This window comes from Borostomias antarcticus, assembly GCF_949987555.1.
Source record: "Borostomias antarcticus genome assembly, chromosome: 3".
Lineage (NCBI taxonomy): Eukaryota > Metazoa > Chordata > Actinopteri > Stomiiformes > Stomiidae > Borostomias > Borostomias antarcticus.
This window is the reverse complement of record NC_140236.1, coordinates 13,500,543-13,559,521: the sequence shown is the minus strand read 5'-3', so window position 1 is coordinate 13,559,521 and position 58,979 is coordinate 13,500,543. Positions and strand designations below refer to the sequence as shown.

Genomic DNA, 58,979 nt, shown 5'->3' with positions numbered 1-58,979 from the left:
TTTATCATTATCCCAGAACTCAAGTTGGATTTTAAGTAAGAATGATTTGCATGCACCTGATGAGATCTTAGGGACGAGTAGACTCCTCATCTGCTCTCCTCTCTTCTGCTGTCCTCTCCTCTCCTCTGCTCCCCTCTCCTCTGCTGTCCTCTCCTCTGCTCCCCTCTCCTCTGCTGTCTTCTCCTCTCCTCTGCTGTCCTCTCCTCTGCTCCTGTCCTCTGCTGTCCTCTCCTCTCCTCTGCTCCCCCCTCCTCTGCTGTCTTCTCCTCTCCTCTGCTGTCTTCTCCTCTCCTCTGCTGTCCTCTCCTCTGCTCTCCTCTCCTCACCTCTGACGCAGTAGGCCTATGCTACAAGAGAGATGTAGATGACAGCTCCTCATCTCTGAGCCTGAAGAGGCAGCCAGTGTGGAGGTTAGCCCTCCCAGCATGCTATCTGATCCCGGGCCCTGGGCAGCAGCCCCCCGTGCCGGCGGGGTCACCCACGGTGGGCATAGAGACCTGCTTGTCCTCACGGAGCTGCCTCGGTCCGCCGCCTCTCCCCAGGCCCTAACTCTGTGCAGTCTGGTGCATGGCGCGGCTCCATGCCCCCCACCCCCCACACCAGCCCCCCCCCCCCTCCACCTCTCTCCCTGCCAGGCCTCGCTGCCCGCTAGGCTCACGCAGCAGGGCGAGAGAAATGGCGATGTGCCAGGCAGCCGAGTGGCCAAACATACTGCTCCGCTTTTGTTTCCTGTGTGAGACAAGTCTAGGTCTGTGTCAGCCGTGATGGGATGATGATAGGCTCAGGGGGGTTGTAGTGGGGGGGGGGGCTGGGTAGTATGACTTCAGCAGTGTGATATCAGCAGGGTCTGAATGGCTTATATCACTGATCATCAATCGGAGACGCCAAAGCCCTTACAAAGTTGTTCTCATGCAGGGCTACACACCAGACATATTTTATATGCACATGATTACTGTACATGATTACTCTGACAATACCAATAGTTTTTTTTTTGTGATGTACTGTAATTATTTTTATTCCCTTTCATTCCATACGTTTTCATGCATCTTATGATGCACACGCTTGGACTCATCATCAGTGTTGTATCCTGAAGTCACAGGGGTCTTGCAACAGATACCCTCGTCCAGGTGACCTGACTGAGGCTGATCAGACCTCGGCCTGTGTCCAAGTGGCTAAATGCTGACCCCACTGGTGGTCACCCCTTTTCAGCCAGAGCCTTCAGGACGCGCTCTCTGCCGCTTCCACAACGGTGTTGAAGACTCTCCTCCTGTGATCGCCTAGGGTTCCAGAAGCCTTGCTGAGGGAATGACCTGCGAACCCCCTACTGCCCACCTCCACTGGCATGCACCCGGTCCTCCGCCCATCTGTCCTCATTCTCTGTCTCGCAGACCAGCTCATTGGCCTTGTGGTTAGAGTTGGGAGGTTGTGGCTTCAATCCCCAACCGAATCATACCGAAAACTATAAAAAATGGTACCCAATGCCTCCCTGCTTGGCACTCAGCATCAAGGGGGTTAAGTCCCTGCAACATACTAGTGTCATGTCCAGGGGGTGTACTTGTACATCAAGCTGCCTCACTCTAAGGAATCAGGAGATAGGGTCCTGTCCTATGGGCCACTAAGTTTGAGAACCATTGGTTCTCAAGGCTACTTACTAACAGTACTTACTCCTTCTCACAGGCGGCGTAAGGTCATGTTTGTCCTGTTTGCACACGGTGAAGGTATGGTGCGCTGCACAGGCTGCTTACAGCCACTCTGGGTTCGTTTCTGGATTCCTGGTCGCCTACGGTGGGTCAGAGCTATGCTGAGACGGCTGTTTGTCTCCCACGACGGTGGCCTCTCCTGGGTCTTGGGTGATGTTTCTGGAAAAGAAAGCTTTATCTTTTCTCCACACCGGGCACTAGGCCTAATGGCAATGACCTTTCCTCTTTCTGAGGACGTAAGCCTGAATGAGCCTGAGCCTGAATGCTTGTCCTCTTTGGGATGTCCTGCACCACGTCTGTCATAAAAAGGAAATGCGAAAATATCTTCACTGGGTTTGATGTTTTGTCAGTTATATTTTGAAGGTACTAGATTAGGAGGTGGAATGTTTTGTTTTGGGGGCTACCTGATACTAGTAAAGCACATTAATGTATGAAAACAGTCCAGACAGACATAATGGCAACATTACGGTAGAGACGGTACCATGTAACATGACGGTATTTATCTTTTTTGTATCTTTCCTTACAACCACGTTGAGATAATGTCACATGAGTTGTGTGGCATGTGAATTAATACGGGAGAGACAAACATTGCATTCATACTCCAGTTCCCTCGTTTACAGCAGCGCAACAATCAAGCCCACACCACTGATGTCATTGCAACCAATAAGCATGTGGAACATGTTGAGAATATTATGGAATGCATTGTGTTTCCTCTGAGATTTTGTTTTATTCGCTATGGTAATGAATGAATCCAAGGGGAGCGTGTGGGACTGTAATGAATAATGAATGAACGCAATGTTCTTGCACAACCTGAAGGTTAATAAAAAAAGGTTGGCGTGTTTCTTTAACTGTCTGGGTTGCTCGCTCGCCATCAGATTATGAGTCAGCAGTCCATGGCATTGTTGTTTTGAACACCAGCGTTCTCTTGTCAGGCTACTGTTGTCATGGCCGGCTTGACTATCTCTATCTCTACTGGAGATCTAAACATGAAAACTGAATGAAACCATTCAATATGTATGTGTGTGTGTGTGTGTGTGTGTGTGTGTGTGTGTGTGTGTGTGTGTGTGCGTGTGCGTGTGCGTGTGATCTTACTAGAGACTAGTTGAGGAGAGAAAGAATGAGCTTGGCTTGGCTTTTTTGTGGGAGGGGAGGGGGTGTATGGAGCTCATTCATAATTCATGAGCTGGGTGGGTAGAGTAAGTGGCGATGAGAGAAAGAAACTCTATTGCTGAAGTCTGTCCACTTTCCTTCAGCCCCCAACACTCCTGTGACTGGACTTACAAAGGAATTCATCTTTTCCCTGTCTAAACCAGGACATTCCATTGAAGAATCTCATTATTGGACATTATCAATGAACCGGAGAGTGATGGAGATAGGGAGGAGGGATCCCTGATTGGGGTTGCACTGGGAGGATTGGATGACGGTAATGCTTGGCAACGTCAGAATGAGATGGCTTGCCATTTCACGGCTGTTAAAGTTGTTACATTTGGGTCCTTTGCTAGACCAACGCTAGCTTTACTATACAGGGTTTGATGTGACTCAGTGCTAAAGTGTTATCAAAGTTATGATCGTAAGAGAACGTTTGATGAGATCTGATTCACTGCTTGAAAACAGCTTTTTGTCCATTGAAAAAGCAGAGGTTGAGTTAGCAAAGCTGATGTAGCCCTGTGGTGGAGCCCTGGTCTGGTGTTGGCGGATCTGTTGTGTGAAAACAATGGCCATGAAATATTATGCAAACTTTGACAGATCAGATGGAGGCTTAGGAGGGATGTATACAATGTTGCTGTTTGCAAACTGCATGCAATTTCTGGTATTCTGGTAAAAGTATATTATTTTACGGGTATAATTATTTTCTTTTTAAAACTATAAAGCTGTTTGCCCATCAGAAACGACCCAGTGTGTTTCTTGGAAAAGATATGAACAGATTTTTTTAAGTAACTGTTTTTCCGTTGTATCCTGTAGACAAGGGCATCTGACAGAGCACAAAACCATTCAATATGAAGATGGGGACTCTGATCAAAACCACTCTACTGCTGCTCTCGTGGCAGAGTCTGTTTGCCATTGAGATCCCACTTGAAGGTATGTCCAGAGAGCACTACTTCGTCCTTGTTACAGACTGTGGTGTGATAGTGTGCAAATCATCCTGTTGTGATGTCACTACTTCTCCCCCTGCAGTCAAACAGCCCCCCACCATCGTGAAGCAGTCGTTGAAGGATCACATTGTGGACCCCAAAGAGAACATGGTCATTGAGTGTGAGGCCAAAGGGAATCCTCAGCCCATGTGAGAGCTGACACGTCTTTCACACACACACATGCACACGCACACCCACACACACACACCCACACACACACACACACACACACACACACACACACACTACAGTCTCACGGCCACGTTTACGTATCCCAAGAACCCAATGATATGTCATTGTATTCAGTGTGCCTGGGAATCACGTGAACAATGAACTGTTGTTGAAGTAAATCCCTGTTAATACACAACCCTTTGAGAGTGTAATAGCATACCCACTTTACAAAGTATCCATTTTACATTTCTTGATCAAATGAACTATTTATTATTGTTGTCAAGCTTCTTTTTTTTGCTGGTTTGTCTGTGTTGCTGTAGATTCTCCTGGAGACGTAACGGTAAGTATTTCAACGTGGCACGGGACCCTCAGGCGTCGATGCGGAGGCGTTCAGGGACCCTGGACATCTACGCCCACAACAACCCCGAGGACTACGAGGGGGAGTACCAGTGCATCGCCTCCAATGAGTACGGCTCCGCCTACTCCAACAAGATCATCCTGCGTCTCTCTAGTGAGCTGCAACTCAAAAACACAAGTACTTTCATCAATAACGTAAAGACGTAGTTCGAATACAGCGTATATTGTATCAAACTCCATCATAGACGTAAGGATCATTGTGAAAGATGATCCAGAAGATAACTTCCAGCTGGGTCATGGTAAGGAGTAATACACAGTAGCTATGAGGAATATAGACATGTCTGTAACCCTGTGCCATTATGTGTCAGGGGCTCCACTGTGGCCCAGGGAGGTGCTGGAGCCTGTGACGGTCAGTGTGGGTCTCCCTCTGGTCCTCTCCTGCAACCCTCATCCCGGCCCTCCCAAACCCGAAACCTACTGGATGACCAGCTGTGAGTGCCCTCTCCGCCTACCAGCTCTCCTACAACGCTAAGGACTGATACATACTGTATTATCTCAGAAACAGTACAGTAGTCATCTGTCCACCATCTGGGGAGCTTGATGGAAAACTGAAAAAGGGGCACAGTCACGCTTGTTTAGGTTAATATTATTTGGATTAAATGCTTAAATTCTATGTAGGCCATTTTAGAATTGGTCACTGGACTGGTTTGACCTTTGAAGTTTTTTCATGATTTCTGCGATTCCATCTTCCGTGTAGGGAAAAGGCTACAATGATGATGATTTAAAAAGGCCTACACACAGAATTTAAGTATTTAATCTAAATGATATTAACTTAAACAAGTTACCCCCTCGGTGAGCTTCTTGTCTTTGAAATCGAGAGTTTAACATGTTTTTGAATGATTTTTCAAGGTGCCCACCCACATCCATTGTATAACCTAAAAGGTGGTAGAGCAATTATCAACTTTCTCAAAAGTGCTAGTTTTGTCAACTTTTTGATCTGAACCATTGTATATGATCATAAGTAACCTTAAAACAGGGCTAAACATGCATTTTCCCTTTACTACTCCTTTAAACAAGTGTGACTGTGTTCCTTTAAGGCCGTGTGCTACTACTTGTGAATGAATTACATAGCAAACATCTGTAAAAGCAAAGTAAGGCTGTGAATATAGAGAATCAGTACATAAGGTGACCCATAATTCTTACAGGTTCATACGCCCGGCCGTTCACCTGGCCTATCCAGACTCCATTTCCCACCATGCAGCCTGTGCGGCAGGACCGTAGGGTGTCCATGGGCGTGAACGGAGATCTCTACTTTTCTAATGTCCTCCACAACGATTCTGCTACCGACTACTGCTGCAACGCCCGCTTCCCCTACAAGAACGTCATCCAGCAGAAGATGCCTGTAATCGTCAAAGTCCTCACAAGTGAGTGTGTGTTTCTCAGATTCACACACAAACACATGGACCCACACCACCACGTTGTAGTTTGCAATAGAACAATACAGATCTTCCCCGGAGAGCAAATAAGATTTAAGCACAGTACAGTCAGAATCAGTTTTATTGCCAGGTAGTTTTTACACATACTACATAGTCAGTGCAAAGACAGGACAGTGCAAATGAACAGTGCAAAATACAATATACAAAATGGTTTGCGAGTATTCCTTCATGCAACTCAACAGATACTAATTTACCCTCAAAGTAGCTCAGCTGGCTTTTCCCAATCTGCCATTTTGTGAGCACTTTGCTAAAACTGCTCTTTGTTTTTAGTTGTCTAGATTGGCATACTTATGGACCCCTTAATTCAGACTCCAATCTGACTTCATTCAACCTACCTGGCCCCACTATTACATTGATCTGTCCAGGCACAAATGTTTTTACACACAACGCAACATGTTTTGCTCATAAATGTAGAGGAGCGCTGGACGTGCTACCTTCCTCTTGGATCACTGAAGCAGCCGTGTGTTCTGCTCTACTCTGTTCCCTCTCCAGCCCGTATGGTGGCGGAGGCTGCACCCACCCTGCTGTCACCTACTGGGAAATCCAGTACCATCATTGTCTTGCTGGGGGAGGAGCTGCTCTTAGAGTGCATCGCTGCAGGAGTGTGAGTCGGCTCAGCTTCACCAATCTAATGGCTACAGGAGTACCTTCGTCAGTGCGGACGTATGGCTAGTAGGGTTATGTAAGCTCGACAAGACGCACTGTAGGACAGCATACAGTACAGGTGACATGCTGTTTTATGCTGATCAGGCTGTTTCGATTGTTATGGGTAAGATGACCCTGAGGTTGTCTGGTGTTTTGATCACATAGTCCCACCCCACGCATCGCATGGACCAAAGATGGGGAGGAACTGTCGATGACAAACAAGAAGATGAAGAACTTTAACAAGATGATCCAGATCCCCAAGGCCTCATTTGAGGACCAGGGTGAATACGTCTGCACAGCCACCAACAAGATTGGATACTTGGAACATACAATAACTGTCCGAGTGAAAGGTCAGACTGATCCTCAACAAGTTTTTTCATCCATCAACAGCACATCTGTCTATCAATATTACTCAGTACCTCCATGGTTGTGCATTCAACAGCGGCTCCGTTCTGGTTGGAGAAGCCGACTGACCTAGTGTTGGCCCCTGAGGAGAATGGGCAGCTGGTGTGCCGAGCGGACGGTGTCCCCCGGCCAAGCACACGCTGGTTCATCAACGGAGAGCCCATTGAAAGTAAGCATCTACAGAAACTGAAGAGGGCAATCAGTGATGCATTTCATGGTCAGAATCTGTCTGGCTTTAAGAGTATTACTGTGAGGACTGTTTCTCTTTGACTTTTCTCCAGCTGCAACTCCCAACCCCAGCAGGCAACTGTCGGGGGATACACTGGTCTTCCGTGCCGTGAATGTTATGAACACTGCTGTCTACCAGTGCAACACATCCAACCAGTATGGCTACCTCCTGGCCAACGTCTTTGTCAACGTACTGCGTAAGACACAACACTTATTCAGGAGGCAAATTCATAAAGGCAGCAACAAAGTCTTCACAAAGTTTAACGCCTGCTTCTCTTCTGTGCCTGTGCATAGACGCCTCCCCTCGTATCACGGGTCCGAGGAATGAGCTGAGGCTGGTGGTGGAGGGAAGCCGAGCTCTGCTGCACTGTCGCTACTTTGGCTCCCCGGTACCCGACATGAGATGGTGAGAACAGGCTAGTCGCATCCTCTTCTAAAGACTCTTATAAAACCTGGCAACAGCCCCAACCGTGTGTTTTTTTACAGGTCGAAGTACGGCCAGGGGAATCTGGAAGGGGGTCGTTTTAAAACCCTCAGCAATGGGTCCCTGGAGATCAAACGCGCTCGTGTGGACGACCAGGGAACATATTTGTGTATCGTCAGCAACGTCGCAGGGAGAGACGAAATCCAGGTCCGGGTAGAGGTCAAAGGTGAATCCTCATAAAGAATATTTAGAATATACACACGAGACATAATATGTATTATGTGTTCATATTTATATTGCTGTCCACTCCTCTAAGAACCCACCAAGATCATTCAACGACCAGAAAACATGAGAGTTCTGCGCGGGAGTGACGTCCGTCTGGAGTGTAAGGCCAAAAGCGATGTCACCCTCCCCATCACCACCACCTGGATGAAGAACAAGCAGTTCCTCATACTAAGCTGGAGGTGAACACTTCTGAATGCTTACATTGTTTGTTGTATGTTTACACTGTTCTTTAAATCCTTCCTGGTACTATCTGTGTCACTTCCTGTTTGGGCTGCTCAGGACCACACTGGACGAATCGTCTCTGGTGATCACGGGTGTGAACCGAGCGGACGAGGGAAACTACACTTGCATCATAAAGACCGACATGGATCAGAACTCCGCCTCCGCTCGCCTCCTGGTCATGGGTAGGATGCTCAAAATCACAAAACACATGCATACAGTAGAACCCCAGAAATGCGAACCCATAGGGAATTATTTCATTTACACTCCAAATAAAACAATAAATACCCTCTATAACAATTGGAAAAACATTGAAATTGCCATCAAATAAGCAACTTTACTGGTGTTTTGTGCTAGCCATTTTTTCACATTAGAGTAAAATGTTAAATTTGACGCCTACTTCCGGTTTTGACACCCATTGGGTTGACTGGAGTTTTCGGATCTCTGAGGTTCTACTGTATCTAGAAACAAGTCCCGATCCATGTGTATCAGAAGGGTACTTACTTTTTCCTCACAGACCGCCCAGACCCGCCCACTAACCTGGAGTTATCCGACCCGTTTGAGCGCAGTGTGAGACTCACCTGGGTTCCTGGAGACAGCAACCACAGCCCCATCAAAGGTGACAGCCCTACCTGTTAACTTGCAACTACATCTGCATAGTTTTCCATGTACCCTGGCTGCTGCTTAGTGACTAATGTACTGTCTGTAAGTAATCAGTGCCTTCTTCTTGTCCTCTCTCAGAGTACCTAATCCAGTACGATGAGGACGACTGGTTGCCAGGGAAGTGGAGGAACCTCTCGACCTACCCTGGCCACGTCAACTCTGTCATCCTGCAGCTGTCGCCCTTCACCAATTACGAGTTCCGCGTCATCGCCACCAACGACATCGGCTCCAGCCGGCCCAGTCGCTCCTCCATGCGCTTCCAGAGCAGTGGGGCGCGTGCGTAGCGTTAATTTGTGTTGTTGCCGAGTGATGGTGGTTGATTGGACTTATGTTTTTAGACTAAAGGTCGGTAAGGGCATTTCATGCCTCCAGAATGACTGGTTTGTTTTCTGTGCTCAGCTCCGGACGCCATCCCAAAGAACATCAGAGGAGTGGGCACATGGAGAAACAACATGGAGATCAGCTGGGAGGTAAGAGTCTTGTGATGGAAGAGCAGGAACTTTATTGCGGTTTACACTTTATGAAATATCAAAGGATGTCCTTCACAACCTGATGTTACTGTGGGTTCTGGGGAACAGCCCTTGAGCAGTCGGGAGTGGAACGGGCCCTATCTAAGGTACCTGGTGTGGTGGCGGAGGAGAGACTCCAGGGAGGAGTGGAAGAACGCCACCACCAAGTGGCTGAGATACTACATCTACGACACAGACACCTTCACCCCCTACGAGATCAAGGTCCAGGCTTTTAACGACTTCGGCCTGGGCCCTGAGTCTCCTGTGGTCATCGGCTACTCAGGAGAGGACCGTAAGTAGCCAACGTCAAGCTGCCTAGTAGTGCACTATGCTACACAAACCAAGGGATTCACTCATTTCCGGGTCCTGATTGTCAGTCAGCCGTGTCATAGTGACCCAGAGTGTAAATAGTCCTCTGTGTTTCCCAGGGCCTCTGGCAGCTCCCCTCAACCTGCGCGTGTCCAAGATCGAGAGCAACCAGGTCAACGTGCACTGGGACCCAGTAGGCCGCAACTCCATCATGGGAGCACTCAAGGAGTACAAGGTCAGAACACTGCCCGTTGTCACAACTCGGGAAAGAGCCTCGTTAATGTCAACTCCTTCATACTAGACTAGCAGAGGAGTAAACCAGATAGCATTATGAATAGTCTCTCGTCATCCTAGGTGTACTTTTGGAGGGACAGTAGCCAGCTGCGGTGGCTGAGCGTCAGTAGGGCGATGAAGTCGAAAAGCTTCCCAGCTAGCGGCCCACGCAACTCTGGGGTCCTGCCTGGCCTCTTCCCCTACAGCAACTATAAGATATACATTGTGGTGGCCAACAACCGCTACGAAGGCCCGCCCAGCAACAGGATAGAGTTCTCAACACCAGAGGGAGGTAAGAATCAAACCCTGGAGTTTTTTACCTGATTAGAAATGCAGGGAAGAAACGCCTTGGTCTCCGGTGACACTTTTACTGAGGCAGTTAGTGTTAGTGGCGTGAGAGTGTTTATCTCCAGTCTTGTCTGTCTATATCTGTAGTACCATCAGCACCAAGGTCCTTCAGAATCCAGCAGAGACATCTAGACACCATCTATGTGGACTGGGATCTGCCAGCGGAGCCCAACGGCATCATCACTGGATACTCACTCAAGTACCAGACATGTAAGTAGTCTACATGAGCACTAAACACTCACATAACAGGCAGGTGGGCTGGCAAGTACACTCAAGTACAAGACAGGTAGGCTGTTGGATACACATTGGAGAGCAAAGAGGTGAAACTAAGAGGCAGTACCCGAGGAAACACAAGTTGCCTTTAGCTCACTGAAGTGTCTACTTCTCTTCACAGTGAATGCCACAAGAGGAGAGCAATTCAGTACTGAGGATTTCACTCCAAACGTGACCAGTTTTTCTGTCAGGCGGTACGACCGCTATACCCGCTACAGATTCTCGCTGGCGGCCCGCACTCAGGTGGGGATTGGGGAGTGGTACACTGAAGAGTCGCCCCATTACACTACTGAAGGTACAGTATGTTATAATATGTTAGCGCCTTTTATTTCGTCGCACCAAGCGCCTGACAACATGGCATGGTATGTACGAACAGACCGCACATGGGTCAAATCACATTCTGCCTGGCGCAGGCCCACAGAAGGGCAAGTTGCGCTTTCCTACTCATGCATATACATTCATGGGAGGGTCGAAGGAAAGGTGGGTGTGAACGTGCACAAAATGGGGAGATGTGCAAGGAGAGACTGATTAATATCCCGTCGTATATATGAAAACTGCGGGGTAAAGCGCATGTCTGTTTTGTGGTGAAATGTCTGTCTTTGAAAACCAGGTGTAATCCAGTTGCGCATAACCCACTTGCCTACACATAACCATATCCCCTGTTAATTATGAACATACAGTTTTATGAACTACATGCATGGGGGTGCAATTATTATTCAATATTTCTGATAATCCAATATTCGTGCAACACTGATATTTACGAGGTCGCATAGCCCACTAACCAAATTGGTCCCAGATAAATTTAATGGCTTGACGTATTAAAGGAGAATGCTCGTTTTTGACAACCTGGACTTTATTTACGATAAAGTAAATTACGATTATAATGTGGATTAAAACTGGAGCATTCACAATGCAGACATTCACTCATTACACTTACCCCCGGCACCAAAATAGGGCCCTGTGTATTCAGGGTATCATCTCTACAATCCAAAAGAGGGAGATTGTTTGTAGAGTGCATCTGGAGGATCATGTATGCTTGAATGTGCATGTGCGCGTGTGTGTGCCGTGTGTCTACGCACAGCTTACGCCCGAGACCAGGTGGACCCGTCGACTCAGGGCTGGCTGATCGGTGTGATGTGCGCCGTGGCCGTCATCGTGCTCATCTTCCTGGTGGTCTGCTTCATCAAGAGGAGTCGAGGAGGAAAATACCCAGGTACCTCACCGAGAACACCTCAGACTAGAACACCTTAGACTAGAACACTCCAGACTAGAACACCTCAGACTAGAACACCTTAGACTAGAACACTTCAGACTAGAACACCTCAGACTAGAACACCTCAGACTAGAACACCTTAGACTAGAACACTTCAGACTAGAACACATACAGGTGTCTTCTAACTGGTAAATACCCACGTACCTCACCAGGAACATTTCAGACTAGAACACCTCAGACTAGAACACCTCAGACTAGAACACCTCAGACTAGAACACTTCAGACTAGAACACCTCAGACTAGAACACATACAGGTGTCTGCTAACTGGTAAATACCCAGGTACCTCACCGGGAACACCTCAGACTAGAACACGTACCTCACTTCAGACTCAAACACGTACAGTACAGTGTCTTCTAACTGGTAAATACCCAGATACCTCACATAGAACACCTCAGACTAGAACACCTCAGACTAGAACACCCCAGACTAGAACACCCCAGACTAGAATACCTCAGACTAGAACACCTCAGACTAGAACACCTCAGACTAGAACACCCCAGACTAGAACACCTCAGACTAGAACACCCCAGACTAGAACACATACCATACAGGCCCAGTGTATTCTAATACTATATTATAAGTAATACATGATCAGAGCCATGTTACAAAACAAGAGTGTTTTTTCTTCTCAGTACGAGACAAAAAGGATGTTCCGATGGACACAGTGGATGACAAAGATCAGGAGGGATCGTTTGACTATCGGTAAGTGACTGAGCAGATGACTGGCTGAGCATGAACACAGAGAAAGAGACCTCAGATGGAGATAACAGTGGAGACCATGGAGGATTATGTACTGTAGCCTACTAGTATATATGCAAGATGTTAAGCCACAAGAATCTTAAAATCGCTCAGAGAGAGATGTGTTTAACATACTGTCCACAAGGGTTGTGCTGTGTCCAGCATACTGAATAATGGGAATGAGGCTCAACAGTGGAGAAGGTTAATCATATTTCTAACCACACTGTACCACACAGCATTATCCTTGTTTCAGTACAGTATAATGATAATGGTGAACTCTCTACCTTAAGTTGCTCTATACAGTATACCTTCATACAGTACATCTTGAGACCTGTAGTTTTATCACTAAAGTGATCACAAAGATACAAAGGGGCGAATTCACTAAAGCGGAATTGCGGCCGTTAATTGCACCATTACATTGCGCGTCAGTTGCTCCAGCTATGTGCTCCGTTTTAAAAACCTATTCACTAAAGACATTGCGCTAATAATATCCCAGCGCAAACACGCCCAGTCGGTGTTTGCGGCTGAGTGCAATTTGCTGCTGATATAGGAAATGACTATAAATACTGCGCATACAGCGCATACAACTCGTATGCATATCATTGGACGATGGCAGACAGAAAAAGAAAGATACGATTTTCAGACAGCGAACTTAATGGCCTCATGGACGAGGTTCAAAAACATGTCTCACAGCTTTCCCCAAAAAATATCACGACTGCAGCAAAAATCATATTTGGGGTTTAATTTCCCAATCAGTCAGTGCCATTTGTGTGTGTAAACGCGGAAGACTGCAAACGGAGGTGGAATGATTTGAAAAGACGAACAAAGGAAAAATTGTCATTTTATGTTATGCAAGTTGCAGCACGATGATCTGGCATACTTTTGGGGGAGTGTATAACATTGCCCCACCGGTACGATCTAGGCATCTAAACGGCTTTTCAGGATTCCAAATGTGCACTCAATCACACCGCGCGTCCTGATGTGAGCCCAGTTGTACGCCGCCTCTCCAACGTTGGAAGGATTACGCACGGGAGTCATCATCCATGGCTGAAGATGATACCTGCCGTGCCGTCACCTATGATACAAAAGCAAAATATTTTCAAGACCATTCAAATAAAAAAAATATTGTGTAGGCTATGTTTTTATTTATTTATACCTCGGCCCCCAGCCGTTCAATGAACAGCTATAGGGAATGCGCAGTTTCGCGTATAGACTATTATACGCACAGTTTCGCGCTATGTAGGCTATTATAAATAAGTATTATTCATTGGGGGAGCTTGGACTCGCTGGGGACGGGTGGAGAGACGCATAGTCTACAGAGCCTCCCCAGACGCGACTTCATCCTCCAGTTGGCTGAAGAGCTGCGCGCTCTGGCTTCCAAACAGCTACCGCGGTGGTTCTAGTGTTAAATCAAAAAGTGACCTTCTTCTAAATATTCTCTCACGAACAACATGCCTGGCATTGCGATGCCGAATTCGCCTCGCAACAATCACTGCTGCCATGATCAGCGGAAAGGCTGGCCATGACACACCCCTTGCGCTTAAATACCACCACGTCTCTGAAAACGCAATTAATTTCACTTTAACTGCGTGAAGCAATTGGCGCTGATCTTTGTGAATTGGGCGGATTTTGCAATAATGTTCAATTGCATAGAAAGGGGAACATTCTCCGCCCATATTACCTAATTTAAATATCCGCTAATAACACCGGCGCAGAGAAACGCTATGAGGAAGGCAACGCAGTTAACACCGTATTTCACCGTTTGCGAGGGCTTTGTGAATAGCAAAGATTATTTTTGACTTATTTGCACAGGCTTTGCGTCAGGAAAAGCTGCGCAATCCTTTAGTGAATTCGCCCCAAAGTGTACTATACAGAATAAGGAGCAACTTAATGTGAGGTGTTTCAGAATAATGCCCTCATTCCTGATAACTCCCTGATTTCCATGCTCATATATGTTTGAATTGATCTATCTTCTGGCTACTTTCATTTTTGTTTCCAAATGTTCACCCCTCTTCCTTTCGCATTGGACCAAACAAGGTCTCTGGAAAGGTATGAAATGACTAAACATTGACATATTGACACAATTGACATCACTTCCACTATATGGCTAAGCATGTTTTCAACTCATACTATTTATTTTCATATACCTGTACTCTGATTTCAACCTACAATCCGATTTTGTGTGTGAATGTTTCTCATTGACAAAATATGACCCATTCAGTAAAGCTATTACCGGTATAGTAATTACTGATTACTATTACAATTTCATAGCGCTGCCAGGACATTTCTGAAGTAAAATAGATGATGGTGTCAAGGTTGAGGGTGAAATATCAAACATTGTTGTATGTCATTGCTCTCACACCACTCATTTCAATGTTTCAGGATAGCTCGCGTCTCCACCCTTCCTTACTCCAGACGGTAGGTACCACAGCTCAATCAATACTATACCAAAGCGAAATTAATACATGACTTACAATCACATGGACAGTTGAGCGGCATTTCCCCAAACCTCACCGTCTCTCCGTGGTACATTGTATCTCTGGGAAGCGTGCCTCTCAACATATAGCCTCTGACGTTGTTATCCTCTCTCCCAGTGAGGAGGAGAGGCAGCGAGGCCAGCCGTCCATGGACTCCATGATGAAACGGACGGACAGCGACGACAGCCTAGTGGACTACGGCGAGGGCGGGGAGATCCAGTTCAACGAGGACGGCTCCTTCATTGGACAGTACACGGGAAGCAGGAAGGACGTCCGGGAGGAGGCGGACTACAGCGAGAGAATGGAGGTCCACTCTCCCATCTACTCGCTGGCATGACCTGCTTCACATCAAACAACAAAGCCCTAAAGTCCTGTACCTGCCTGACTCAGGCTATGTCTCAAACGGTAGGCAGCTGCCTGATGCCTTGCTGTCTAGCGAGTCAGTATCCTTTGGAGGCAGTGTATTTGTCTGAAGTTGCCTGGAAAGGAGTCTGGATTGAGACGGACTTCCAAGGAAGCAATGCGTAACGACGTCATGATGTCATGTCGCTAAATAACTGTCGGTCAATCATCACTAAAATATTCTGGAAAAAGTGTTTCCTGTGTAACAGAACTTATCAGTTGTCAAAACGAAAAGCCAACAAACTGGTTGCTATGCTGGCCAGCTAGCGTATTCCCAAATAAGTGCTTGTCTAATACGTTAGCCTAGTATATCACTACCTGTAGCCATCCAGTTACGTATGGTCATAGCTTCAGATGAAGGAACAAGTATGTTTTTTGTATCCTGGTCTTTTTAACAACTGTTAAGACAACAATATAGTAAGCTAGTTACTTTAGCTACGTAGCTAGTTTAAGATATTGGTCCCCAAATCATTTTGTTCCAACGTTTCTGTCAAACCACGCAGGTATCTATGTAGTAAACGTAGCCTAGGTAACGTTAGCCTACAGAAGAGGAAAACACGTCAGATCAGATATATAAATGAGTTACTTTGATAAACTGGCCACAGTATGGGAATCTGCATGGTTACTTTCTCACCTTATAACACATTCAAGTGACAAATTAACAGTCATGACAAAATTGTTCTTTTGGTCGGAGCAGTGGAGCGGGCGCATAGTATTGTGGGATATCTTGATCAACGAAGGATTCATCTATGCTGCCTTCAAAATCTGCACAGTCGGGGGCACCTCAGCAGGCATTCGATTGGGACATGACTTGATGCCTCCCAATGCTGCCTAAATAGGCAGCATAGCCGTTTGAGACAGCCTCAGACTGTCTGTGCAGACTGGGAAATCCCTGTGATGTCATCTGGCAGAACCTCACACCTTGCATCGGGAATCGGGATACCAAGGTGGGATACGTCCCTCATAGCCCTGTAAACAGATGTGTCCCAGACTCAGACATGCCGTGCCCACTAACCTGGGGACACAGGCGCCTCCAAGTAAGTCATCTGTCTGTTTGTCCCAGACTCATAAAATAGAATTACTGGAGACAGAGTTGTTACTTTTCCCCTTGCACCTTGCTCTGCATTGACATTGGGTCACTACTGTATACCTGCACTACAGCACTACAGTAATTACACAATATCACAGACTAGCAGATGTAACAATAATTCAGGAGATGGGACACTTGCCTGCATTATGAAAAGGAAGCTTTCTAAGTGTCTCTCTGTACTTCAGTCAGCCATTGTGTGTGTGTGTGTGTGTGTGTGTGTGTGTGTGTGTGTGTGTGTGTGTGTGTGTGTGTGTGTGTGTGTGTGTGTGTGTGCATGTGTGTGCGCACGGTGTGTGTTGGCCTATGAATTGTTGTGTTGTGGCTACTTCCACTAATGAAAATATTTTCACTGTACAGTAAATCAGGGGCGTTGAAGTTGAGATGTTTATCATGTTGATAAAATCGGTGTCTTTGTTTACCAATTACTGTTCAAATATTGATCTGGGAAGCACAGACCTTAGCTGATGTTGTTACTGGTATGACACGTTGGCAATAGTGAATGACATCAGGAAAATGTATAGTATAGTGTAAAGTTGGACTTCAAAGGTTGTGTCTTTCCTTTTTTAATATCGGCATTATCACAATACGTGACATCAAACAGGTTTGCAGGCGGCTTCCTGTCGATATGTCAAGAATACTGAGAATACTTCATATAATATTAGTGAAGGGTTTATTTTGTCTTATAAGCTAACTATGAAAACTCACATAATTTTTGTTTTTCCTTTCTGCTAATTGAAATAAAGGTGTCCTGTTATGCTAATTTTAAACAATTTAATATCAAAGCTTTTATTTTTATTTGTAAAAATAAGTCTTTGGGGTCCCCAAAACATGTCTTTGAGTATTTTTGCTGAAAATACCACTCAGAGTAAGCGTTCTAGCATGGCTCTATACCCCTCCGTTGATAACGAGATCAGATTGAGAGGATGGAGCACTTTTTCATATGCAAATGAGCTCAGCTAATCGGCAGGCTAGAGAACGAGGGCTGTTGATGGTGCTATGCAACCTCAAATATAGCTGGCTAGCCTGGACCATCCACACTCGATGCCACTGTGACAAATGTCATTTTCCTCTCTCCCTGACTAAACATGATAGCGTTAGTGCCCATGTTATTATCTCCACGGTTGCATGCTGTTACCTGTATACATTCATTAGACACCACCAGGCTATATGACACCATTCGACTACAAACAATAAAAGCTATAGATTCTGTAGGCCGAGGGGAATCCAATGATGTCCACTTCTTAACATTTGATCATTTTTAATGGCCGCTCGATGAACTATAAGTCTTCCAATTTCATTCCACTAACGTTACTCTAACATATGATCCGGGTTGAGGCAAAAGGGGAGTTTGTTCATGTTAGCTAGCTAGTGTTAGTACTATATGCAAACAAACACACAGCATAATTACTTACAGTTTCTGCATACTTTCCACGGACAGTTGGTATTGCTTGATCATTCAGAAAGAGTTAATCTGAAAATTGTACTGACCCAGGTTGGAAAAGCAATCGGGCAAAAAGTGGCTAGCACACACTGCCAGTGTTTTGTCAATTTCAGCGGGAATGTTGCCATCAAAAATACTATTTATCCACTCAGTTCTGCTGTCCTTTGAGCTTGCGAGACGATCTGTGCTGCTAAGTACATCCAAGAACAGCATTTTCCATGCAAAGACATTATGCTATAGCGGGGTCCCCCACTGTGACGTAAAGTGACACGGGAGATTTGAATGTCTTGCAGGGGCTGCCTTTTTTTCTAATGTTTTCATTTCGGCTGACCACAACAAAATGACTGGGTTGTTTCACTTCATACTTTGTGTGTTAGTAGGCCAGCAGAGACTAAAATGTACATGCAAAACAATGAAAAAGTTAGTTTTGGAAACGTGGACCCCTTTAAGGATCTTGCCTTACCAATAATCTAACCCCAGAAAATAAAGAGAGGTAATTATTGTGGCCATGATCATTTTCTTCATAGTGTTGAAAACATAGCTTGAGAGTGTCATATCATGTATACTGTAATATGGTAATAGTAAAGATCATAGTCAGGACCTATTTCTCCAGCTGTGTACTAATACTGCCTGTGAGTACTTTGGGAAAGAGTACAAGAGGTCAAACAAGGAGTCGGTTCAGAGAGCTGTAAAACAGCCATAAAAGCTCTAATATCTCTGTAAAACCAACATGTCCCTCACCACACACACAGTGACAAACACTATCCCTCGACCAGTATGTAACAAGTTTATTACCTTATTTATATGGATGCCATTACATAACCGTTGCAGCATGTGTGCCAAATGAATAAAGAGCTTGTTCAGATGGGAGTCTCTCAAACTGTGTACAGTAATTCTGCATGTATAACATCCAGGACTAAACTACTAAGGGTTAGTGAACTTTGATATGGCCTCTGAGCCAGTTCCAGACTAAACTACTGAAGGGGTGGCCATTGGTGTGGCCCTTGAACCAGTCCAGACTAGACTACTGAGGGTTAGTGAACATTGGTGTGGCCCCTGAACCAGTCCAGACTTTAACAGGGTTCCCGCGGATCCTTAAAAAGTCTCAAAGGCATTGAATTCATTAATCTTAAAACTAGAGGGGCAGACCTCCGCCCCTGCCCCCCCCCCCCCCCCCTAAACTGCTCTCCCCCTTCCACGTCCCCCCCTCCCCTCTACCTTTCCTCCCACCTCCCACCACCACCAATTTCCAAAACGTTGCTAGTTTTGTGAAGATTTTCCATTCACATTCATTAACAGCCAAGCAGAGCAGTAGTGGAGGGAGGAGTGGGCTGGTTCATAGTCTGCAGACAGTAGTTTACAAGATGTACATTTGAGATGGGAGTTATACAGCCAATGACGTTAAATCTATAGTCAATAAGCGAGATATAGTTTTCTATGAAGTCAATCATTTTAATGTGCAGACACTTTATTTTCATCCACCTGAAAGTGTCTGCAGTTTACTTTGAATGCTTGAAGTTTACATTATCGTTTAAATGCAAGTTGAGACACTAGTCTATATAACAGGTGTCACTGTGTTGCTTGGCAGTATTGCCTTTACGCTCACTTGCCCATGCTGGGTTCGATCTTGGCTCCTCTGACTTGCCAAGACAAGTGTTTATACTGAGGAGTGAGTTTAACTAATTACATTTGGGTTTGATGTTGCTTCCTCTCAGTCGCCAACACACGTCACCACTTCTCATAAACACGGCTTCAGTCAGCTATGCCACTGAAAAGGTTTGATGGTGTGGGTGGGCGGTATTTGTAATGAGTGAGTTGAATCAATTCAACTGGGTTACAGCTATAATAAACACATTTGAAAACAACAGGTGTTCTTGAGTTATTTCTTTCAATGTAGTCAAGAAGGCATGTAGTTGGCTGTGAATAGTCTGTGAAGGTGGGAGTTACATTTGTGTTTGAGAGTATATGAAGGCTCAGCCTGGTCTGCAGGGGGTGATTAATTCTCCTACCTTCTTCTTCTCCCCAAACAAATGCCTTTTTGGCAGCCTAAACATCGATGAAAACACATTTTTGCAGATACATCAGTCCCAGTGAAAAATGTGATATTTCATGGGTGCCGGGAAAAAAAACGCGAGCACCCCCTGGAAAATTTAAAATGGCGAGCCCCACCTTTCAGTTTGATGTAGTCGAACGAAATTCGGTGGGCATATGTAGTTCACCGAGACACACTAAAATGTCTCTTGGAGCTATACCCAACATCCAACAGGAAGTCAGCCATTTTGCTCTTAAAGCAATACATAGCGTTTTCTCGGGTTTTCTCGGAACTGCGCCCCCACAGGCTCTGCGAGTAAGTGCACTGTCGTACTGTCGTAATGTTATCAGATTGTCTTTTTCTTTTTCTGGCTTCCTTCGTGATGTTTCGCTTCGGTTTTCTCATGCGCACTTCGACTGAATGCTGCGTCCCGGGGGCGCAAGTTTTAAAAGGTAATAAATGTCAATGTATTATCTTTCTGAGTAGACTGTTTGGACGATTCAGCTTACTTTTAGTAAATCTAATTGGAGAATTATTACATTAGCATGTTTGTAAAGGCCCAAATATCACAATGTATTGCTTTAATGTGCTATTTTTTCCTTGTTTTTACTATTTTCATGCCTCGTACTTTAACAAACTCGATACTCGAACTCTTTAACGAATTTCATCCGATCAACTTCATATTCGGTCAGCTTCATCTTAAGACCTTTGTGATCAAAAGTTATAAAAAAAAAAAAGTTTTCACCAAACACCCTTGCCGTGGCGCCCCGTCCTCATTACTCCTACATACATTATCTGATTTGCACCTAATTGCTCACGCTTCATGAAGGTCGCATCCTAAACACATCTATGCATCGCATATTGAGTCAAACTTTTAGCGCCACCGACTGGTGAAATCACAGATGCCTTTTTTGCGGCCTAAACATCCATGAAAACGCTTGAAACTTGGCAGATGCGTCAGTCCCGGTAAAAAAAAAGAAGATATTTCATGGGTGCCGGAAATGGGCGAGGCAAAACGGCTCCGGAGCGCCCCCTGGAAAGTTTATAATGGCGAGCCCCACCTTCCAGTTTTTCGTAGGCAAACGAAAGTTGATAAACATAGCTAATTTATCCACACACACAAAAAAGTATCTTGGAGCCATACCCTAAGTCCAACAGTAAGTCCGCCATTTTGCTTGTTTTTGACATTTCCATCCCTCGTACTTTAAAGGAGAATGCTCGTTTTTGACAACCTGGACCTTATTTACAGCATATTATAAGACGTTTCACTCACCGAGATAACTTTGGTGTAATTCGGAGGCCTGTAGAAGAAATTTAAAATCCAGCGCGAGCCAAGTATATCCATGTAATGGCGGCGGACGGGGAACTGAGAATGCAGCTTCTAAATAATCTATTTTCTGCCGCGAAACGGTTGTTTTCATCAATCTGTCTTTATGAATCGCTAGTTGTGCTTACATAGAGCGTAGGCCTGTTGTGGTTTTTCACATGCCTCTGTAATATGATCTTTATAAACGTCTTTAGAAACGAAATAGCTTCCTCGCTTGCTCCAGCACGCATGCGCACAGCGTGCTGGAGCAACGCTTGCGCGCTGTGCGCATGCGTGCTGGAGCAAGTGGGGAATGGATTTTAAATTTCTTCTACAGGCCTCCGAATTACACCAAAGTTATCTCGGTGAGTGAAACATCTATAATATGCCGTAAATAAGGTCCAGGTTGTCAAAACCGAGCATTCTCCTTTAACGACCTCCTACAGATTTCATCCGATCGACTTCACACTCGGTCTGCTTCATCTGAAGACCTTTCTGATTAAAAGTTATCCAAAAAATTTTACGTTTACTAAACACCCTTGCCGTGGCGAATTTTGACGTTTCGCCATAAAACAGGAAGTCCTCATAACTTCTACATACGTTATCCGATTTAGACCAAATTGCTCACGCTTCATGAAGGTCGCGTCCTGAACACATCTGTAGGTCAGTATTGAGTCATACTTATAGCGCCGCCTACAGGTCAAGCAGGAAGTCATCATAACTCCTACATACATTGTCCGATTTACACAACATTTCTCGCGCTTCATCAAGGTACCGTCCTGAACACATCTATGCGTCGGTTTTGTGTCACGCTTAGAGCACCAGCATCTACAGCCAAATGGGCGTTCAATAGAATAGGTAGACTATAGATAGCTGGCCAAGCCTCTGGAAACTCAAATCCACAAAAGTCTTCTAACTATGGACTATTTTGTACATAATAAACAACATGTAAAAGTATTAGCAATTAGTTTCTATCAAAATTCGAAATATTTTCATTTAAGTTTTCCTGACATTGGGTTTGATTTGGCCGTTGTTTAATTCGTTTAATGTGACGTCATTATATCCGAGATCCAATCATTAAAAAATGCAGGTCAGTAAGTGCTACCTGCATAGATGGAAAAAACGACCAAACCTCGCTAAATATAAAACACCAGACTACAGACTACACTACTGAGGGTTAGTGAACATTGGTGTGGCCCCTGAACCAGTCCAGACTACACTACTGAGGGTTAGTGAACATTGGTGTGGCCCCTGAACCAGTCCAGACTACACTACTGAGGGTTAGTGAACATTGGTGTGGCCCCTGAACCAGTCCAGACTACACTACTGAGGGTTAGTGAACATTGGTGTGGCCCCTGAACCAGTCCAGACTAAACTACTGAGGGTTAGTGAACATTGGTGTGGCCCATGAGCCAGTCCCAGACTTTGCTTTGACCGTAGTGTACATTAAATCTTATCTTGCAATCAATACCATAATGTTTACGATCAGTTTACCGTGCAAGTGGTTACGCAATGACATGAATCTTGCCTAATGTTGTTGTTACTACATCATATGTACTGTAATATCAAACTTCCCATCAGACATAGTTGATAGATGGATGGATGAACATATGGACAATAATGTGCCAAACAGGGCCTGATGGTTACTGTTACAGCAGAATCACCACTGCACTGATGGGAAAAAACAAGACATTAATGCCATTAATGTTGTGGGCCCGGCTCGGTCTTTGGGTCCAGTCCGGGAGTCGAGTCGTAGGGGCAGTGAGGCACACGCTTCGAGGACGCGGACTCCACCCCTTGCCGGAGAGGCCGGCTCCGCCCGGCAGCAGCAGCAGCAATCACCAACCAACTCGTTGCAGCTGTTGCCTGTTAGCGGAGCCACTACAAGAGGACGCTGGAACCATCGCTCGGGGCTCAGACGTTTCTAGCCCTCATAGGGTAATCAGACGAGCCGGCTATCGCCCTGATCATTTTCGAAGTTTGCTTACGGACTAACCATTTGTTTTCCCCTGTGTTGTGTTCCCTCTTTTGTTCCCCCCGGAAGGTCCAGCGTCCTCGCGCCTCTCCGGCCCCCGCGTCCTCCCGGCCTCCGCGCCGCGGTTTCCCATCGCCTCCTGCCCGCGACTCTCCCCTCCCGGACTCCGCTCCCCGCACGCCTCCTGGACCTCCCTCGCTCCGCGGGCCTGCCGCCGCTCCGCCTCCTCTCACCACCAGAGACCGCCAGAGTTCCCGGACCCTTTCCACCTCTCGTAGGGCCTCGCAGCACATACACAAACACATTCCGGCTGATACCCATACCACACACACCGCACCCACACACCCCTCTTTGTTTCCCCATCTCATGTACATACCACACACACGCATCCATACATACCCCCCATTGGTTTGCACCTCCCCCATTTTGTTGTGGCACCAGTTCTCCCCATTTTTTTATTTATTAAACGGCCAAGTGCCAACCACTCCCCTCTGTCTGCCTGTTCTGTCCGGGGGTCTCACTACACGGGTCCAGGGTCCGCGTTCCGGCCCCTGACAATTAACATGTACATACATGCCACAACCATTGACAGGGGCTGTGTGTTTATAGAACACTTGGATCCAATCAATGGAATAATAAAACTGAAGATAACATTGTTTGCGGCTTACAGATTTTTACCTTGCACCAACCCCCCCACCAATAATCGTCTGCACTTATCTTACCATAAAGATACAACATGTCTCTCTCTCTCTGCTGTGTGTCAGGTGTAGTTCTAGTTCTGAGTATCTCCCAGCAGGTCGAGCCACTGTAGGTCACTGAGACAGGCTGGCCCTGTCTGAGGACGTCCAGCGCTGCTGCAGCCTTTGTCCCCCTCTTATCACAGCTCTCCGGTATATATGAGCTGACCAGGCACAGAGCCAGAGCCAGCCCGTCACCAAAGAACAAGTAAGACTACAACTCTGTTCTTTTACTGTGCAGTTATATTTGATTCATTTCAATTCTCAGACAATCAAGGCAGCTGTCAGACAACGTAGCTTATTTGCCAAGTTTCAAGAAGATCAGTGGAGCTCGGTGTATGTCAACGCCCAGGCCACCATAGAAGCAAACAGTGAAAGGTTTTATTTTCATCTGCTAACCATTCCGTGATTTTAACATAACAGGGTCCTGTTTGACAGTGAAGAAAGTGATACAAATTCACCATGGCCAGACTATCACTCTTGGCTGGTAAGTTTGATTATGAGAGTAAAATGTTATGTTGTTGGTGATGAATAGCTTAACAGTATTACAATCAGACAAATATATTATACCCATTGGTTTCTCTTCTAGGACTGTCCCTTTTGATGTGCATTCAGCTGGGTATGTCATGTTTCTCACATTCTCATTCTTGTACTGTAACATTCTGCTCCTCTATTTGTTCTGATGGGAAAGACTTGTCCTTTGTGTTTCACTCCTTGGTCACTATAGTGTCATCTACCAAGCTGGTCTGTTACTTCACCAACTGGTCCCAGTATAGACCCGGCACTGGGAGATTCCTGCCCTCTGACGTGGACCCCCACATGTGCACCCACCTGATCTACGCCTTCTCCATAATCAACCACGCTAATGAGCTGACCACCTATGAATGGAACGATGAGACCCTCTACAAGTCCTTCAACGGCCTGAAGACAAGGTACAGTAGGTCAAGCACACTGGGCTAATCCACTCCTAGTAGATTAGATAGAGCTGGTCCTTCCAGTGCAATGGTCTAAGATGAATGATAAATACTTTGTCCCTGTTATAAACCATAGGCATCTGTTGTGCAATCTCCCCTTTGGACAGAAACCCTGCACTGAAGACGCTGTTAGCTGTCGGAGGGTGGAACTTTGGATCCAGCCAGTGAGTTTGCCCACTGCGATTACATCAGGGTGATACTGGAAACGGTACAGCTCAAGTGTTAATTAATTAATGTTTATAACTAAAACATATGACTAAACATGACTACCCCCCCACCACCCAGGTTCACCATCATGGTCTCTACCCCAGCCAACAGACAGAGGTTCATCCAGTCCTCTATCAGTTTCCTGAGAACACATGGGTTTGACGGTCTGGATCTGGACTGGGAGTACCCCGGAGCTCGAGGGAGCCCCCCAGAGGACAAGCAGAGATTCACACTGCTGTGCAAGGTCAGTTGTGAAATCACAGTAGGTCTTTTAATCGGGACGGATCTCTACATCAGTAACAGAAATATGACATGCCTCACTAATAATACACAGTGCTCTACTCTCCCGTGTGGTTTCCGGTTGTAGGAGACACTTGAGGCGTTTGAGAAGGAGGCAGCTGACACCGGGAGACCGAGGCTGCTCTTCACAGCCGCAGTGGCTGCTGGGAAGGGGAACATTGACAACGGTTATGAGATTGCGGAGATTGCAAAGTGAGTTCATAGCTGTGTATGAGTTGCAGGTCCTGACTGACAAGGCTACTGTTGTATTCACAAGATTGTATTTGTTGACCTCTGTCTGTGTCTGTCTGTCTGTCTGTCTGTCTGCCTGTCTGTCTGTCTGTCTGTCTGTCTGTCTGTCTGTCTGTCTGTCTGTCTGTCTGTCTGTCTGCCTGTGTCTGTGTAACAGGTATCTGGACTTCATCAATGTGATGAGCTATGACTTCCATGGGGCTTGGGACCCGGTCACAGGCCACAACAGTCCCCTGTTCCGCAGCCCCTTAGATGAAGGAGAATTTGTCTACTTCAACATTGTGAGTAAAACAATCCACTTATATTAAGTGAGAGACTTTGCATTTATAATTTGGAGCTGAGAAATGCAAGGCAGTCCTTCTTTTCTGACATCATCACCAAAAACAGTAATAATGCACATGCCTTGTTTGCCAATGTCGCAAGGCTAACAAACCTTCCTGTGTCAGTAGCCTCTGGACATCTATCCACCCGGGCCTGCAATGAATTTGTCTCATTCTTCACTGACACAATTCTGAAAATTAGATAACAGTCCCTCCATATCAGGTACAGGATATGTGTACTTAAAATCAATACCATGACAGAATTTTATCTGATCAACCATAAAACCCTTAAAAACATTATACAATATCTGTAATCCTCCTCCTGTTGCCTTGATATTATGCCTACATGCCTTTTCAAAGATGTATCTAACTGCATGGCCTCTGATTTACTACAAATTGTAAACACATCTCTTCTTTCAGGTGTGTTCCCACAAACCCTGAAAACTGCAGTCGTCAAGCCACTCTTAAAAAATAATAATCTAGGCACCTCATAAATGAACAATTATAGGCCCATATAAAACCTCCCGTTTTTAAGTAAAATCATTGAAAAATATGTTTTTCAACAGCTGAACAACTTCCTGGCACTAAATAATTGTTTTGATGTCTTCCAGTCAGGATTTTGACCATACCACAGCACCGAGACTGCTCTTGTTAAGGTCTTCAGTGACATCGATTTAAACACAGACATTGGCAGAATTTCAGTCTTAGTGTTACTGGACCTCAGCGCTGCATCAACATGGTTGACCAAAACATATTACTAGGCCAACTGGAAAACTGCCTGGGAATTTCTGGCACAGTGCTAGACTGGTTTGAATCCTACTTGAAGGACAGGGACTACTTGTGTTTATAGGCACTTATAAATCTGAGTGGACAAACATGACCTGTGGAGTTCCCCAAGGCTCCATTCTGAGGCCTCTTCTGTTCAACATTTACATGCTCCCACTAGCTCAAATTATGGAAAACAACAAAATATGCTATGCATACGACACACATGTATATCACAATGTCACCAGGGGACTATAATCCCATAATAGCGCTGACTAAGTGCATTGAACAAATCAACGATTGGAACTTTGCCAGAACTTTCTTCAACTAAACAAAGATAAAACTGAAGTAATTGTTTTTGGAGCCAAAGAAGAACAATTAAAAGTCAGCGCTCAGCTTCAATCAGTAAGGCTAAAAACCACAAACAAAGCCATAAATCTTGGTGTAGTCATGGACTCAGACCTGAATTTCAAAAGTCACATTAAGACAATTATAAAGTCGGCCTACTATCACCTGAAGAATATATCAAGGATTAAAGGATTTATGTCTCAGCAAGATTTGGCAAAACTTGTCCATCCGTTTATCTTCAGTAGACTCAACTACTGTAACCGTATGTTTACAGGTCTCTCTAAAAAATCTATGCAAATCGATGCAAAAAACTGATTCAGAACGCTGCTGCTCAAGTCCTCACAAAGACTAAGAAAGTGAATCACATCACTCCAGTGCTGAGGTCTTTACACTGGCTTCCTGTCCGTCAAAGAATTTACTTTAAGATACTGCTGTTGGTTTATAAAGCACTGAATGGTTTAGGGCCAAAATATATTTCTGATCTGCCGCTACGTTATGAACCATCCAGACCTATCAGGTCATCTAACACAGGTCTGCTTTCTGTCCCCAAAGTTATAACAAAACATGGAGAAGCAGCGTTTAGTTTTTATGCTCCACATACAGTACAGTATCTGGAACAAACTTACAGAAAACTGCAGGTCTGCTGCCACTCTCTGTTTTTTTAAATGAAGGCCGAAGACTTTTCTTTTTGCCGCTGCTTTTTATTAAATCTAATAATTATTCATTCGTACACTGCACTGTAACTATATTCTTGTATATACAGTAAAGGGCATTTATTTCCCTTCATTTTGTTTTAAATGTTATAATGTTTTTGGGTTTTTTTGCATTTCGTTTAATATGTCCTTTTATAATTAGTTTCTTGCACTTTGTCTTGATGCTTTTAATGTTTCATGCAAAGCACTTTGAATGGCCTTGTTGCTAAAATGTGCTAACAAATAAACTTGCCTTGACTTGCCTATAACATAATACAGAGATTTCCCTGTGAAATACCGCAATGGTGAAATGCCACGGGATTGATAATTTCTAACTACTTCCAACTGTAGGCTACAAGTCAAATGTATCAGTGCCATAATACAGATTAGACCAATTTTCTTTTTCAAATGATTGTTTTTTTTCTTTAGCACTTTGCCATGAAGTACTGGAGAGACCAGGGCACCCCTCTTGAAAAGCTTATGATGGGCTTCGCCACTTATGGGCGGACCTTCCGCATAACCACTGCAGCCAATGGCCTTGGAGCCCCAGCGAGTGGCGCCGCCTCTGCCGGGCCCTACACACGGGAAGCCGGCTTCTGGTCCTATTACGAGGTCAGTTTGGGTTAAAATTTCAAAGTGAGAACCATTGTAGCCTACCCTTTCACATGCCAATAACAATTACCGTCACCGATGAGATTAGATTCAATGACAATAGATTAACAGAGGTCTCCAACCTTTTTGTGCATGGCTGGAAGCCAGTGCACCTAATATAGTGTTTGTCGGTTTTCACTTCCTCCCTCCTTAGGTGTGGAGAGGCACAAGAGGCAAGTGACAAAGTTAATAATATATAACTACAAATGGTGCTCAGAGAGTGGTGGTTTTTGTATAATTCTAGTCCAAAAAAATGAATGGTGATGAACGTCCGGCCCTGCCGTGTTTGGGCGGCTCGTGGACCCGCTGTGTATTTCGGATCCACTCCAGAATTGAATGGGTTGTTAGTTGACCCATGCTACACCCCTACACAGAGTTTCATGAAAATCAGTCTGGTAGCTTTAGCATAAACCTGGTCTAAAGAATTAATGGAGGTGAATGCCTGGCCTTGTTTGGGTGGCTCGTGGACCAGCTCCGTGATTTGATTCTGCCCTACAATTTAATGAGTTCTATGTTGGCCCATGCTACATCCAGAGTTTTATGAAAATCCCATGTTATGGTTTTACCTATTTTAAATACAAAAAAAATAGTGCACTGGTGAAATGGGAAGAGGTTTCCATGGTGCATTTATTTGTTGTCAGGGATTTTTGTAGCCTATGTAATCTTTGAACCTTTTGGAGTGCTACCGGGAGCTCACGATCTACCTGTTGGAGACCCATGATCAGAACAAGAAAATATTTGGATTTTTTTTTTTTTTTACTTTAAAACAGATTTCTGTTCACTCTGTCCCTCCCAAGCCACATCCACATTGATAACTATGTCACTATTTCATAACTTCACTGAGACTCTGTTTATATGTCCCTGTCCTCCACCAGGTCTGCACTTTCCTTCAAGGTACCAGCGTTCAGTGGATTGAGGATCAGAAGGTGCCCTATGTCACCAAAGGAAATGAATGGGTTGGATTTGACAACAGGGAAAGCTTTGAGACCAAGGTAACCAAGTGATCCAGTGACTGTATAAAAAAAAAAAACTTATGCTGATTTTACACCACTACTAGTGATGCATTAAACACTGCCTCTTTTTGTCGTTCCATAGGCTCGCTATCTGAAAGAAAACACTCTTGGAGGAGCCTTCATCTGGGCTCTGGACCTGGATGACTTTAATGGACAGTTCTGTGGACAGGGGAGGTACCCCCTCATCAGCCACCTGCGGTCCCTCCTGCTCGCTGGTAAGCAGATGTCCCACAGGAGCACACTTCTAGCAGGGTGTTAGCAGCAGAGCCGCTGCCCAGCTTTCACCGCAGGCTCACAACTCACCTCTTCAAGAAGCACTACCACAATCCTCCCTCTTAAGCCCCTATTGTATATTTAGTTTGCTACTCTTGCACTTTGGCTTCAGCACTAGACAGAGCTTTTAGTCACTTGTTTAGAAAGGAGATGCACTTGTGAGTTCTGGTGAGTAGTAGTACACTGACTTCCTACGTTAAAGGACAATGCTCGTTTTTGACAACCTGGACCTTATTTACGACATATTATAAGACATTTGACTCACCGAGATCACTTTGGTGTAGTTCGGGGGCATGTAGAAGAAATTTAGAATCCAGCGCGAGCCAGTATATCCATGTAATGGCGGTGAACGGGGCACCGAGAATGCAGTTTCTAAAAATCTATTTTCGGCCGCTAAACGGTTGGTTTCATCAATCTGATTTTATGAATCGACAGTTGTGATTCCCCAAAGCAAGGCCTTGTTCTGGTTATCAAATACGTGGTCTTTAGCCTCTGTAATATGATCTTTAAACGCCTTTCCCCACTTGCTCCAGCACGCATGCGCACAGCGCGCAGATCGGCTATTTTCTCCGTCTCCTCACCCTCCTTTCAAGGAGCTCTTCGTCCGTATACTCTGGCTCAAAACGATATGGGCGTCCGTCATATTCTAATTCATTTTCTAGATCCTCTAAATCTGACAAATATTCAGCCATATTGCACACAATATTCTAGGCACCAACAATCCGATCGTAGCGAGTGTAGCCTACAGACAGAGAATGGATTTTACATTTCTTCTACATGCCTCCGAACTACACCAAAGGGATCTCGGTGAGTCAAACGTCTTATAATATGTCGTAAATAAGGTCCAGGTTGTCAAAAACGAGCATTGTCCTTTAAATGCAATTATTATAAGTCACTTTGGATAAAAGCGTCTGCTAAATGACTGTAAAGTAATGTTAAAAACAAAGTAATGTATTACATAAAGATGTCATATCATTCCCTCTCTCTGCCTTTAACAGACTTGCCACCTCTCCCATCCACAACCACCCGCCCACCAGCCGTCACTACAACTGGAGGTGTGGCCACCACCGCCGCCCCCACCACCGCCGCCGCCACCACCACCTCCTCCAACCCCTCCAACCCCGTCCCCGGTACTGACTTCTGTCAGGGGAAGGGTGACGGTCTCTACAGCAACAATGAAAACCCCAATTACTTCTACCAGTGTTCCTTTGAACGCACCTTTAGTCAGAAGTGCCCCGCTGGCCTTGTTTTCAATGACAGATGCAAGTGCTGTGACTGGGTTTAAATATAGGGCTCCTGAACAATGTTTTTCATATTGACATTCAGCCTATAGCCTGACAAAATTAGTTAAAGGTATAATATGTAATATGTGGATTATTTCCCCCATCTAGTGTCTAAAGATATGAACTGCAACAACACAACGTATTGGTTGCCAAAATGCCAGAGATTGAGAATGCACTGTTTCAGTCATACTGTGATAAGATGTTCACTCTGAGAGGAACATACCGTTACACTAATCAGTAATCACAATCAAGTATTTCAGAGTGCCATGTAATAAGTTACGTGCTGTAGTGTGGAGATAAAGTTAGGTCTGGCTATGCAGATTCCAAGAAAGATAACGATAGCTAGTTAGCTATCTTACCGGTCTAGTAGAGAAGTAGCCATGTCACCATGGGACTTTATCCCATGAAACTCCATAAAGTCAGTCCAACGAGCAAAGGCTGGCCCGATATCTATCCGACTTTTGCTCCTTCTTCGGTCACTGAGCTTTTGACATTCGTATCGCAAGTTTCGCCGGGGCTCAGGCGGAGAAGCAGGACGATGAAACTCAAACCATTTTACCAAACGTTTAGCTGAAAAGAGTGAGCAGAAGTGGACGGAAAAGCTGCTGTTTTATAGTCTCATACACACTTGATGCTAACCAACATCTATAATGCTGCTAATTCATGGAAGTATAACGTTAGCTGGCTACTGCTAATCTCACAGTGGTGAAGCTAGAATAGTAGGCTACCTGGCAACCCAGCGCGCAGTACCAACGCTGTAATACTATTGGCTGGTATGATATCAACAGTGTCATTTTCGGGCCGTCTAAATTTCATATTGTAACAATTTCAGACAAAATATCATTTATTTTCTGGAGAAACAATACTTTTACTCTGCAGCCTTTGCAAAGCCCTATGGATGTATTATTTTTATTTTGATTTTAATCCACATATTACATATTATACCTTTAAATTAATGTTCAGTTTACCTCAGCTTTGAGATTTGTTCTTGTTTTTCTACAATTCTGATATGCCATGTGTGCTTTAATTCCAAATAAATAACTATATTTTTTTATAGTATGAGAAAAGTAAGCAAGTTTACTATGCAAATGCTATGCCATGTAGTCAGATCTAAAGCTACACATTTTACGGTGTTGAAGTTCCTTTCCTCCATTGGAATCTCTAAACTGCATTACCATTACAGTACTATATAACACGCACGCACGTACACACACACACACACACAGACATACAGTACATACAGTACAGTACATACATACATGCATACATACATAGTCTACAGACTTTTTGTTATGTTTGTGGGTTGCTGCCCCCCCCCCCCCTGCTGTCAACAGTGCTTGCTGAATCCCAAATCGCGCACTTAGGCGCGAGTGCTGCCTTGTGGCCTTACATGCGCGTTCCCGCTAAGTCCACGAGGGCTCAGGGTAGTCCCAAAACGAAATCGCTAAGTCCACAAGTGCGCCACTGCCGCCATTTTGCGCACTTTAACCGCACTTACCGAAAGTCCGCAATTTCACGGACTTAGGAGCAGAAAATACCCACAGCCCACCGCGTCTCATGTGACACAGTGGCCCAGTCCCAATGTCCACCCTTGCAGACTCGCAGACTTAAGGGCGCGCTCCCGCGAAGTCCGCGAGGGCTTAACTCGGCAAGTGCGCGAGGGCTCTCCGGCAGCCATTTTGAGCCCTTTATGGCCCCTTCCCGTAAGTCTGCATTTCTGCAGACTTAGCCCAAGGGAATTACCCACAGTTCATAGCGTCGTGACGTGAAACACGGGGTTACCTGAAGAACAGCCAATAAACAAGCACTGACAGATCAACCAACCGTAACGTTCACGTTACAGAACAAAATATGTTTTCATGTTTTCAGCTGGACTTGCTTATCTGCACAAGTAGCCTTATAATTAATTTGTTAATTATATTTAAGTAGGCCTATGGGTTATTAACCCCATGGGTTTGTATAATGTGATTTGTTTAAAAATATGTAGGCTATGGTTATAATTTACATCGATTCCTGTTGCTCTAAATCATATGATTGCCCAGTTAAAAGCAGTATGACATTAATTACCCATTTCGGTGCAGTGTTCTTTGAATTGAGATTTCCAACATGAATATGGAAAGAGTTGTGAGGTGCAGGAATGTGTATACATAATATATTATCATTCTTAAGTTAATACTTTTGGATTCATCACAAACAAGAATCACAGGCAGTAATGTAGGATCGATGCGATCCTACTAACAAATACTGGGTTGGGTTGATATTTGATCGCAGATGCGATCGCATATGACCACAAAATGAAATGATTTCAAGTTGAACAAATGTTTTGAGGGTAACACAGAGAGTTCTGATAATGTAAAGGGGATTTGACTCAGCCAAAATTAATTTACACGAAGGCCTACAAGAAAAACATGTACAATTTACAAATTGATTTAAAAAAAGCCCCACGCCCACAATAGTAAGAAATATGTTTTCACGTCAACGTAATGTGATGTCACAAGTGCTGTCCCATTCCTTGTTATACCAATTCGAGCCCTTGCAGCCTCTCACACTCGATCACTTCACCAGGTGACGTCAATAAGTCTGTGAGGGCTCAGGGCTTGAGGGTTTAGGGGGGACATTGGGATTGGGCCACTGTGCTTGAGTGGATTGATCACGGGCGAATGTGAAATAGCAGCCACAAACTCAGCGGGTTATCCGAGATGCGGTAGCAGCGGCCAAAGCTCCTGCTGGCGGGGAGTGAAGCTCTTCAACTCGCCGGTCACTGGCTCCCTGGAGGAATTTAGCCTGGCTGCAATAACGTTATCGCGAACGGAATGAATACCATCTACTAGCAAACAAAACATGTTCAGTTAGCCTATATTTAACCTGTTAAAACTAAAATGCCTGGATGAAAAAATAATTTCTCCAATGGATATATTTGACAAAAACAGCTTAATATGCAAGCCGGTTTTCATTGCTTAATCAAAGCGGGGAGAGCCGAGAGAGCCGGGAACGTGCGTCTACATTTCACATAAACGTGAACTTTTTCGTGGACGCGCGTCGGACAGAAAAGCTCAACTGCGCAAGTACAAAAGTCACCGGAAGGCCAGAAAAGCACAACTGCGCAAGTACAAAAGTCACCGGAAATAGTCAAATGACTACAAATTTGCCAAGATGGCGCGGTTCAATAGGGCTTCATTGTTGATAGCGGTCAGTGAATGGAGTGGCTGTATCCAGTTCTATTAATACATCCATGCCCTGCACCCTCTGGCCCTTCCAGCTGACGTCAATTAAGTGCTCAGGCCTCAGGCCACAAGTGCGAGGGGCCGCAAGGGTGGTTTGCGCACTCAGATTGGGATTCAGCTAATGTCATCATTGGCTACCCTTTTATCTCAACCTCAGTACAAGGAAATTGCTTTACTTGGCGACCTAAATTGGAACTGGTTGACTACCATGCCGGAGGATTTAAAAAGCTTTGTGTCTCAATAAAAATTGATGTGTTTGGTGTTGGTTTGGTAGGCCTAATTGAGTTGTTACTGTACAGTAAGTCTATAGGTCTAATTGGGTTGTTACTGGAGATTGTTTTTGCACCCGCCCATGATAGAAGTTTAAATAACAGTTGGGTGATTTGCACAATGTGACAGGTGTTGACTTCAATTGATGAGGGATTAATTGGAGGGGTGTGGGATTCACCACCTTATGAACATAGCTCATTCTGAACATAGCTGCTACCTGTATTCTCTATATAAACTGTGTGCACGTCGTTCTCTCTCATTAGTCACCTATGACCTGACTAGCTGTTTTGCTGAAGCGAGTTTGGCCCAGAGGTATATGTTCTAGTATTCTTACTGCTCAGGTGCGTTTGTTGGAGCTACAACCTTGTATTTTATCACTTACTGTCAGACCCCTTTGAGGCCGTGCATGCGTACCGTTTCCCACCGCTGATGTTTAGATTTCCTGATTCGCTCTGGTCGCATAGTGGAGTAGGCTGATGCGTTGACTGAACTGTGGTGTAAGGATAGATTTATGGTAGGCCTATTGTAAGCTTTATGGTAGGCCTATTGTAAGGTCTATCGTAGGCCTATTGTAGGATTTCCCTTTACGGCATCTGAGGTAATGTTTGTGTGTGGCTGTAAGCCAGCGCACCATAGATAGCGTTTGTCGGGTTGTCACTCCCTCCCACCTTCCCTCCGTTCCGTTGTTAACCTGCATTTCTATGTTGCCACCACAAAAGGAAGTGGTCCCAGCAAACCAAAATAAATACACTAAGACATTTCGCATTTCCAAGTTCCTTGGTAGTGTAGTGGATAAAGCATCCAACTCCCATGCGGGAGATCAGGGGTTCAAAACCCAGGTGGGGAAGATTTTGGGAAACAATATCCATACCCTCTGCTAGCCTGTGGGCTTATTCCTACGTTTACTTTCGGCCTTTCCATCCCTCTCCCTCCCTCCTTTCACTCTCCTTTCCCCTTTTATTTTTAAGGAAATGTACAGTCTGTTTTGCAGATGAATTAACGGTGTCAAACTGATTGCAGAAACTGGGTGACCAATTAAGTGACCAATTACAAGTCCCATTGATATACTAGACTTGTGCTTACTGTTATATTTCTCTGTGTATGCAACTCTGTGTTTTGTTTTCAAAGCATTTTAATAAATATGAGCACTGTGATTTGTCATTTGTGTTTGTCACTGGATGTTATAAAGTTATGTAAAAATGTGGTTACCTGGTGATGCTATGTCAGTTATTGAATTTATGCGCAGTAATTGAACATTTGAAATACTCCTGTTTTGAAATTATACCTACAGTATAGGTGTCTCAGTAATTACCCATTATATATTAGGCTATACTGCATGTATTTACCAGGTAAATGTTTAGTAATTGGGGGACTATGAAAGGGCAGGTTATCCATAAAAAGGGTCACACTTTACAATAATGGTCACAAAAAACATTAATTAACTGTTAACAAATGCTTATTTAGGGTTAATAGAGACATTAGTTAACTGTTACTTAATGCTTAATAATACATTAACTACTGTTTATTAATGTACCCTTATTGTAAAGTGTTACCAAACAATTTTCAGAGTAAGTTAATTTAACAATAGAATTCCATAAGCCTAGGGCCAATGGGCCTAGGATATAGACAATAAACTATCGGTGGAATGGTGGTGGAGCAATAGCAGGTCCCTGACGAGGCCCGCCAGCTCGTCCATCGGGGACCCGTTGTAGGTCCGCTAGCCTTGTATTAGGCTATATTCCGCCAGAGGTCTGCCAACTCATCCATCGGGGACCCGCTGTAAATCCGCTAGCCTTGTGTTATCTGGGTTTATCCCTTACCTTTGTCTAGGAACAGAAGTTGAACCAATTGTAGCAAAATAGCTAACGTTACAGGAATCATCAGTGTAACTGCTTTAGCCGCTGACCGCTACCATTAATGTGATGGAAGCTGCTGCTAGTTGTTGTGAGCTCATGAGCTAAATGGCTATCCCGCTCTTATTGTGCTGGATTAGCATTGGAAGCAAAGGAACCAGAGGAGGCTCGTCCATTGAGGTAGGGGAGGACAGTCCTACTCAGTTTCTGAAGAGAGGAGAGGGATTACAATATAAATATATGAATTTATTTATTTATAAATAATATTTAATATTATCTCAGTTTTGTTCATAAAGCAGGTTTTCCCTATGGATAAAAACCCATTATTGAAATTCTAAAGCTCCAACAGTGACATCTATAACATGCAGCTGGAGGACCCATAGATATCTATGGAAGGGAAGAATGCCTCCCTTGTGCGTGTCCCTTAGGGGGTATATCAATGTAATGCAATTTTTTCATGCTAATTTGTGTTTGGCCAAAACGCTGAAAAATTACCAAGGGAGGACAGTACTCCGAACAGGATTTAATGATTGACATTTTGTTAGTCCAATCACATGCCAGATTCCAGATTTACCACAGTGAAGGCCGATTGAGTCGGCGTTGATGTCTGTGTTTCTCTTCCCTGTGCCATTGGAGACGTTTTATGTGTGCATAGCTCCATAATATAATACATCCGAAAGTATTATGGGACATATTATACATCAAACTGTTCGTCTATTTGTCTTGATTCTAGCCATCTAAATATCTAAGATGAAATAAATACTTTTTGAGCTACAGCCGTCTGAACACGACCGTTCCACTGGCTGGCTATAGCTGGTAACGTTAGCTATGAGGTGCACGTCAGGCTACGGCATATGCAGGCGCACAGATTGGCTGGAGGCACACACTGTCGGCAACTCGTCCAAAACATTTCTAGAGACTGGGTCGCAACACCGGATCGGAGAAATGCACTGAACAGCCAGGCTCCTGCTTGCGTGAGAATTCATCACTTTGCGGTGCTTATTCCTCATCCAGTGATGGATGGGTGGATGGAAAACTTTCAACTGAATGTTCATATTGTTCTGATAATTGTAGGCTATAGCAACATAAGAGTGGCAGCTTTGACAGCAACCCAAATGAGCTAATCCCATAGCGGTACCATTGCTAACTAGCCATGAGCGAACTGTTGGATACTGTATTTGCTGTGCAACGTATTCCATTGTCCAGTTGTCAAATCTATTTGCCAACAAACTGTTTGAGAGCCAGCACACCTCAGTGTACCCTAATCAAATTTTTTTTTCATACATCACCTAACCTCTCCAGCACCTCACCAATATCAATTATGTTCTCTCTTTAGAGAAGAGTACAATCCATTGCGACAACTATTGCTTACAATGTTTTGTAATATTTTATCATGAATATGATAAATAAATGCTGCATGTAGTTAAAGAAAGTGTTATTCAGTTTTTCATATGCTAAAATTGACTATAAATCCACATTTTAAAGCTGCTATTTCAAATAATAACTGACTTAGGGAAAGTGCCACCTGGTGCCCATGGGCGGTTCGCCTCTCTTCCTCCTGTCCTCCTCAGTTTTTTGAGTCACCAGCCGCCACTGATTAGAACTGATGTGTCCAGGAGACAAGACCTATCTTAATTTATCAGACTTTATTTCATATCATTTCAATTCACAGCTATTTCAGTGGCATGACTAGTGGCATGACTAGTGGCATGACATGATCCTACCAGTCCTGAATAGAAACAAGCCAGCCACGCACATAAGCCAGGCTTGACCTGGCCTGGTTTTAGTTATTTAATCATAATCGTTTAGTTTACCGATATGTTCTGCTCCTTTAGGTCTGCCAGAACGCCATTTTTCTACTGATTCCCCTCAAGTTTGCCCCAATCAGCGTAGTTCTTTAGTTTTCATTAATTTGTTTGAGCCGTTGCCGTCTCCTCTTGTTGCGTGTCGCACCAGCTCTTGTGCGGCTGCTGTGTTGTGCCTGCCATTAACGTTGACTTGAACATAGGCTATCACACTGTTTTTAAAGGTTCTAATGTACTGTAGGCTACCTCTGATATACCAACTGGTCTGTGTTTGTTTGTTTGTTTGTTTGTTTGTTTGTTTGTTTGATTGGTTGGTTGATTGATTGGTTGATTGATTGATTGACAGTTTGATTGATTGTTTAACACTTCACATTTTGGTCTTTAATATAGGACTAGTTATATATCTTGAGCGGGGATGGGGGGGGGGGGGTAGTCTAGGGTCCTACCCACCCATCAATGTTTGCATGTCTGCACTGTGAGCAACCCTTTCTGCAGTTTGCTGCGTTTGAGTAAGTCAAGTAAATTGCACAAGTGATAGAGCCCCTTAGCCGTGAGTAGGCCTAGCCCCCCCTTGGCCCTTAGCTGAGTAAGGAATATAAAGTAATCTAGCAGTGTCAGCATTTGGACACATAGGCTAGCATATGCTGTTTGAAGTCTATTCTTGTATTTGTCATGTGTGGTGAAAGATTCCATCTAAAGCCATCATAAATTGTAATAAAATACATTATTGGCATCAGTCTTTCCCCCATTCCCTGTGCTGCTTTCTTTATTAGATAATCACAGCTTTTCCCAAATATGTCCAGCCATACCTTTTAAAGCAATACATTGAGATATTTGGACCTTTACAAACATGTCTGGTGCTAATTCTCCAATTAGATTTACTAAAAGTAAGCTGAATCGTCCAAACAGTCTACTCAGAAAGATAATACATTGATATTTATTACCTTTTGCATACACAACGTTCACTCCCCCTGGCTGAGGTTACAAAGCGCCATGAGCAAGCTCACTCTACTAGCTGGTACAGTATCTATAGATAATTTGCTTGTTTGGTTTGTATGGTGTAATTTTCTCTTTATTGACTCTGACTCTTTGGTTTTAAGGTCTGTTCCTGGCCCTGTGCCATGTCAGTGAGTTTACTTTTAATCTGCAAACTAAGAAGCTCTGAATAACCGTGCCATTGTTGGTTTGATTTCTTCTTTGAATATGAATATGTCATCTCCTTAGAATGAATATCAGTCATCTCCTTAGAATACCTTGGGCTATCTGTGGAGTTGACTACCCTGAATATCCCCAACTTTCTTTGTTGTGTATCTGTTAGAAACACAACTATTTTGGAGGAGCCTTCATCTGGGCTCTGGACTTGGATGACTTTTCTGTGGGCAGAAAAGCCACCTCAAGAGACTCCTTGATAATGGTAAGACACTATCTTAATTCAACTCTATAATTATCAATAGCAAATGAAACACAGCACATTATGCTAAATATGGCCTAGGAAGAATCTCTGAGCCATGAAAATACAGTAGAGCCTTAGAGATCCGAAAAGTGCAGTCAACAGAACAGGTGTCAAAACTGGAAGGGAAGTAGTCAAATTGAACTTTTTTTTTGTTTTTGTTTTATTTGATTGGTACAATAGACATTAACCCTATAAAATAGGGAGAGATGCACTGTACAAGGTTATAGCTAAACAGCTAATTTCCACCCGCAGTCCCTGGGCAAATAAATATACAGTCTTAAAAATAGTGGGGCAAGTAGTATAGGAGAGTTAAATACATAGAAGGAATACAAAAAGTTAGAAGCCTATAGCAGAGATTTCACTCATCCCTATACCCACATCCCAGCCTACCCAGACCCTTAAAAAAAATAAACTAAATATAACCCCCATACATATGTGCTACACACACACACACACACACACACACACACACACACACACACACACACAATGACTACAGGGGCATGCAGCTTTGCTGTGCGAGTATCCACTGCTTTGTGAGGCGAGAGAAGCTATGAAAGCTTGTTGTTGTGAGTTCTTTTGGAAGGCTGTTCCACTGTTTTATGGCCGTGAAGATGAAGGATGATTGACCAAAAGCAGTCTTACGTTGTGGGATCCTGCACGCCCTCTGAGTTGTTGACCTAGTGGCTCGTGTTATTAATTCAGAGCTGAGTGTTACAAACTTTCTCAGGGGGGGAGGAGCAGCATTATGGATTATTTTAAACATAAGACAGACATTTGAGTGCATGATCCGATTTTCAAAGTTTAGCATATAATATTTATAGAGGATATTACAGTGGTGATAGTATCGGGATTTCTTGTTATGGATTTTCAGGGCATTTTTATATAGCGACTCAAGAGGTCATGGTGTTGTTTTGCCTGCCTTAGACCAGCTTGACATACAATAAGAGAGGTGAGAGAGTATCATTGCATTTAGGTATGTGCTTGATGCATCAAGTGTCAGAGAGCTCCTTATGTGTCGATAGTTAGCCATGTTGAACTTCAGCGAGTTGGCTAGTTTTTAATATGCTTCTTAAAGTTCAAGGTCGGATCAAGAGTGACACCCAGGTATTTAAATTCATGTATGTTCTTGAAGATTTGTCCCAGAGGCGGATCTATGGGTGGGCCTGGCTGGGCAGAGGACCATCCAGATTGACAGCTGGCCCACCCAATCAGATTCATAAGAATAATATGAATGAAAGAATAATTAAATGAAAATGAATTAAATGAAAAAATAAATAATTTGATGCTTATTTGACCCACTTTTTAAAAAGCCACGTCTAGAGGTAACGTTAGAGGAAGCAAGTTCAGACCAGACCGTGCCGGAGAATCAGAAGGATGGTCGTGAGGAGGCCGTCGGCTCTGGGAAAAATGCAGGTGACACATTGTCATCGAGCCATGCTACCACTTGTGCTAGTGCCACTAGCATGCAGGCCGCAGCCATACTCTCCCGCCTACCGCCACAGACAGTCAAAGAGACCTGTGGGGCACCAACGGATCTACCAGCAATAGAAGAACCCGCCACTCAACCAAAGCTAGCATGATTCCCAGCCACTGTGATTACTAGGAAATCACACTCATTCAACAGCAGCTGGTATAAGAAGTTTAGTTGGATAGAATATAGCAAAGAATGGGATGCAGTGTTTTGCAAGGCGTGTAGACATTTTCCGGAGACTCACACAGAGTTTACTTTCATGAGAGATGTCTACAGGATCTGGAAACATCTCTCTCTCTCTCTCTCTCTATATATATATATATATTGTCAAAGGAGGTGAGGTTGAGTCGCAATCCCAGGGTCCCTCTCGGATGAAAGTGTCCATGAGGACCTGTGAGGTCAGCATGATTCAGCAGGCCCAGCCCCTAAGTTCACCCCCTCGGAATGAACCAGCAGGTCCCCCGCCGCGAGAAGGAGGAAGAGCCGTCTATCGGCGGCCCGAGGATGAGCAGGGCCTGAGGCCTACTCGGCGTGGACAGGAGAGGTGGCTGGTGGCCATGGTGGCCGAGAGCAGGACAGGGAAGCCGAGGAGGGACAGAGACATGACAGGGCCGAGGAGGGACAGAGACATGACAAGGCCGAGGAAGGACAGAGTGAGCAGGAGGAGTGTAGTTGAAACGGTAAGGAAATATAGCTGAAAGCTAAAAAAAGCTATAGCTAAATATGAATATGGGTGACGGCTATCTGCTGGCTAGCGCCAGCTAGCATTAGGTAGGTACAGCTAGCTAGCATTATCTAGCTACCCACCTCCCTGCCAAGCAAATCGGGTCGTAGCTAGCTACGTTTGAGCTAGCTAGCGGTAACACTGTTTGTCTAGGCCAGCCAGATAACGTCAGTACTAGTAGTGCTAACGTTAGCACATTAGCTTGGCAATTAGCACTACCCTACTAACACAGTACGTAAAAATGACGGGACACATTGGTGTAATTGTGGTAACTTTGCGACGTCACCAGCAGCGGACCTAGCTGACACCTAGCTGACACTTGCCTTTTCAGTCGCAAAATAACCAAAATAGCCGTCCTCAAGGACACTGTAAGGGAACGTAGCCGCCACTGCTGCTTAAATCCGTAACTACGATGTAATTAAATAACGTGACAATGTGGTTACATCACAGTCCCAATCTGACTTTATTGGAAATGTGTCACAGTGGGTCAGAACATTTGTAAATTACTTAGGTTTTAAAATACATTTTGAAGTCATACAGTTACAGAATTGTAATAATGAGGAGAAATCCTGCATGTCTGTTTTGTGTGTAATTTCTCATTTACAGTAAATATTAACACTAAAGATTTGCAGTCTAGGCCTAATAAAAATAATGATAAAAAATATGCCTATGAATAAACTCCTAATTTTGCAACCTAAATGTGAGCAATGAACGCTGAGCAGTGAACGTAGAATGCAAAGCATTGGGCTACTTTAGGTGACACAATTTAATAACTAGACAAACAAGTTACACACTCTGTGCCAGTAGGTGGCGGTATGCACATCCGCCACTAAACCCAGCGAAGAAGACACACTTGGAAACTTCCGCTCCGTTTGATACAGAAATTATTGAGAAAGACCAGACTGTGCAGTCTTTGTGTCGACAACACAGATCATGTAAGTATCTCAATTTCAATGTATACATACATACTATGTATTTTGGTATCGTCCCAGTAAAACACCAACGTTATGTGCAAGCTACCCTATTGTAATGATTATCTATATGCAGATGCTCTTTCCAATGTTGGCTAACTAGCTAGCCAGCTAACGTGATTAGCCTTTTTCTGTACATGGCTAGCTAAGTAGCCTACGTAAAATTACTCTCGCAATTATTGTTAAAACGTTCGCTTTTGTGTAATTGTAGCTTAAATTATAATGTTGGCTTGGCAACGTGAGAATATTTCAGTTGTGTACACTATAACTTTTATGAAGTGTTGTTGTGGGCCATTGTTTCCTAATTACAGGCTCGCGCGAGCTCCTGCACGTTCGTACTGTTTCATCGCTTGGAATAAAATGTGATAATTAGCTTACTCATTGATTTCGCATTAACCCACGACACCGTTAGTATGTGTTTGTTTTTAGGCATTCATTTTTCCGATTTTAACGTAAACAGAACACTAGAAGCCCCAACAACGGAGCTAGGCTAGCTAGCAGGATTTGTTATAGCAGCCATCTTGGCTTTTGGCACGTGGTCCTGTGGAGTGTGCATGTCAGCCAACGAGAGGGTCACCCACCCACTCTCTCTCTCTCTCTCCCTCTCTCCCCTCCCATGCTCTCAGTTGCCAACCTCCCAGTTCTTGTTTGAACTGAGCAAGAAGCAGGTGAGCGGGGCAGGAAGAGGCGCTAAGACGGGGACAGGCGTGGCCAGGGGCAGTCCTGGGACAGCACCACAGGCTCTGTGAGTCTTGTTCAGTTGAATGCCCTCATGAGTATTAACAGAAGAGCACCATATACATATGCACACACACTCTAACATGTCGCTCTCTCCTCAGCTCAGCCCAATGGTCTCTGATGGTTCTGTCTGGCCAGCCCTTAGGTGGAGAAACACCTGATCATCAATATAGGCAGGCACACGTAAGTACAAATGCACATACGTTTCCAAAGACGGGATAAACAAATGGGAATATTGATATTGAGTTAGCGGTAGACATGTGAGATTCATAAGACGCATCACTGACGCCAGGATGTGTTCCCCACTTTTATGCCTTTAAATCAGGGTTGGAGTATTCCAGGTGTGTGGCCATGGCCATGAACACCAGTAGAGGAGGGAACCAAGTGTCTCATTCTCTCTCCACAGTTGTGTGGTTGTAACCCCCCACTAGCTACATATTCATTCAATCTTTATTTAACCTCGTGAATCAATTGAGAGTAAGCTCTCATTTACAATGACGTATAATCACTCTATATTTGAACTTGTACTACAGGTGAGATAATCCTTTTTAATGGTCTCTCTCATTGCTGTGCAAGACTTGGGTGTTCTCCTGCTCTGAGTGCCCATTCTCCTATACCTCCCAGATCTACCTCCACAAGCACATCAAGAGGAGCCATGACAACCTCTGTCTCTGCTGAGGAACACACAGAGCATTATGAAGTAGCCAGTGCCTTGGCGAAGGTGTTTGAGCAGCAGTCATCAATATAATATAATATAATAAAGTGCATTCAACAGTCCCAAAAGAGTACTACTTGAGTTGACTAATCTGAGCTAATTTACCTCTACTATATGTTCCAGTGCCCAGGCAGCCGGTCGGCAGAACTCACACCAGACCAGCTATGCCAGGTGCCAGAGCCGGAAGGCCTGCTCTGCCAGTTATCAATGCAGGTATCCATGCATGTTTGTGTTGGTGAAATGTCTATGCATATTTGCACACTTACAGTTAACTCAGGACTGTCTGAAGACTCATGTACTCAGTTCACTAATTCGCTCATCTCACATCTCACTACTCGGCAGTAGATGTTCATCGCCCGGGTCCTTTGAGCCAAGGCGCTGTGAGCAGCATGCATCAGCGATTAGCACCCCGGCCAGGTCAGGGTCTGACATGTCTCATGTCGAGTTGATTCTTCCCCTTATGCCAGAATCACTACGCCGCCAGCACCATAGTTTCCTGCTCATCCCTTTATCCTCTGGTTTTCAGGTAGTTCTCTGATGCCATCGCCTGTGAGACCAACAGCTCCAGCAGTGTTGCCATCAAGCTCTGCAGATGCTGGTATGCTGAATTTTGTGAACTACTTCATGCTGCATGTAGGGATATACTTTGAGCTGAATATCCATTATGGGACCGTACAATTACTTATAGCCACATCTGTGTTTAATATCCAGACTTCCAGAGGATGATGTGTCAGCAGTTCTCCAGCGTCATGCAGAGTCTGAGGGAGATGGCACAGACAATGATGAGGCTGGAGCAGAGACTGGAGCAGAGACTGGAGCAGAGACTGTCCGGCGAGTCTGCAGACAGCTATCGGGGAGCAGTACTGGATGACCTGCACCCTGCTAAAACGGAGGAGGAGCTGCTGGTCTTGGAGGAGCAGCTGAAGGACAAGGATCATCAAAGGAAGATGGTGAGTAACTTCAAGGCAGAACTTTGTTCCTTATTTTTGCAGAGAAGTGTTAAGGAAATGTAAAAGTAAATGATTGTCTTTATGTTTTGCAGACACGATATCTGAGTTCCATTGGCGGCAAAGATCTGCCAGATGTGGTCCGGCGGGTGCTGTCAGCCATTGCCATACACAGAGTGTGGTGTGTCTACAGCGTCCATGGGAAGAGGGGGAAGAAGCCTCTGAAGAATATGACCCTCTACAATGTTATTTTACGTAAGGGATTGTTCATATTTTCGCAAAATAATACATTGTCTTTGCTTCATGCCATGTGCATTGAAACCATTCCCTTTTTGGTTAAAAGGTGCAGTTATGGCCTGTAAGCCAAGCACCACTGTGACGGAGGTGTCTGCCCAGCTGCAGGAGATGCTGAAACATGCCCCTGCTCGATGCAAAAAGGTATGTGATGTCAGGCAGTCTCGTATCCAGTGACATGGCACGCTTCCAATGAACGTATGCGACTTGCTTTTACAGCCATTTCATTATGTCCTTAGGCATCTGCTCCAGCCCAGCTGACCTCCCCAGCCCAGCCCCTGACCGCAGCTCCAGCCCTGACCACAGTGGAGTATTCAGATGAGGATGACCTCTTCTGCCCAGACCCTCGATTCAGATGTGGGTGACCCCCAGCCCGTCTCCCTAAACCTGCCTTTCCAGCCTGCCAGGATGGATGCCTTTTTTGTAAATAGTTTTTGTAAATTTTAACCTTTTTTTTGTGGGATACAACGGTCTGTTCCCGGTCTGGTTTCATTTTTGTTTTTAGAACTTTTGCAATTGTCAGATAATGGGTTGCTAGCCAGAGCTTGTACATGCTTTTTTTTGCTTTTCTGGCTATGCGTAATGTGACAGACCGTAAACCTCATCCTTGTAAATATGTATACTTTTAATTTGTAATGTACTTTGTGTAATAAAATGTTCTAAACTGTTCAGTCTTATATTGGTTTGTATCATAATGCTTGCTGCTATATCCCCATATAGCATTAATTCGTTTTTGTACTGGTAAATGCTAAATATAGCCAGTGGTACTGCAAATGCTAAATATAGCCAGTGGTCAGGGTTTAGTAAGTAAGTGACCATATTTGCACCGTGCGAAAAAGACGTGCAGACCAAGTCATATAAATACCTGTAAATCTAGTGTCAGCCAAGTGAGTTTATTACGGAAGTTCCTGCCCACGTTTTTTGCACGCGGCCGCACCGTATTTGCACCGTGCGAAAAAGACGTGCAGACCAAGTCATATAAATACCTGTAAATCTAGTGTCAGCCAGGTGAGTTTATAACGGAGGTTCCTGCCCACGTGATCACGTGCGTTCTTTGCACGCGGCCGCAACTTCGGAATGACGTGTCGTTCTTACGTAGCGGCTACTAAACGGCAGATCTCGCGTTTCCGTAAATGGCCGCGTAATTTCCGCACGCGGCGCGCACGAATCGTCACCTATAGCGGCCGTATGTCGAACGTTTGCGCAACCTGCGTGTGTTAGTAGGGTAGCGCTATTACTAACGTTATCTATTCTGGCCTAGCCTAGCAGTGTTGCTGCTGCTGGGCTACTTAACGTTATATCTTCGAAGAAAAAGAGGAGCAGGCTAAGGTTAGCTGTGTGTGACCATGGTCCAAAATTAACCCTAGCCATTTACTAGCCAATGGCTAGCTGCTAAAAATCTATTGGTAATGGATAATTTACCAGCCAGTTGACTGGTAAGCCTAGCTCCTTTCAAGACTGTTACTAAGGGGCTAGGTTAAAAAAGTCATTCTCAACACTGAAATATATCAAAAGCAGACTGAGGAGCAGCCTGTCTGCCAGCAAATTGGAAGCCTTCATGTTGATGGCCACTGAAAAAGACGTTCTTGTTGCTTTGGACACAGACACTGTCATTGACAAAGTGTCAGAGAAGAGTGAGCTACTGAGGAAACTTATAGTAAGTTGATATGAAATTGTTGTTATTATTATAAAATTATTCATAATAATGTAGCAGCTTTTTAGACTGAAGATAGTGTGATCATGTGACTCATTATTACCCCCCCTCCCCTGTCTCTCAAAGGATGCCCGGCCCTAACTTGTGTGGTTCATTGTCCATTGTTGATGAGGGTATTCAGAGGGCCATGCAGCCTTTTCCACTAAGTAAGTATACAATACATGCAACTATGTTTTTATATTTTCTAGAATCTGTCATTTAATCAATTATAATTTAAAAATGATCATTGATCATGTCTCATCTCTCTCACTCCCCCCCCCTCTCTCTCTCTGTCAGGATATTATTGTTGAGGGTATCCAGAGGGTCATGCAGCCTTTTCCAGTAAAGATAAAGGTATTATGATCATGTAATTACCAGTACTGTGATCAACTCAATCAATTATAATGTCTTAGTCTCACCTTTCTCTCTGTCTCCCCTTTTCTCCCTCTCTCGCTATCAAAGGTTGCCCTCATTTGTTTGAAAAGAAGCACTTTGCTTTTAACTGGAGTGGACTTCCCAGGCATCCTTTTTTATGTAAGTAGTGAGTTTACAATCTATGCAACTGCTTACATTTTCTAGAAGATATTGTTACTATCTGAATCTATAGTTTATCTCACTCATCGTGTCTCATCTCTCTTCCTCCCTCTTTCTCACTCAGGATGCCATTGTTGATGAGGGTATTCAGAGGTCCATGCAGCCTTTTTCCAGTAAGTAAGTATACAATTCATGCAACTCTGATCATCTGAATCTGTCATTTAATCATGTATGACTTATCATTGATCATGTCTCATCTCTCCCTCTCTCTCTCTCTCTCCCCCCCTCTCTCTCTCTATCTCTCTCTTTCTCTCTCTCTCTCAGGAGATGCCATTATTGTTGAGGGTATCCAGAGGGCCATGCAGCCTTTATTACTAAGTAAGTATCAAATACATGCAACTATCTCTCTACATTGTTCTCAATTGAAGATACTGGACCAGTACTGTGATCATTTAACTCCATCAATTATCATTCTCACCTTTCTCTCTTTGTCTCTCCTTCTCACTCTTTTAAAGGTTGCCTTGTTTGAGGAGGAGATCTTTTCAGCTCAGTGGAGTTCACAGGCAACTAGGGCTGCCCCCTGAAAGTCGACGCGTCGAAGCATCAGTCGGAGACCCTTAAGTCGACAGAGATTCTTTAAGTCGATTTCTGCTCCACTGTCAAGGACTAGGAGGTGGACTAAGATCAAGCACAGGCCAATCATTCGTTTTAGACCTAGGCTATTACCGTAGCTATTTGTTGGGCTGTAAAAGAAGAGTTAAGACTGATATAGCAGAGGGAAGAAGGCAGGGAGCCCCTCTCCCCTCCGCTAAGCGTGTAGCCTAGCCTAGCCTACTATGCGCCAGCAATCACGTGCATTTCCCAAATGGAATATCACACTGCTTTCCTAAATCAATCTTCTTGTATATCCAATGGTAAAAATAGGGTCTCCCATAGACAGCTTGAGCTCTAACGTCTGTGAAAATGCTTTAGTGACAGCCAAAACATTTCCTTGTTGACTGCTGCCCAACGTATGAGCCGAGCCGATTCGCGCAAGCATTCAAATGCGCAGTTGAGGAGACTATCGTCAAATTGCCCAACCCTAGGATATGTGAAACTGTATAAAATCATGGGGCATCCGAAGTAGATGGACAATGCTAGATGATTCATGTTTAACAAGAAAACAGGTGTATTTTATTGTGCAGCCTGCAATTTTGAGTTGAAACAGCTCAGTTCACAGCTCTCCCGACTCCGGCGGTCTCCCCTCAGCCTAGACATATGGGGGGGAACGAATCTCCCGACATGTCACAAAATGGATATGAAGACAAAATGTTTAAGATATTGATAACCTGTCTATTAATTATCTCGATTATTAGTGGTCCAAACTATGGACAATGCAAGAAAGAGGGATGGGCTGCACTTGAAACAAGCTATCAAACACATTCGGAGGCAGCGGAGAGGATTTTAGAGGAGCGGAAATATGAGCAAGGCTAATAATTTATTTTGAAACTTTATTCTACTTTTTTGTTCAACGGAAAATAATAAACACCAATCAAGGTAAAATAGCCCAATAAAGGCTATTCAAGCATAACCTAAATGGACGAAAGTTCGTTCAGAAAAAGATTGAACAAAATGAAGCATCCCTCCATCTTATTCCACAAACCGATAGCCAGGCTATTCTAGCTATTTAAAATGCTGTAATTATGTAACTGTCATTCTCGTTGATTTCAAATACCCTAACCTACTCAGAAATGTGCCTTGGCAACAATTGAATGTTTCTATAGGCTACCAATATAGGCCTAACCAAAATAATCACGGAAACTTGATGTCAAGTGATTTTCTGATAGCCAGGAGAAAGAGAAAAAACACATCGACGATTCGACGCGTCGCTTTGAACACCAAGTCTGAGTCGAATCACAAAATCCTGAGTCGAAGACAGCCCTACAGGCAACATTTTGAGTTACTTGTATACTTTGTACATTTCTATACTAACATTTGAATAATAATAATAATAATTTAATAAATAATTTGAAATTATACTTTGACTTCTATCAGAGCTTTTTCTTTGACAATTTCTTGTACTTCTACTGTAACTGTTACTTGAGTATGGAGATTGTGTACTCCACGGCCACGTCTGACCACCAGGGAGTCAAGAGTGAGTGAGTACACTCGTCCATTTGCACTGGTACACTTGTCCACGGAACTTACTCATCTTTGTAGTGGTTTGGGGAAATAGTACGGTGGTATTGCATATTTAAAGGGGCCGCAAGGATTTCGTACTGGTGGGTGGTGTCCGGCCGATTGTGGTGGGCCGGTCTGGGCCAAAAATGCCAGGGCCGATTTTTTGTCCCAGTCCAGCCCTGATTGGTAGCTGGAGGTGTAGGTGGAGTAAGATCGGTCAAGGTTATATATGGGGGCCCCAAACTGCTATTATACGGGATTCATCAGACTCATTGCTGAGACCAACCATTGAGACGAAGATCAAGGATCCCCCGGTATTCAGCCTGAAGGGAGAAGCTGCAAACTCTCCTCTACCGAGCCTAATTCTTGAAGAAGATTTTCAACTCTATCCTTCAACAAATACTTAAAGGCGAGGCAACAGGAAGAGAGAGCGGTAGGAGAAAGTCAGGTCCAGAATCCGTATGGGTAGGGTGATTGAATTTGGCCGATTTTATCACACTCCAGCTAACCTATATATATATAATACATGCATTATTAACATTTTACAAATTTACTAATTTGATTGACATTGAGGTTGTACTAAACCCTATAACATTACCTTTACTTATGGATGTATTCTGATTCATTACCTGTACATGGGCTTATATGTTTTTGACTGATTGACTACTACTTTAAGACAGTTTTACTTATTCTATAGTTCTTATCTACTACTACTTTAAGACAGTTTTACTGATTTTATAGTTCTTATTTATATGTTTTTGACTGATTGACTACTACTTTAAGACAGTTTTACTGATTTTATAGTTCTTATCTGCTACTACTTTAAGACAGTTTTACTGATTTTATAGTTCTTATCTGTATGCTTTTGACTGATTGACTACTACTTTAAGACAGTTTTACTGATATTATAGTTTCTTATCCGAAGGGTGCACTGATCCGGTAATGTCCACGGTTTCCATATCGGGGTATTGGACCGATATGGTGAAAGCCATAATGACTGTTTGACAGGTTTCACTTCTTTCGGATAGCTATGTTTGTTTGCTTTGACCTTTTTGACCCTGTGTCGTGAGAGCTGTACTGGGTTGCCCCGACAGGCATACTGGCAGTATGGCTGACAGATAGTGCTGGCAGTCGTACTGGTAGTTGGGCTGGCGGTGTAAGCAGCAGTTTGGTAGAACAGACGGTCTCTTGTTCTTGACTGGTTTTGACTTATCCTTGACTTAGACTCTTGACCCTTTGCATGTTGAATCATGAATGCATTCATTTGTATGTTGATTTATTATTTGATTGTTTAACCGTTTTGCCATTATTGCGCTTTTGCTTATTATGTCATGATCATTAAACAACATTATCCAAGTTTTCAATAAATTCAACGAACATTCCAAAAGGCAATAGTGTACTGTCACCTTTCTCTCCCTTAACCAGGGAGGTACTTAAAGGGTTAGTACGGTGTTTTGTAAAAAGTTAAGTTTATGTCTGCAATACTATCTGGTTCTTATAGGGTGACTCTGGACACACATCAACACTCCCTTACACCAATAATATTGGTGTTAATCATCATCCTAGCAACCACACCAACTGATATCTCTAAGAGTAGAGCGGTCGTTAACTAAAGTGATATATGGCCGGTGCCCCACTCTCACTCTTCAGGTCACAGTGGGGAGAAGCCGTATATTTAAGCAGGGAGGGCTTTAGGATAGGAGACCGTTAGAAAGACTAGGCGAGTCTACTCATGCCAGTTTATTCCGCCTCATTGAATCTCGGTGAGGGGTAAAACCCTGCGAGCTATGGGATAGTGAAATCCTTAGTGATAACTGGTAAACCGACCCCTGTACTGGGGTTTCCGGGGAGACAATATATATATATATATATATATATATATATATATATATATATATATATATATATTGTGTGTGTGTATGTATGTAGGCTATAAGTTTTAAAATAAAATATAGGCTATAGGCTTGTTGAATATTGGTGATTTTCAGAGAAATGCCTTTTAATATGACCCTGTTAGCTATTATTCTAATTATGATGATTGACCTCTGAGTATGGCTGTCGGCTTGAGTTTTCGGTAAGAAGTGTCCCTCTTCCATAGACTTATGAGATAAAGACAGCTCATGGCTGGTACACTCTGGGATAAACACCATTGTTGTGGTTAGAGATAAAGGCCTGGGCGCCGAGGCGGCGTAGGTTAATGGGACAAAGCAAGGCCACAGAAGAGACCAGAGAAACAGTCTTATCGGAGAAGAGACGAGGGAGGGGGGACACTCAAACCACATAAGAACGTTGCAGCGAGAGCAATGCTTTGATTTTGGGTTCCGACAGCATACAGAGAGGTCAACTGTACATTAGGCATGCCATCGTCTTTTGTATGAAAAACCTTCTGTAATAAATCGCTTTTGCTGAGGCTCAAATCCCGTGTTGGAGAGATTCATTTGAACACCTGAGAAAGGAGAAACTGGACTGTGTGGTACATATTAGAGATTGGGGGTCCGTCTTTTATCGGAAACAACAAAACACAACGCAGAGCTAATCAAGGACAATAATAAAAGACGAAGAGATTCATCAATTGGTGCCGTGACCCGGATCGGACATCCAAAACCTGGACAAGCCCAAAGACTGGTCGAGCAGACAGTCAGCAGTCAGCCAGCTGTGACCTGATCCGCCTCAGAGACCAAAAACTACAACGGGTGAGTGGGTTGGATGTCCCGATCCTAAAGAACCAATCAGTAAATCTAAGAATGCCACACATAATCTCTCAACACGTAAAACAAAACCAGTGCTGGATGTAAATGTATGTCTATATGTAGCTACATGTCTGATGTTTGGAATGCTAGATACCTGCCATGGTGTGTGCATTGTTTGGTTATGTGAAGTAGACCACTTCTCTATGTGTAACTACATGTCTTATGTTAGTAATGCCAAGGTATCTGCCATGGTGTGTGCATTGTTTGGTTATGTGAAGTAGACCACTTCTCTATGTGTAACTACATGTCTTATGTTAGTAATGCCAAGGTATCTGCCATGGTGTGTGCATTGTTTGGTTATGTGAAGTAGACCACTTCTCTATGTGTAACTACATGTCTTATGTTAGTAATGCCAAGGTATCTGCCATGGTGTGTGCATTGTTTGGTTATGTGAAGTAGACCACTTCTCTATGTGTAACTACATGTCTTATGTTAGTAATGCCAAGGTATCTGCCATGGTGTGTGCATTGTTTGGTTATGTGAAGTAGACCCACGTGAAAGACCGGGGTTTTTGGTTAGTTTGGTTAGTTTGGTTAGTTCACTTCTAAGGTCTGCAGCCCTTGAGAAGGCCCCCGTGAAAGACCGGGGGTTTTTGGTTAGTTTGGTTAGTTCACTTCTAAGGCCTTGAGAAGGCCCCCGTGAAAGACCGGGGGTTTTTGGTTAGTTTGGTTAGTTTGGTTAGTTTGGTTAGTTTGGTTAGGTCACTGTGATAAAATCATAGTGTGTGAACCAAGACCTTATCTGCTCCAGCGGAGTGCTGGAGCCTTTATTTCTCACTCCCGACTCAGCCCCTCCTTTACACAGCCACCGAGCTAAACTACAGTCAGCCAGATATGCTTATTGCTGGGTATGGAAACTAGATGTATGTGTATGTGTGCATAGGCCTGTGCGTATGTATATATAGTCTAGGGTGGCATATTTGGTTACGCGCTGGTTTAAAACCAGTATTTTGATACATTCTCTCTTCGCCTCAGCAGAGTTGGCCAAACGCCCAGTAGCCTACACACGACTCAGCCCCTCCCCTACAGCACAACAGAGGCAGACTACAGTAAGGTCCGCTCACTACCATTTTACTAAAAAATACTGCTCTTTCACAATGGCAACGCCTAAAGGTAGTCCTGAAAGATCTGAGAAAACTATTTTAGAGAAAGGGGGGACAGCCCCCCCCGATGTAACGATAGAGGATATTAGACAGGACGTAAACCAGTACGTTTGGAGAACCATGAATTTGGAGAAAGCCTTTAATGTTATAAGGGAAGAAAATCAGGAGCTGCGGTCCAAGCTTATGGCAACGGAGGGTGTAGTAGCTGAGTTGTCAGCTAAACTTGAGACGCTGGCTTTTCCCCAGTCACGTAAGTCAGCAGGGGCGAACGATGATGATGAGGAAGAAGAGAACTTAGGAGAGGCGATGTGTCTCAGGTCCGCAATAGGGCCACGGTTGGACACAAACTATAGACAAGAAAGGGCCGCCCCCGAGCGGGAGGCGGACCCGGGTGAGCAGCCAGATCCAGGCTCCAGTGACACTACTAGCACACGGGGGACACACTCTTATGTCCCAGCTAAACCACAATACTTAGAGCGTTGGTCAGCTATTATTAAACACCCACGTGAGGTGGGCATGGTGACTTGGGACGAGATAGACCATTTAAGAGGGCTTTATCAGTTACACCCACATGAAGCAGTAGCCATAATGTGTCCTAGTCTGTCAATAATGGAGCGTGATGTGTTGACAGCCAGAGTCGACGCAAACCTAGGGTCCCGGGGCGACAACGTCAAGGCCGCGTGGGACGCGATCAAAACATGGATCAGGGAGAATGCCGAAATCGACATCGATTGGTCTAAAATCATTCTCTGTCAGCAGAAGGCCTCAGAGGCATTTGCTGACTTCGAAATCAGGTGGAGACAGGTGTTTTTGAAACATAGTGGGCTGCCTGATGTGGATAATGACAACATGGCAAACACCAGCCACCCGCTGATTAGTGACACGCTTGTTAAAGCCATAACAGACAGGTTAGGAGATGCTTTGGTAATCAGTTTACCAGACTTTAAAACAACGGCCTATGGGGAGCTAGTGGAGCAACTCACAGCCCTGGACAAAAACATTGATGTGCGAACACGCTCAATGGCCACAACTAAGCAGCCAAAGGTAGAGAGAGAGGTTAAGAGAGTGGAGTCAAGGCCCAAGGGGGGTTTTAACAGAACCAGAGACCGTTGTAATTACTGTGGGGTCAGGGGTCACTGGGCTGTAGAAAGCCGCCAGAGAAAGAGGGCAGAGGGATGGACTCCGCAATCAGCGGCTCAACCTGCATACGCGGTTGGTCCTGACTCGCCTGCCTATACTCCGACACAGAGGTCTCAACCCCCACGTTGTAATGACTGGCTGAGGCTGGTTCAACTGTTCTCAGCGGAGGCCTGTACCCCTCCCCCTCCTTCTCCAGTGGCAGTGACAGCACGCACGGCCTCCACATCTCTCCCCTCCTCCTCTCAGCCCTCCTCTCGGCCTTCCTCTCAGCCCCCCCATTTTTAGTTGTCCTTAAGGCGGCCCTGATACAGACTGAAGGTTTCAAAGACCGGTATATCAGGGGGTCCTTGAATGGGCGCAGACAACTTGACTTCCTCCTCAGTGCCTATCAGGAACTGACATTAAACTAACTAAACAGGAAGTGTGCATGCAGGGGGAGAGCCGATATGGGTAAAGAAAAGGCTTTGGGGCTTGATGTGCTGACACAAATTAATTAATCCCTTCAGTTTCAACAAAGGGAAAGTCAGATGGAATCTAAACCAGGTAACAAAACCTGATTTAGCAAATTTGCCAACCTGGGCAAAAGACAAAGTCCTTCAATATGTGGATGATATTCTCTTGGCCAGTGCGACTGAGTCAGAACACGAACATGACCTCAAAGTCCTGCTGACACATCTTTATGAGCAGGGCGACAAGGCCAGTCTGGGGAAAGCTCAGATTATGCAGGAACAGGTCATTTATTTAGGGCAGAGAATATCACAAGCAGCAGAACAGACATAGAGACATAGACACAGAGATACCATACTAGCCCATTTGTCCTCAGCCCAATCTGCACCCCCGTATCAGATTGATACTGTCACTGACTACAAGGTGATGCAGTTAGAAACTGAGAGGGGGGGAGGTCTGGACTTGGATGGAAAATGGGGCAGATATGAACTCAGACGAGTATGGCGACAAGGTCAGAAATTGGTTGCACCACAACGGTTGCTCCCTTATCTGGCAACACAGATTCACTTCACTGTTCTTATCATCCTCAGAGCAGTGGACTCAGACTGAAAGGATGAACCGTGTCATCAAAGAGAGACTCACCAAATACCACCAAGAAAAGGTGGCTTGGCCCGATGCGTTGAGTCTTGTGCTCTGCTCCATTCGAGCAACACACAATCGGGAAACTGGACTCATGCCAGTCAATGCAAGGTGGTTGCACCACCAGACACAGAGTAGACTGAGTACACCATCGCGGGCGGAGCCACAGTCACGTGGACACTTGAACTTCCACACCACACCCCATATATCATAACCTTTTCCTCCTACATTTATAGCTTGCTGGTCGGGGACAGGACGTCAATGCCAGCAATTGTGTATGAGTTGTAGTTATACGGTGAATAAAACTCCACAGGTTACAATCGAGGTATACTCATTAAAATTGAAACAGAAGTGCGGTAGGACTGTGAAGCTGATTAATCAGTGGACAGGGAAAGCTACTAGCCAATTTGAATATAGGGACGTGTATTTTGTCAAAAAGGAGATACACACAGCAATTAAAGATCATCTCTCAGGGAGAAGACACTTTGATTTCGAACTAACAGACTAGGTTTCAGGTTGCTATAATGAAGGGTTTGTGTTTTATCATCCTGTGGCTCTCCGTGGTTGGACTCACACAGTCAGCCGTGGAGAACCTTGCTTTGAAGTGGGCTTATGAGGTAGCTACGTCAGTGAGGAATGTTTCATCATGTTTTGTGTGTATGCAGATCCCAGACTCCCAAGCGAGCGGAGTGCCTCAAATGGCACACCCCTTTAACTCTACTTTAATGCTACGATACATCAACTGTTCCAGGGAAGTAGCAGACGCTGAATTAGAAAGAGGGATTGTTCAGATGATGGTTAGATTCCACTCTGGAGGGACCTACAGAGAGCGTGGGGTTAGGACCGCAAAAGTGGGCTCAGATCAGTTCACTAGTGTATCTTCCGCAGAAAACCCAGGGTTGTTTTGTCTACAGAGAGAGAGAGGAGCAGGGTATGTACTGCTCTGAAATGTGGTAGATGGAACTTTCACCCTAGGGGGGTCTACTGGGTTTGGGGGAAACGGCCTAGACGGTCCTACCAAGGAACTGGACGGGTTCCTGTTTGTTTGGGGTTACCTTGCCAGGGGTGGTTACCCATCAGGATTGCAGGACTCAGCGGTAGGAGGTTAAAGGGATAGTGGGAGAAAGACCGATTCAACATTCTGAAATCCGCCAAACTAGGAGAGACTAGGGCAGGGGTTGTGGACGGCCTACTCACTCACATGGGGTCTAGAAAGATAGTTTGCTTTTCTTTTTCGCACATAGCATGGGGGTCGAATTATTAGTGACGGACATTGAGAAACTTGCAGTGGCATTTGGGACGTTGTCCAACAGAACAACTGATGCTTAGGGTTTGATTAATGAGGAGATGTCTAGCATGCGGAAGGCAGTGATTGAGAATCGTATGGGATTGGATTTGATATTTGCACAGGCAGGGGGCCTATGTAAGAAGTTAAATCGTACATGTTGTTTCACCATCGCAGATAATCGTATTCCGTTGCAGAATCAGATTGAACAGATCAGAGACATGACTAATTCTCTGCACATCAGCGAGGTGTCCCATTTCACAGATTTGTTTGGTTGGTTGCATGGCAATCCGCTCCTATCTTTCTTATTGCAGCTAGCGGCACCGTTTGTTGTGGGTGTGGTAATGATAGCGACCCTTGTTTATGCATCTTGTTGTCTTCTCAGCCGGGCATGTTCTACCGCGACGTCACATTCGTCCGCCCGTAGACCAATGATGAGAGGCCCATTACCGACAGGGGTTATGTAATACTGTGTAAGGAGTATCTGTATGAATGTTACCTGAGAGGTAGTTCCTTTTTTCTTTGAAAATTGTAATCCTACCAGAGGAAAACATGTTGTATTTTAGATTAAAGTGTTTAATCCTTCACTGTTTATCTTAAGCACGTTTTTCTGTTCAGTTATTCTTTTTCTTTCTGCATAATGGCTGTTCAGGTTTAGATTTGGATGACAACATTTCTCTTGATCATTATGATTCTGCGTGTTCACGTATAATCTTAGGGGGGATTGTTGAATATTGGTGATTTTCAGAGAAATGCCTTTTAATATGACCCTGTTAGCTATTATTCTAATTATGATGATTGACCTCTGAGTATGGCTGTCGTCTTGAGTTTTCGGTAAGAAGTGTCCCTCTTCCATAGACTTATGAGATAAAGACAGCTCATGGCTGGTACACTCTGGGATAAACACCATTGTTGTGGTTAGAGATAAAGGCCTGGGCGCCGAGGCGGCGTAGGTTAATGGGACAAAGCAAGGCCACAGAAGAGACCAGAGAAACAGTCTTATCGGAGAAGAGACGAGGGAGGGGGGACACTCAAACCACATAAGAACGTTGCAGCGAGAGCAATGCTTTGATTTTGGGTTCCGACAGCATACAGAGAGGTCAACTGTACATTAGGCATGCCATCGTCTTTTGTATGAAAAACCTTCTGTAATAAATCGCTTTTGCTGAGGCTCAAATCCCGTGTTGGAGAGATTCATTTGAACACCTGAGAAAGGAGAAACTGGACTGTGTGGTACATATTAGAGATTGGGGGTCCGTCTTTTATCGGAAACAACAAAACACAACGCAGAGCTAATCAAGGACAATAATAAAAGACGAAGAGATTCATCAGGCTATAGGCTAGGTTATAGGCCTATATACTGAGGCCCACCCAGATATTACCAGGCCCACCCATTAATGATGTTTTGTATCCGCCACTGATTTGTCCATTTATAGTACACAAATTTCCGGACAATCTCTAAGTTCGTTACAGTTTGTGAAGTACATGCTTACGGTTTTACTCACATTTAGGGTGAGACACAAGTCGAGTAACCATTTAGCAACATTTTCCATTTGCTTGGATAGTATCTTTGTGACTTCCCTTTCGTTCTTTCCGTGTGCGAATATTACTGTATCGTCGGCATACATAACTATATCAGTATCTATACAGGCTGATGGGAGATTGTTTATACTGTATAAAGGCTGAACCACAGTGGTCCTAGTATCGAGCCTTGTGGAACTCCCATCGAGCAGGCTTTTAGTGGCAATGAATGATATCTTATCCGCACACACTGTTGGCGGCCATTCAGGTAGGA

At 44.4% G+C, this 58,979-nt stretch overlaps 2 protein-coding genes across 2 annotated transcripts; both read left to right on the top strand.

Annotated features, from left to right (window-relative positions):
- Window positions 1–3,703: 3,703 nt before the first annotated feature.
- nfascb (neurofascin homolog (chicken) b) lies at window positions 3,704–15,263 on the top strand (the record flags this gene model as incomplete). The annotated part of the gene is made up of 25 exons (XM_084436037.1): window positions 3,704–3,779; window positions 3,876–3,981; window positions 4,324–4,514; window positions 4,729–4,851; window positions 5,566–5,784; window positions 6,349–6,460; window positions 6,667–6,851; window positions 6,944–7,075; window positions 7,188–7,331; window positions 7,429–7,540; window positions 7,621–7,784; window positions 7,875–8,022; window positions 8,123–8,247; window positions 8,580–8,681; window positions 8,804–9,001; window positions 9,125–9,195; window positions 9,304–9,526; window positions 9,663–9,778; window positions 9,898–10,108; window positions 10,252–10,374; window positions 10,559–10,732; window positions 11,519–11,650; window positions 12,344–12,413; window positions 14,832–14,867; window positions 15,044–15,263. The coding sequence occupies 25 exons, from the start codon at window positions 3,704–3,706 to the stop codon at window positions 15,261–15,263; spliced, it is 3,513 nt and encodes a 1,170-aa protein (XP_084292163.1).
- Window positions 15,264–24,318: 9,055 nt separating this feature from the next.
- LOC311329784 (acidic mammalian chitinase-like) lies at window positions 24,319–31,883 on the top strand. Its single transcript, XM_084461708.1, has 11 exons — window positions 24,319–24,396; window positions 24,499–24,528; window positions 24,637–24,841; window positions 24,991–25,047; window positions 25,169–25,334; window positions 25,458–25,582; window positions 25,779–25,902; window positions 28,176–28,358; window positions 29,273–29,389; window positions 29,493–29,625; window positions 30,682–31,883. Exons 1-11 carry the CDS (start codon window positions 24,372–24,374, stop codon window positions 30,966–30,968), a joined length of 1,452 nt encoding a protein of 483 aa, XP_084317834.1. The 5' UTR covers window positions 24,319–24,371; the 3' UTR covers window positions 30,969–31,883.
- Window positions 31,884–58,979: the final 27,096 nt, after the last annotated feature.

Coding starts and splice junctions, on each gene's coding strand:
- LOC311329784 (XM_084461708.1), top strand. CDS start 24,372: ATGGCCAGACTATCACTCTTGGCTG. Junction 24,397..24,498: donor CAGACTATCACTCTTGGCTG/GTAAGTTTGATT, acceptor TTTCTCTTCTAG/GACTGTCCCTTTTGATGTGC. Junction 29,390..29,492: donor GGGAAAGCTTTGAGACCAAG/GTAACCAAGTGA, acceptor GTCGTTCCATAG/GCTCGCTATCTGAAAGAAAA.